The sequence below is a fragment of the Gossypium hirsutum genome, chromosome A11 (genome assembly GCF_007990345.1).
Source record: "Gossypium hirsutum isolate 1008001.06 chromosome A11, Gossypium_hirsutum_v2.1, whole genome shotgun sequence".
NCBI lineage: Eukaryota > Viridiplantae > Streptophyta > Magnoliopsida > Malvales > Malvaceae > Gossypium > Gossypium hirsutum.
Window position 1 is genome coordinate 114,937,262 of NC_053434.1, and position 71,795 is coordinate 115,009,056.

At 34.3% G+C, this 71,795-nt stretch overlaps 6 protein-coding genes and 2 long non-coding RNA genes across 11 annotated transcripts in view; 3 read left to right on the forward strand and 5 right to left on the reverse strand.

Annotated features, from left to right (window-relative positions):
- Positions 1 to 10,302: 10,302 nt before the first annotated feature.
- On the reverse strand, positions 10,303 to 10,692 carry LOC121210074 (uncharacterized mitochondrial protein AtMg00820-like). Its single transcript, XM_041082154.1, has one exon. The coding sequence runs from the start codon at positions 10,690 to 10,692 to the stop codon at positions 10,303 to 10,305; it is 390 nt and encodes a 129-aa protein (XP_040938088.1).
- A 6,661-nt stretch (positions 10,693 to 17,353) lies between these two features.
- On the reverse strand, positions 17,354 to 20,318 carry LOC107947756 (G-type lectin S-receptor-like serine/threonine-protein kinase At4g27290). The gene is made up of 7 exons (XM_016882285.1): positions 19,025 to 20,318; positions 18,808 to 18,930; positions 18,581 to 18,726; positions 18,297 to 18,507; positions 17,971 to 18,208; positions 17,751 to 17,901; positions 17,354 to 17,662 (listed from the first exon to the last, which is right to left on the reverse strand). The coding sequence occupies exons 1-7, from the start codon at positions 20,316 to 20,318 to the stop codon at positions 17,369 to 17,371; spliced, it is 2,457 nt and encodes an 818-aa protein (XP_016737774.1). The 3' UTR covers positions 17,354 to 17,368.
- A 464-nt stretch (positions 20,319 to 20,782) lies between these two features.
- On the reverse strand, positions 20,783 to 23,957 carry LOC107929778 (universal stress protein PHOS34). 4 transcript variants are annotated; one of them, XM_041079996.1, is made up of 3 exons: positions 23,220 to 23,957; positions 21,247 to 21,292; positions 20,783 to 21,140 (listed from the first exon to the last, which is right to left on the reverse strand). In XM_041079996.1, the coding sequence occupies exons 1-2, from the start codon at positions 23,896 to 23,898 to the stop codon at positions 21,285 to 21,287; spliced, it is 687 nt and encodes a 228-aa protein (XP_040935930.1). In that variant the 5' UTR covers positions 23,899 to 23,957; the 3' UTR covers positions 20,783 to 21,140; positions 21,247 to 21,284. The 4 variants fall into 4 exon arrangements, 2 of the variants coding, with proteins under 2 accessions (XP_040935930.1, XP_040935929.1); XM_041079995.1 differs by having other exon boundaries at positions 20,783 to 21,157; XR_005904502.1 differs by having other exon boundaries at positions 21,247 to 23,956.
- Positions 23,958 to 24,777: 820 nt separating this feature from the next.
- On the forward strand, positions 24,778 to 25,858 carry LOC107929779 (uncharacterized). Its single transcript, XM_041079997.1, has 2 exons — positions 24,778 to 25,132; positions 25,499 to 25,858. The coding sequence occupies exons 1-2, from the start codon at positions 25,009 to 25,011 to the stop codon at positions 25,735 to 25,737; spliced, it is 363 nt and encodes a 120-aa protein (XP_040935931.1). The 5' UTR covers positions 24,778 to 25,008; the 3' UTR covers positions 25,738 to 25,858.
- A 5,250-nt stretch (positions 25,859 to 31,108) lies between these two features.
- Positions 31,109 to 32,017, forward strand: LOC121209380 (uncharacterized). The gene is made up of 2 exons (XR_005904503.1): positions 31,109 to 31,490; positions 31,593 to 32,017. It is a non-coding gene; the product is annotated as an uncharacterized lncRNA (long non-coding RNA).
- An 8,168-nt stretch (positions 32,018 to 40,185) lies between these two features.
- LOC107948201 (disease resistance protein RPV1) lies at positions 40,186 to 45,994 on the reverse strand. The gene is made up of 5 exons (XM_041079998.1): positions 45,482 to 45,994; positions 43,872 to 44,970; positions 43,476 to 43,763; positions 40,810 to 42,840; positions 40,186 to 40,739 (listed from the first exon to the last, which is right to left on the reverse strand). Exons 1-5 carry the CDS (start codon positions 45,967 to 45,969, stop codon positions 40,263 to 40,265), a joined length of 4,383 nt encoding a protein of 1,460 aa, XP_040935932.1. The 5' UTR covers positions 45,970 to 45,994; the 3' UTR covers positions 40,186 to 40,262.
- A 9,081-nt stretch (positions 45,995 to 55,075) lies between these two features.
- Positions 55,076 to 55,773, forward strand: LOC107948202 (uncharacterized). The gene is made up of 2 exons (XR_001697260.2): positions 55,076 to 55,309; positions 55,410 to 55,773. It is a non-coding gene; the product is annotated as an uncharacterized lncRNA (long non-coding RNA).
- Positions 55,774 to 63,532: 7,759 nt separating this feature from the next.
- Positions 63,533 to 71,795, reverse strand: part of LOC107947755 (disease resistance-like protein DSC1) — a 10,302-nt gene continuing 2,039 nt past the window's right edge. The window contains exons 3-7 of the mRNA XM_016882283.1: positions 66,320 to 66,462; positions 65,837 to 66,213; positions 65,474 to 65,728; positions 64,976 to 65,074; positions 63,533 to 63,628 (exon numbers count right to left, since the gene is read on the reverse strand). Of these exons, the coding sequence (XP_016737772.1) occupies positions 63,533 to 63,628; positions 64,976 to 65,074; positions 65,474 to 65,728; positions 65,837 to 66,213; positions 66,320 to 66,462 (970 nt within the window). The remainder of the gene's footprint in view (positions 63,629 to 64,975; positions 65,075 to 65,473; positions 65,729 to 65,836; positions 66,214 to 66,319; positions 66,463 to 71,795) is intronic.

The following is a 71,795-nucleotide window of genomic DNA, read 5'->3' on the forward strand; positions in this document are numbered from 1 at the left end:
ATTACATTGAAAGAAAATAAATCTTGCTTGTGAAAGTAACTAAGCTTTAAAATCAACTTAATGATAACTTAAAACCTACTAAAAAGCTGCTAGGTACTTGGCTAACCTTAGCTAATCAAAACGTTGCCATCAAATCAAATACAAGTAACATGTTACAAAAAGTCAAAGACTGCAATACACCATGGACATTCGCATGTTACTACTTTTTTGCTAGGTCACTTGTATGCTGCTGCATGGTAGCCACATTTCAACACTCCTCATTGGCTACAAGGCAGCAGACTCTAACTTCTTTCTTCAAATACTCAAACCTTGTGACAGCTAATGGCTTGGTCAAAATGTCTGCGAATTGAACCTCTGAGTAGCAATGGACCAAGTTGATTTCCTTTGACAACTCTGCCTTCCTTACAAAATGATACTTGATCTTGAAATGCTTAGTCTTACCATGAAACACAGGATTTTTGGCAATTGCAATAGCTGACTGATTGTCAACTTTGATATCTATTGCTTCCACTTGATCAGCATTCAAATCACCTAAAAGTTTCCTAAGCCAAATGGCTTGATTAACAGCAGCACCAACTGCAATATACTCTGCCTCTGCAGTGGATTGAGCTACTGTCTGTTGCTTCTTAGAACTCCAACTAAAAACTCCTGAACCTAAAGTGAAGAAGTAGCTTGATGTGTTTTTCATATCATCAACTGAACCGGCCTAATCACTGTCTAAATAGCCAATCAAATTTAGTTCTTCAGCTCTCTCAAACTTCACGCCATAACCTAAGGTCCCTTTGACATACCTTAAGACTCTTTTAGCAGCCTTGAAATGAGCTACATTGCAGTAATGCATGAACCTCGATAGAAGGCTAATAGCATACATAATGTCTAGCCTTGTTGCTGTTAAATAAATTAGGCAACCAATCAGACTTCTGTAGCTCTTCTCATCCATACGATCATGTTCACTATTGCTTGAGAGTTTTTCTCTTAGTGCTACAGGAGTGTTTGCTGTTTGCATGCAAAATTTACTTAGAATCTTCAATGCAAAAGCTTGCTAGCTTATAAAAACACCATGCTCATTCTGATTCACTTCTATACCAAAGAAGTAGGTCATCAAGCCTAAATTAGTCATCTTGAAAACATCTTGCATCTGTTTCTTGAATTCTTTAATCAGCTCACTCTTGCAACCAGTAACCAATATCATCTATATACAGAGACACAATCAGCAATGTTTCTTTCTTAGCGTTTTTCACATAAATTGTAGGTTCACTAATACTTTTCTCAAACCCCAACTCTGACAAGTATGCATCAATCTTGTCATACAGGCCCTTGGAGCTTGTTTTAGGTCATATAAAGCCTTATTGAGCTTGTAGACTTTGTGCTCTTCACCAAGGACCTTAAATCCATCAGGTTGTTCAACAAAGATTTTTTTCTTGAGAAATCCATTTAAAAAGGCTGATTTAACATCCAGCTGATGCACTTTCCATTGCTTCTGAGCAGCTAAGGCAAGCAATAGCCTTATGGTGTCCAACCTTATAACTGGTGCAAAGGTTTCAAAGAAATCGATACCATATTGTTAACTATACCCCTTTACAACTAGCTTAGCCTTGTGTTTTTTCAGTGACCCATCTTCATTGTTTTTGGTCCTGAACACCCATTTTACTCCAATAACCTTTCTATTTGTTGGTCTATCAACTAGTTCCCATGTTTCATTTTTGTGGATCATTATCAATTTAGCTTCCATAGTTTCTTTCTAACAACTCTCCCTTTCAACCTCATCGAAGCATAAAAGCTCAACAATGGTCATATCACACCTTTCATAGATGTCCACTAAGGTTCTAGTGCCTTTGACAGGTGTATCATCAAAATAATCTTTAGTTTCAGCTTTAATTTCAACCTGCTGCAGATCATGATCATGTTGGTATTTCTTAGACAAGCTTGCATCTATTCCATCCCATTTCCAATAGCTTCCTTCATTGAACTTCACATCCCTGCTCACAACTATCTTCTTAGTAGATGGATTAAAGACCCTGTACCCCTTTTTTACATTGTTGTAGCCAACAAAGACTCTAGGTATAGACCTCTTTTCTAGCTTAGTTCTCTTCTCAGCTGGCACTAATGTATAGCATAAGCAGCTAAACACTTTCATGTGTGAGACATTTGGTTTTTGTCCAAACCAGGCTTCAAAAGGGGTTTTGCCTTTGACTGCATTAGTTGGCAGCTTGTTTAGCAAATACACAGAGGTATTTACTGCTTCAGCCTAAAAGTTGTTAGGCATTTTGGCTTCAAATAAAAGGTACCTGGCCATATCAAGAACAGTCCTGTTCTTCCTCTCACAAACACCATTCTGTTGTGGTGTGTAGATGGTGGTCAATTGATGCTGAATTCTAGCCACATCTAACTTTTGTTTTAGAAAGCTTACCCAACAGAATCTAGTGCAATCATCTATAAACAAAGAAAAGTACTTACTGCCATTCAAAGAGGAGGTCTTCATAGGTCTATAAATGCCTGTATGGACCAGTTGAAGCCTCTCTTGGGCTCTCTAAGCTTTGTTGACAGGAAAAGGTAGTCTGGTCTGCTTGCCAAGCTGACAAACCTCACACACATCATTCTTAGGCTCGATCTTGGACATGTCTTCAACTAAATTCATCTTGTGCAGCAAACCAAGTGACTTATAGTTCACATGCCCAAGCCTTTTATGCCACAAACATGATTCATCAGTTAGAGTTGTATGTGCCTTTACTTCTAATTAATTCACATCCAAAATAAAGGATCTGTCATGCATAGCTACTATCACAAGCACTTGATCAAAAACATCTTTGATCACACAAGTCTTTCTTTTAAAAACAAGGGAGTAACCCTTCTCCAATAACTGACCAACACTAAGTAGATTCTGGTTAATATCAAGTAGAAAGAAAACTTCAGAGATAGTTTTGTTACCTGACTGAGTGCAAATCACATCCTTGCCCTTGCCTTTGGCCTCGATGAACTTACCATTCCCAATTCTGACTTTGGACACAAAACTGGTGTCTAGCTCCCTGAACATGCCTTTATCTGAAGCCATATGATAAGTGCAGCCACTATTTATCAGTCAATTCTTACTGACTTTGCTCGAACTTGCAAAGTAGGAGGCAGTAAAGACTTGCTCCTCTTGAGCTTGGACCTCCTCAGCAGCCTGAGCTTGCATCTGCTGCTGTGGTTTTGTTTTTCCCTTATTCTTGTAAACTTTTTCAATGTGGCCAAGTTGTTTACAGCTTCTACATTGAATGTCAGGCTTGTACCAGTAATATTTTTCCAAATGAGTGGACTTCTAACAGTGAGTTCATGGTGGAAACTTCTTTTTGGCAACATCGTTTTTCCCTTTCTCTTTCTTTTCTAGCCAAGGCTTCTTGCCCTTGTAACTTGAGCTCGAGCTTGAGCTCTCTCTGCTCCTGACCTAAAAGGCTCCCTCAGAATGCTCCTCCATTCTGTTTTCTCTTCTTTTCTCTTATGCATAGAGAGCATTTATCAGCTCTGTCAAGGGTATAGCTGATAGGTCCCTCAAGTCTTCTAAGGAAGAAATTTTTGACTCATACTTATTTGGTAGAATAGTAATGACTTTTTCAATTATCCTCTTGTCACTAAACTCATATCCAAGCAGTCTTATCTTATTGACTGTAGCCATAATCTTGTCAACATACTACTTGATGGGTTCAGACTCCTTCATCCTGAGATTTTCGAAGTCCCTTCTCAAATTTATCAACTGTTGCTGGCTGGTCTTGTCTGACCCTTGAAAATCTTCCTTGAGTCTGTCCCAGGCTTGCTTTGGAGAGTTACAAGCCATTATCCTTGTGAAAATAACATCTGAAACCCCATTTTGAAGGAATGACATAGCCTTATACTTTTTGGCAGTGTCTTTATTATGTTGCCTGATTTGAGTTATGGTCGGGTTAGCTCTTAAAGGTGGTAGCTCTGTGTTAGTTAGAACAACACTCCACAGATCGTGAGCCTGCAGATATGTCTTCATTTTCACAGCCCAAATGTTATAATTTTCAACAGCAAAGACATGTGGTGGTGAAAAACTCATCCTTTTGCAGCAACTAAACAAGCCAACAAAGATAGCTTCTGTTTCTTTTCTTTCAAGCACGATTCACTCAAAGAATCAACACAAACAACTAACACACAGTAAAGGCTCTCAAAGATAACATGCTATTGATACCATTTGTTGAGTTTTTAAGTCAAACTAAGGATCAAAACAACTAAAATTTTGTGTTTGAAAGATGAATTACAGAAGCAAGAATCAGATGTTGAAGAAGAAAAAAAAGTTGACTTATCTCATACTTCATTCAGCAAAAATAACATATACATATATGGTTCCATTGCATTGAAAGAAAATAAATCTTGCTTATGAAAGTAACTAAGCTGTAAAATCAGCTTAATGATAACCTAAAACCTACTAAAAAACTGCTAGGTACTTGGCTAACCTTAGCTAATCAAAAAGTTGCTATCAAATCAAATACAAGTAACATGTTACAAAAAGTCAAATACTGAAATACACCATGGACATTCGCATGTTGCTGCTGTTTTGCTTGGTCACTTGCATGCTGCTGCATGGTGGCCATCTTTCAACATTTTGGTAGGAACCCTTTTATACACTCACAGGCGTCTGCTCTTCTACTGCTACATATATTGTTAACACCACAGGATCCATAGCTCCCACATATATCAAATGGAGCTGAGTATAAAACATCTCATTCATTACTTTTTTTGTTCCCATATAAGACGTTCATAATCGCATGGTAATCGACTTACTGGCAGGTTTATAAGTATGATATACCTCATTCTCATTAGAGATAACAATTGGTTTGAAGACTAAATTGGGAACTACCGGAACACCTCCAAAGCCAATTCCATTCCATGGTCCTATACGGTATATTTTCACTGATCCTCTATCAATGAATAACTGAGGCAATCTATTTTTTTCAAGTCTGTAAGTGAAGCTTCCGAGGGATAGATCGTCCGCACTTGTCCATGATGTTAAATATCTTTCCTCACCCGTCTTTAAGTTCCATCCTATTTTCATGCTTGGCAAGAGTGTGTCTGATGGGTGTTCAAAGCTTTGCCACAAATAGCTTTCTGGCATGCTTTTGTTGTCCTTGAGAACAAGGTTTCCAGTGTCTAAGAGTTGTGCCACAGGATTTCGTGCTGCCCCAGACATATCGGTTAACCAGACCATAGTGTTTGTTTGGTTCAGAAGGAGATTTCCAGTGTCATTTAAAACCCCTTTGCCTTTAGCAATGGGGTTGTTTCTGTTAGCAACCCAAACAACTGCTCCAGGGTTGTTTTTGTACCATATTCCCAAGTACCTGTTTCTTGATTTTCCAGGTGAGAAGAAGCCTAGCTCAAAGGTTTCTAATGATGAAACTAGTGTGTCACTATCACTAATTGATCCTTCTGCACCTATAACATCAGCTTCCTCTGACAATTCCAAGTGTGAAAAAACCAATGTTAAAAAATAAATCCAAGTGAATATAGGAGCCTTCCCCATATTAAAACTCTACTTTTCTTCTAAACAACTTTCTCTTCTTGTCAACGGGCCAGTTCTGCATTGCTTTTCAAAAGCACTTTTTGCTCAAAAAGAAGTTTTGGAAGAAAAGCTGTGTAAAACAAGCTGCTTTGGCTGAAATTTTTATCTTTTCCTGTCCCAAAAGCACTTTTAGTGCTTAATTACTTTTTCACCCCTCCAATAACATAGTACTTCCCCTTTTTCTTCTTGGTACTTAATTACAAATGTGTTAAAATCATTAATTAAAAATAATTTTTTTAAAAATACTAATTACAAATATTTAATAGTTATATTTAAATATTAAAAATATAGTTTATATATTCTAATTAAATTTTATAAATAATTAATATTTATTACTTAAAAATATTTAAAATTTATATTTTATATATTAAAATATTAACAAGAAGTTATAATAATTTTTTTATATTATTACTAAAATATAATAATATTAACTAATTTAAATATTATTTAAATGCATATTTGTTACTTGATAATAACATGTCTAAAATGGACATTTTATTTCTTAAAAGTACTTTTTAACAGCAATGCTAAACACTCAAATTTTAAACTAAACTTTTTAAAAGCACTTCTCAAAAGCACTACACAGCACTTTTCAAAAGCACTTTTCAAAAGTACTACCAAATTAGCCCTACATATATTATAATTGATTTGTAGGGAAAACGTCTTTCTCTCGGAAAATAAGGTCAAATAAGGTAAATTATCCATAATAATTAAAACAAAATAAAGGAAATGGTAGTAAATTTCTCTTTCTTTCCTTTAAAATTCATGAGAAAGGAAATCTATGAACTTCCTAAATATAAAATGAATTTTATAATCTTGCTATATTTTTATTTTTAAATAAAGATTTAACATTTAACTTAATTATCAACTTTATCTTTAAATTTATAAAAAAAATAAAATATTTTCTTTATTAATAATTTAATTTGTATATATTTTAAAATTTATGCAAAAGCCTTAAATTTTTATTTTTAAAATTTTAAATTATTTTTAAATGAAGAAAATGAATAAACACAAAAAGTATAGGAAAATGAAAATATTTATTATTTTTAACTCAATATTAATAATAAAAATATAAGGTATGTTTAGTATTATTTTTAAGAAACATTTTTAGGACAAAAAATACTTTTGAGACAAAAATATTTCTAAACAAATTATATTTTTTTTTGTTAAAAAAAACTTTTTCCAAATTAAAAAGTGGCTCAAAAAAACTTTTTTAAGAAGGTGAAAATTTTAACTTCTCGTCAAAAGTATTTCTAAAAAATATTGATAAACTAAGCCATAGTTTCCTTCTTCCTCATTTCGAGAATGACGTTTTGACATTAATAGCTCTTTGCCAAGAATAATTAGTATCACTTGTATCTTTTTTGAACATAATTTTGTCACATATCAAACCTTGTAGTTATTGTAGGGATTTAAATGGTGAAAGCAGAGTATTAGCATTATTATTTTGTTATCTTAATATTTATAATCCCAATTGACTATGATAATTTGACAGATCAATTATGCATACTAGTCGCTTCATTCATAGCTCTTCCCGCTTTATCATTTTATCCTGTAAAGAATAACTTCTTTATGATCTATTTTACAAGACATAATAATGATCGCTTTTGCTGAACAATACTATTGACGAGTAGGTTTAACAAGAAAAAAAATACAGAAAAAGATGTAGCAGTATAAATGGAGGTCGGTTCATCTTATCAAAGTGAAAAATTAAAGAGTAAGAATGGAAATGGTGAAGGTGATTGTTGAGGAGTAAGCTGATAGAGTGTGGGCATGTGTCCTAGAGAGTCTTTTTTCATTGTCTATTTGTAGGTGAGATTCTGTGTAAGAAAGTGTTAACATGGTGGACTTATAATCAGGTCATTGTTATGGGACACATGGGACAAAGATCTTTAATATAATGAGGATGTCTGTGATGGAACATATCATATCATTCGTTCTGATTCGAAATAAAACAATTGACCGACGTTGGACTTGATGACTAAAAGAATCACACTCTTAATAGAAGGCCAAATGTTTGGAAAAGTGGATGGTTAGCTTCCTTGAATGGTTACCTTCTGCTTACTCGAGTGGTTGAAACGAGGAGTGAGACTTCTGTTTATCTTTCATTATGTGGCTGGTGGAGTGTGTCCCTTAGATGACCTTTTGTTTTGCCATGTGTCCCCATTTGTAGGGGAGGTATAACAAATGCATAAGCAACAAGAATATAATGACTTAGTAAAAAGCTATCAACTAAACCAATTTTTTGTAAGATGTGATTATTGATATGACTTCTGCACAACTCTATATTAAGGTTAGAAAAGAATTCAAAACTGACGGATTCTGACCTAATCTAACTCTATAGGGTTAGTTTTTTTTATTCCTAAAATCAGGTTCAGATTAGGTTAAATTTAAAACTTAATAAGGTCAAGTTTATAATAAACCCGCTCCAAAATATTTACAAAATTCCCTTAATTGTAATTTTTAATTACAGTCTAACCCCTCAATGAAAACTCTCTTAACCCGTTAACCATGACTTTTAATTAGTTTATGTGTTATGTCCATTTGTCTCCATAGTCTAATAATTTTGTTTACTGATCAGAAAAGGGTTGATAATTTTAGTGTTATTTGAGGTGTGGCTTAGGGATTTCCCCTTGTTTCTATAAAGTTTTGCAACTCTCCTTTTACCAAAGCTTGGAGGATGCATGTGTTTTTCTGTAAAATTTTCCACTTCTGATTACTAGAAAGAAATGTTTAGAAGAGGCAAAAAGTCAGGCTCTAATCTTTGTAAATAAATATGCAATTTACATTTTTTTGCACTTTGCCATTATTTCTGCAAATTGTGTGTTGTTTTGTTGGACCATCAATGATGGTTAAAAAAAAGTCAGCAAATGAGTTCCAACATGTAATTATAAATGGTGTATGGAACTAACTATTTTATAATCAAATAAATTTAGTGCATCAAACTAATTGATATTTGTTTGATGTAATAAAATAAGTTTGAATGGGGTTATGTTAAGGTTGGTTTTTTCTATTGGAACTTGAAACAAAGCAGCAAGCAAAAACCAAGAAGCTTGTGCAGCAAACCTCGTGGCTCGTGGAAAAAACAAGAGCAGAAATTGAAAGGAAAACAAGAATAGAACTAAAGCAAAGAAAGAAGGAGCATAAAGATTGAATGAAATCTGATAATTTTCATTAACATGAACAATGGCATATTGCCAATACATAAATCAAGCTTTTGCTTGTCAAAATCAACATGTAGTCAACTAATCTACACCAACTACCACTAAAACATTGGAACTTACAAAACTAAACTTGCACATAAAAGAAAAGCTGGTTAACAGCTCATTCACAATAGAAATACATCAATCTTCTACCTAATGTAGTTCAATATGAACCAAAAAGAGTTACATTGACTAAAATAACAAAATGAACAACAAAACAGACTGCAGCACTTGGCTTGGCAGCTTCTGGTCTTGGCTTGCTCTGCATGATCGGATGACTGGTGCTTGAGTTGCATGGAGTGCCACATTCTAACACTCCTCCTTGGTCTCCATGCTGCTAACTCCAAGTTCTTTCCTTAACTTGATAAACCTTGAAGTACTTAGGCCCTTTGTGAAAATGTCAACAACTTGGTCTTCTGAATTGCAATGAACCAGCTCTATTTCTCGAGCTTGTTCCATCTCCCTTACTACATGCAGCTTAATGCTGAAATGTTTGGTTCTACCATGGAAGACAGGATTCTTTGCAATTGCAACAGCAGACATGTTATCACAATAAATATCTGTTGCTTCTTTTTGATATAGGTTTAGATCAGCAAGGATTTTCCTAAGCCAAATGGCTTGGTTCACTGCTCCAGCAGCAGCCACATACTCAGCTTCTGCTGTTGACTGAGCAACTATTGATTTCTTCTTGGAACTCTAGAAAAACATAGCTGATCCAAGGGTAAAAGCATACCCTGAGGTACTCTTCAAGTCATCTTTTGTTCCAGCCCAGTCACTATTAGTATAACCAATGAGTCTTAGCTCTTTTGCCTTGCTATAATGCATGCCATAGCTCAGGGTACCTTTGATGTACCTGAGGACTCTTTTTGCTGCTCGAAAATGGTCCTCATTGCAACAGTGCATAAATCTTGATAATAGACTCACTGTAAACATTATGTCAGGTCTTGTGGCTGTTAAGTACAGCAAGCATCCAACCAGGCTTCTATAGGTTGTCTCACAAACCTTTTCTGAGTTACTTTGACTTGTTAATCTTTCTCCAACAGAAACTGGAGTGCTTGTTGCTTTGCAATTTTGCATTGAGAACTTATTCAGTATCCTCATGGCAAAAGTTCTTTGACTTAGAAAGAATCCGGCTTGTGATTGTGTCACTTCCATGCCTAAAAAGTAGGTCATCCTTCCAAGATCAGACATCTCAAACATTTGATGCATTTTGGTTTTGAAATCAGCAAGCATGGCTTGATCTCCTCCTGTAACCAATAAGTCATCAACATATACAGACACAATAAGCTGTTTTTTACCACTTTCCTTTTTAACATACAAGGTAGGCTCACTGAGACTTCTTTCGAATCCCAAACCAATCAAATAGCCATCAATCCTGCTGTACCAGGCCCTAGGAGCTTGTTTCAAGCCATACAAGGCTTTTTTTAGCCTGTAGACCATGTCTTCCTTTTGTGGAACTTTAAAACCTTCAGGTTGCTCCACATATATCTCCTCTTCTAGGTAGCCATTGAGAAAAGCTAATTTTACATCGAGCTGATGGATTTTTCACCCCATCTGAGCTGCTATAGCAACTAGCAGCCTGATGGTGTCTAGCCTGGCCACTGGTGCAAATGTCTCCATATAGTCCAGGCCATACTTTTGGCTAAAGCCCTTCACAACTAGCCTGGATTTGAGCTTGTTTAGGCTCCCATCTGCATTCTGCTTGGCTCGATAGACCCATTTTACTCCAATAACCTTCCTCTTGTCTGGTCTAGGAACCAGTTCCCATGTCTGGTTCTGCTCTATCATGGCTATTTCATCAAACATTACCTGCCTCCAGCCTTCATGTGCTTCAGCATCTTCAAAGCAGCCTGGTTCTTCTTGTGAAACATGTGCCCTCTCATAAACATCAGCCAATGTTTTTGTACCATTGACTGGTTCATCATCAACATCCATGTAGCACCCCAAACCCAGCTCAGAAGTTATGGCCGGATCCGCATGCCACATCAAAAACGTTAAAAAAAATTTTCCATTCTAAGTCTAGAAAATCGTACTTGATGTTCAAAAGATTAATTCATTAAGGGTTAAAGTGAATGGAAGCTGTGCACCAGGTAGGAAACCGGAAAAGAGATGGTGAGTCCATCGGACTGTTTAAGTACCAAGCTCCATTCGGATCCAATCCTAGACATGCATACCGCCATTGCCACACCTTAACATCATGGATATTTCTAGGAAACCGATTTGATTAAGTCATTTTTAGGAAAAGTGATTAATTTTGGAAAATACTTTCATTGCGGAAGCTTTGCTTGTTGTCGTGTTATTTTGAAATCAACTGTTGTTTTTGAAAACGCGCCCTAAAGCTATCCAATTTCAACAGTTAAAATAAGTATTACCTATCTTAGTAATACATATTAAAACCATCAAAAATAATTAAGCGGCCTTATTACATTTAAAAACCCAAAACTTCAAACGTAAATAAAATGATGTCCAGTTCACCAGAAGAAAATCAAACTTTCAGAACGGGTGGCCACTACGAATTCCCTCACAGCTCCAAGCCCACTATAGTTGGGGATTTCCTGCGTGGATGAAAATAAAAGGGGTGAGTTTGGGGAAACTCAGTGTGTAAGGAAAACCCATTCAAAGCCCAAGTCAGCTCAAGCCTATTGGGCCTAAGCCCATTCAGGTAACAGTGGTACTGGGCCAGAGCCCTTTTCAGATTACAATAAACTAGGCCTTAGCCCCTTATTCAGATAACAGTATGGCCCATAGGCCCATTTCAAAATACATGCAACATCAATAACATATGCAAGCCCATTTGGGGAGACTACTCAACCCACCAACCATTACACTCCACCCGTACCAGCCATACACTCCATGTGGGGAATAGCTCAACCCACCCAGCCTAACACTCCACAGTTGCAGCCTTGCTGCTCAGTTAACAGTAAATTGAGGCAAAGCCTCCAGTACGTGGACAAGCCACTTTCAGTACTTCCTCCGTCAATATCCCAGTCCCATGCATCAGATAATAACAACATGGCATGCAGTAAATAACAACAGTCAAACATGCATTTAGGTCAATTTAACCCTAGGGGTATTTCGATAATTTATCTCTTAGGGGTAAAACTGTAAATTTTCCACTTTTAAAGGTATTTCAGTAATTTATCTATTTTACGGTTTTTCATGCATATTCCTACTTTTCACGTACTAACAGAATCACTACCGAGGGTTCTTACCGAATTGGGCCCGTTGGCCCATCATTCCAATTTTGGCTCATTAAGCCCAAAAATATCGAGGGCACAGAAATCATGCACTTTGCAGTCCAAACATTGCAGCTTACCAAAAACATTAATCGATTTACCTCACGAGCATTCGCACACTTGCAAATCTACAAAATACCGGTTTTCGATATTTCGGCTTTTTGGGTTTTGCCGATCTAGACTAAGAAAGAGGGTGTTAGTTACACACCTGTTTGCAACGATATGCTGACGAGATCCACACACACGAACTGCCTACAATTGGATTACTAACACGTTAATCTAACTATTCAAACACGAACTACATATTAACCCCTTACAATATTCGGCCAACCACACCTACAGATCATAGTAAGCTTATAAGAAATCAATAAGCAACTCATTAACAAATTTTTGTCAATGTTTACCACATAATTATAATTTCACTGCAAGCTGTCTTCCTGAGCAACAGTCACTAAATTATTTATAACTGGAGCTACGAAACTCCAAATCAAGTTCCGTTAATTTTCCCTGAAAATAGACTCATATATATTCTATCCATAAAATTTTCAGAATTTTTGGTTTAGCCAATCAATACCAGATTTTTCTCAAACATTCCCATGTTTCACTGTTTGACTAATCTGACCACTCTTCATTACGAATAAAATTTCTCATTGTACAGAATTCAAAAAATGTTCTCATTTATTCCATTTGAAACTAGACTCATTAAGCTTTAATTACATAATTTATGCAGCTTCTAACTCATCTCCCACAATTTATGGTGATTTTCCAAAGTCACGTTACTGCTGCTGTCCCAAGCAGATTTATTACCAAATCACCCTTTCACATATAACTTGCATGCATGTTATTTAAACATGTATATCACCAATCAATCATCACATATCTATGAGTTTACTTAAATATAGTCTCCATTTCATCATTTTAAAGCACAACATGTTAGCCGATTTTTCCCCTTAGCATCTAAGGCACATGCATGCTCATTTGTTTGGCTCAACTTCACCTATCTTCCATTTTTCATCAAAAGAACATGAAACAACAACCATTCCCTTCATTTTAATTCATGACCAAATGCTCACAACACAACCAAAAACCAAAATATACTTCAAGAGTTAAGGTAGAATCAAGAAGAACTCATGAACCTCAAAATAGAAACAAGGTACCAAAAACTTACCTTCAATTTTCCTCCTCCTAATGACCGAATACTCAAGAGCTTTCTCCTCTCCTTTCTCTTCTCTAACTTTCAGCTATGATGAACAAAGATGGACAAAACTTTGTTCTTTTCACCCCTTTTTCTTTTAATAAAACTTCATATTTCATCCATTTAATTCTTTAATACAAAAGACATGAAATTCTTATCATGAAACATTTACCTAACCCATTATCATGAAACATTTACCTAACCCATTATCATGGAACATTTACCTAACCTATTATCATGGAACATTTACCTAACCTATTATCAATTTGTATCAATTTGTACCATAAATTATGGATATCAAGTGCACATTTTGTCTACAACAACATGATGGCTGGCCACTTCATGTAAAATGGGAGGTTTGTTATGCAAATCCTCCTATTTTGCACTCATATTTATTTGGTCACTTCAATTTAGCCTATAGCATTTTCAAACATTTTCACATAGGTCCTATTTCATAATTTCACTCACAAATGACAAAATTAAAGCATGAAATTCTGCTAACATTCACAGAATTCCCGAAAATTAGGGCGTTACAATCCATGTCAGGCTCATTTTGTTCAAAATCAAACTGATCTGTCATGAGTTCTTCAGAGGTGGCTTCAGGTTGATTTCTTTCCCAATTCCAATAAGCCTTCTCATCAAACACTACATCCCTGCTTACTTAAACTTTGTTGGCTGAAGGATCCAAGATCCTTTAACCCTTTTTGACTGAGCTGTAGCCTACTAGAATACCTGCTTAAGCTCTTTTATCTAGCTTGCTTCTTTTTACAGCTGGTACTTGAGCATAACACAAACAGCCAAAGACTCTCAAGTGAGCCAGTGATGGCTTGAATCCAAACCACCCTTCAAATGGAGTTTTTTGGTCTAAAGCCTTGGTTGGGAGCCTGTTTTGAAGGTAGACAGCAGTGTTAACTACTTCAGCCCACAAGGTTTTGGGCAGATCTTTCTGAAATAAGAGTCACCTAGCCATATCCATAAGGCTTCTATTTTTTCTTTCACTTACCCTATTCTGCTGAGGTGTATAAACATTGGTCAGTTGATGTCTGATGCCAACATCATTGCACAAAGCTTGGAACTAAGCTGAGATGTACTTAGTTCCATTATCTGACCTAATGGTCTTTATCTTGTAGCCTATTTCTGTTTCCACTACAGCTTTGAACTTCATGAACAATTGAGCAACCTCAGACTTATACTTCAAAAAATAAACCCAACAATATCTGGTATGATCATCAATGAAGAGAATAAAGTACCTGTTGCCACTAAGTGATTCAGTCCTCATGGGGCCACAAACATCAGTGTGCACCAGTTCCAAATTGCTTAATGCTTTTCAGGTTGTGTTTGCAGGAAATGGGAGCCTGGCTTGCTTTCCTATTTGACAAACATCACAAACACCTTCATTCTGGACTGACTTGGTGAAATTTTCAACCATCTCCTTGCTAACCATTCGAGCCATCGATCTAAAGTTGGCATGACCAAGTCTTTGATGCCAAAGCTTGGTATCTTCTGTTGAAGCAATATGGGCTAAGTGTAAGTCACCTGACCAGTCAACTTCAAAGCATTTGTCACTCATGGTGACAGTCATAAGGCTTGATCTATTTGGATCGGTGATTTGGCACTCCTAGCCCTTGAACACAACAGAGTAGCCCCTTTCAAGCAGTTGAGCAATGCTGAGAAGGTTCCTGTTAATCTCAGGTACCAACATCACATTTGTGATGACTTTGTCTCCTGTTGAAGTGCATATTAGCACATCTCCTTTGCCTTCAGCCTTGATGAACTGACCATTCCCTATTTTCACCCTGGTTTTGCAGCTTTTATCCAGGGTTTTGAAGATTGTTGCATCTGGTGACATGTGGTTGGTGCAGCTACTGTCCAGCAACCACCCTTTTGAGCCTTTGCCTTGACCAGCTAAACATGATACAGCAAAGACCTGCTCTTCATGGTCACTACTGTCTTTAGCCACTCGAGCTTCTTCGCCTTTTTGTTGTAGTTGGTTTTGGCCAGGTCTGTCTTTTTCTTTGCAAACCCTTTCAACATGGCCCTTCTTCTTGCAGTGTTGACACACAGCATCTGGCCTGAACCAGCATCTAGCCTCTGGATGACCAGGTTTTTTACAAAATCTGCAGAGTCGATCTCCTCCTCTTGCAGCATCAGGCTTAGGCCTATTTCTCCAGTTCTTCTTGCCTTTATAGGGTGCGGTGCTCGAGGTTACTTTGGCCTTGGCTTGAAAAGCACCTTCCTGGTGCTCTTCCAATCTGCTGGCTCTCCTTTGTTCCTGAGCATAAAGAACATTAATGAGCTCAGTTAGGGAAATGGTTGCCAGATCTCTTGAATCCTCAAAGGATGAGATCTTTGCCTCATATCTTTCAGGCAACGTTGAGAGCACCTTCTCCACAATTCTTGCCTCACTGAACTATTCTCCTAGCAATCTTATGCTGTTGACCACAGCCATTATCCTGTCTGAGTACTGCTTCACTGTCTCTTCTTCCTTCATCTTGAGATTTTCGAAGTCTCTTCTCAAGTTTAGCAACTGTTGCTGCCTTGTTCTTTCAGTGCCTTGGAACTCCTCCTTGAGCTTGTCCCAGGCATGCTTGGGAGTCTCACAGGCCATGATTCTGGTGAAGATAACATCAGAAACACAGTTCTGAATGCATGACATGGCCTTGTGCCTTTTGGTCCTCTCATCTGCATGCTGTCTGATTTGAGCCACTGTTGGATTGGCTCGAAGTGGAGTTGGCTCGACATCAGTGTTAACAACTTTCCACAAATCAAAGGCCTGCAGGTAAGTTCTCATCTTGACAACCCATATGTGGAACCCCTCACCATTAAAGACTGGTGGTGCTGCAGGAGAAAAGCCTGATGAAGCCATTTAATTTACTACAACAGGTCCTCTAAGATGAAAGTTCTTGATACCAATTGTTGGAACTTGAAACAAAGCATCAAGCAAAAACCAAGAAGCTTGTGCAGCAAGCCTCGTGGCTTGTGGAAGAAATAAGAGCAGAAATTGAAAGGAAAACAAGAACAGAACTAAAGCAAAGAAAGAAGGAGCATAAAGATTGAATGAAATCTGATAATTTTCATTAACATGAACAATGGCATATTGCCAATACATAAATCAAGCTTTTGCTTGTCAAAATCAACATGTGGTCTACTAATCTACACCAACTACCACTAAAACATTGGAACTTACAAAACTAAACTTGTACATAAAAGAAAAGCTGGTTAACAGCTTATTCACATTAGAAATACATCAATCTTCTACCTAATGTAGTTCAATATGAACCAAAAAGAGTTACATTGACTAAAATAACAAAATGAACAACAAAACAGATTGCAGCACTTGGCTTGGCAGCTTCTGGTGTTGGCCTGCTCTGCATGATCAGATGACTGGTGCTTGAGCTGCATGGAGTGCCACATTCTAACATTTTCATAAAATTGCAAGTCGGGGGTTGAGGCGGGTTTTTTTCTCTCAATTTTAGGATCAGCATTTGTATATAATCTTAGGTAGCAGGGTAGGCAAAAATCCGACCTCCTTTGCTCTACTGCAATCCCTATTCTATATTCTAACAATTTATAACTATTCAAGAAAGAAGTTTAAAGTTAAAAATGCAATTTGGAATGATTCATTCCGCTAACACCTTCTTAATTGCCTAGTAAGACAATGACACTTGATATGAATAGCCTATTCAGAGGAACCTTGAAGTGTCATATTTATGTTTTAGTTACGTATAGAATCGATCATAAACCGTAAAAGTAGACATGAAAAATATTTAAAAGATACAAATACATAAAAAGTTTCTTTAACAATTTCTGCTTACATATCCAAGAAGATCTTGGTGGTGATTTGGGTGACTAAATCCTGTGCTACTTTTTCCACTCACAATCTCTAAAAAATAACACAAAAAATAAACACATCAGATATGGCAAAATCTTCCATCCATTGCATACTATATAGAGAAAATGAACACTGCAAGAAATTATCAAACGTAAATAGTTTTAAGTTTAAAATCTGTGTTAATTCTGAAGTCTGCATCAACTTACCACGTCCCTAAATTTCTATTCGAATAGTTACATCACTTGGTAAATAACACAGTGATGCTACTTTTGATATACATAATTAAGAGACACAACTCTTTAATCATTAGAGACAACCTATGTACTAAATAAACATAGCAGGAAAGTTCTATCTAGCTTCAAGAATAGATATGGTGACATCAGTTGTCACTGTTGTAGAACTAAAATTGTCATAGGGATTCCTTTGTACGAAGAAACCAGGTGCTTTTGGTCGAGGCAAAGTTGCTTCTTCATTTGTGAGTTTGAGAAGAACAGATGACATTGTTGGTCTGTCTTCAGGGCATTCTTGAACACACAATAACCCAACATGGATAAATCTAAGAACTTCGGACCTAACACATGTTTCTTCTAGGATTGTGTCCATCACTTCCAAACCTCGATCTTCATTCCAAAGCAACCACGCCTACGCAAAAAGAAAAAATGGTTCATGACTGAACATACATTTGTGACCGTAATTTAAATGGAAAAGAGATCCCATTGTTATGACTTACGTGGCCTAGAAGATTGTGGAGATGATCGGGATGACTGTACCCTCTATTCTTTTTACCACTTACTATTTCTAGCAGAAGCACACCGAAGCTGAAAACATCGGATTTGGCTGAAAATGTTCCATCAATTGCATACTCAGGAGCCATATAACCACTGCATTAAAGCATTTTATATGAAATGAGGCCGAAGAATCGAATCTATAAAAGAAGTAATAGAACTTACAATGTTCCGACCACTCGACTTGTTTTTGTTTCCACATCATTGCCACAAAAGATTCTTGCCAACCCAAAATCCGAAATTTTAGGGATCAAGTTGCTATCTAGTAAAATATTACTTGCTTTGAGATCTCTATGAATAATTGGGAGTTTCGAATCTTGGTGGAGATAGAGTAGTCCCCTTGTGATGCCTAGAACAATATCAAACCTGTTTCGCCATGATAGTTGTGCTCTTTTTTTATGATCTGCACAAATAGCACCCTGTGAACCTCAAAATTATGTATTGAATATTTTTTTTATAGTAAAGATAATGTATAAGAAACCAATGCTAACCAAAGATGAAGTAATCTAAGCTTTTGTTAGGCATAAACTCATAGATTAACATCCTTTCATTTCCTTGAATGCAGCAACCAAGCAGTCCAACAAGATTCTTATGCTGAAGTTTGGCTATCAAAACTACTTCATTCCTGAATTGCTCAACACCTTGACCTGAGTCTTTTGACAGCCTCTTTACTGCTATTTCTTGTCCTGTTGGGAGATTTCCCTGCGTTCGTATAATAATTGCATTCAAGGATTTTAAATTGCAGACATAGCATAACATATTCCAGGTTGGTTACCTTGTAAACAGGACCAAAGCCACCCTCTCCAATTACATTGCCAAAAGAGAAATAGTTGGTGGCAATTTCTATGGTAGAGAAGTGGAACAAGGGCACTTCTCTTTCATCTTCCCCACTTTCCAATCTTGTTAAATGAAGCAAATCATCTGTAATTCAATTGAGTTTGATCTCTTAAATATTTCAAATCTATTTGAAGAAAGTGAGCAAGTTTGGATGAGTATTCTTACCTCGTTTCTTCCATTTCTTCCAAATTATGAAGGATATTAGGCCCAAAATAGTTGCACTTGAAATGATTGACACAACTAGGATAGCCATTAGTCTATTCTTTTTCCTCGAATCATGGGTTAATCCTAGAAAAGACAGTATCAAATGCAAAAAAAAAAAAAAAAGAGGAAGAAGAAGAAGAAGAAGTAAAAAAAGATGAACAATATAAGTGGTGCATACCTAGACCTGAAGCTGAAAGTCTTACAAAGACAACTTCATTTCGGTACATGTCTGAAACTTCTGAAATATCAAAGAGGTCACCAAACCACATCACACAACTGGTGCGGCCTTCACTTACATTCATATTAACATAAGCTGTACAAGAACAGTTCTTCAAGCATTCAGCCTCACATTGCTTAAGATTCAAACTCTCATTCAACTGAAAATTTAACAAATCCGGCACTTTAACCCCAACAAGCCTGGTAAAGCCATCTCCCTTTTGACAGTCTAGTGATGATTCTCTTACACAGTTCTTAGACTCTTGTGATTTTGAAATGAACCCTTTTAGACACTTACAGGCATCAGCTCTCCGGCTGCTGCATATACTGTTAGCACCACAGAATCCATAGATCCCACATTTATCAAATGGAGCTGAGTACAAAAATTCCCAATTTTTACTATCATGGGTAAATATAAGACGCTGTAAATAACCAGTATGATTCAACCATAATCGCGTGGTAATCTCCTTGTTGGCAACTTCATAACTAAAAAATATCTCATTCTCATTAGACACGACATTATGTTTGAAGAGGAAGTTGAGATATGCTGGAATAGCTTCAAACCCAAATCCATTCCATGGTCCTGTACGGTACGTTTTCATTGATTCTGTATCAATGACTAACTGAGGTAATCCATTTTTGTCAAGTCTGAAAGTGAAGTTTCCAGGGGATGGATCATCAGCACTTTTCCATGATGTTAAATATCTTTCCTCACCAGTCTTTAAGTTCCATCCTACTTTCATGCCTGGCAAGAGTGTGTCTGATGGATAATCAAAGCTTTGCCACAAATAGCTTCCAGCCGTGCTTTTGTTGTCCTTGAGAACAAGGTTTCCAGTATCTAAAAGCTGTGCCACAGGATTTTGTGCTGTCACAGACATATTGGATGACCAGACGACACTCTTTGTCTGGTTCAAAAGGACAAGATTTCCACTGTCACTTACCGTTAAAACCCCTTTCCCATCAGCAATGGGATTGTTTCTGTTTGCAACCCAAACAACCGTTTCGGGGCAGGTCTTGAACCATATTCCCAAGTACGTGTTTCTTGATTTTCCAGGTGAGAAGAAGCCTAGCTGAAAGGTTTCTAATGATGAAACCAGTGTCTCACCATCACTGATTGATCCTTCTACACCTAAAACATCAACTTCCTCTGACAATTCCAAGTGTGAAAAAACTACTATTAATAAGCAGATCAAAGTGAAAATAGGATCCCGCTCCATGTTAAAACTCCAGTTTTCTTCTAAACAAAGTCCTCTCATTGCCTTCAAAGATTACACCGCCTAACATTGACTTGAAAAATTTTGGTTACTTTTTTTATGGAAAGAGTAAATAGAATGCCTGTTAATGATTTCATTTAGAATTGCCGAAAATCAGCTGTAATGATGAATGTTTATTTATGGCATGATTGTTCATTGCCAAAATATTTTCTTGCTAAAATAGTCATTGTTATTAATTTCCAAAAGATTTTACCTCAACATATCAATATTTATAAAAAATATATAATACTTCCTTTTAAGAAAAATATATAATAACTTGTTATCAAAGTCATGCAAAATTTAGGTCTATTCCATCACACATTTATTTTTTTAACGTCATCATATGGCTACGTACCAACCTTGTTATTTTGTTATCGATTTTCAATGTAATTGATTCTGGCAAAGTATCAACGACCCCTTCTACTATCTATCTCAAACATCGATGCCCTTTGCACATACACGAAAAAGAAAAGAAGACGGTAGTCCAGATTTATACATAAAAAAATTGCCCTTGAATTCAAGGTGAAGTTCATGAAATATTTTTTCATGTTTCCGTCCTGCACTATGGCATCAAATCAAACATTCATAAAACCAAAAGAAAAAGTCGACACCGGGATTATCTTATAGTATATCATCACGGTGTAGTAAATCATGATCCCGAGTGCCATAAAAGGAAATCAAGAACCTCATCAATCATACGATAACATCACCAATAAAAAGTTAAACAATGCGGAGATGAAAGTAGAAAAAGAGAATCCCAGGATCCATTTTAACTGAATCCTTCATCCGAGCTAATCCTGAGCGACTCATAGTCTTCTTTGCTATCTACAACATAAGAAAAGCTAGATAAAGAAAAATATCAGATATAAACAGGTTTGCATGAAAGAATGGAAAATAGAAATGAAGATATTTTCAACAAAAAGATACAAACCTGCTACTGATGGGATAAAGCTGCAATTACCGGACTTGCTAGGCATCTGCCATGAAAGAAGCATCAAATTTACAAGAATTGGTGGTAAGCTCAATAGTTCAGCAACGCAAGCCAATTTCACACAAGAAGCTTCGCTACAACATGTTATGGATTTCATAACAGGCAAACTTATGGCTCTTAATTCAAAATGTTTCTACCAGGTAATGATACAGACAGATCTCTTTCTTGGCATGTCTTCTTATTCTTTCCACTATGCTTGTGAAACAAGCAATAGCCTGAATAAACTGGAGGAAATGGCAATGACCAATTGGTGTATAAAAAAGCTTCCTCCAAACTGCAAGAGCTTTCTTTGAATCTAAGCATATATTTAAGCATCTAATAGTTATCTTTTCAGTCTCAATTTGCTTATGAAATCAGATTAATCCAAATATCTCCACAGCCTACCAACTCTAGCAGATCGAACATCCTACTAGTTATGTTGTAAAGCAACATATATGACAATAAAACCATGTTCTATCCAATATTTAATTGCACACTGAAGCATTTTATCTTCCCATATTCTCCCAGTTGAAATCTACGAAAATATTTGCAGTTCCATGCAAATAGTTTCCAATAGCCATTTTAGCTCCAACCGATCATCCCAATTCCCAACAGTTAGAAATACTCCAACTCCTTCTAGGCATCAACTGCTTTGTTTTACGTGGACAAACAACTGCTTAAACCATCTTTCTACTACAATTTGGTCATTTCACAAGATACTAAAAATTCCATGAGAAGGCCAAACTTGCCAGGCCATGCTGCATCAAGAAACTGGAAATCATATATTCAGACTAGCATTTCCATAGACTTCACAGGTTAACAAACAGTAGCAACTGTTATCCGCATGCCTTTATCATATTTATGCATAACTATCAAGCAGTGATATCTATTAGAAGTTTATAGCTCCTAAGATCTAGCACTCAACAGTACTACATATCATCTTCATTATACCATCACTTCCATTGTACATAACTTGTCCACATATCAATTAGCTCCAAATATTTAACAACACAACATTCACAAGAATGCTCAAGGCAGGGAACACTATGGCCCTCAAGCACTTAGAGAGTTGCTTAATGAACACAGTAACAATTGCCATCACATATCTTTATAATATTTATCAACTGCTCACTCATTATTTTATACCAAGTTAAAAGTGACACCAAACAAATAGTTTTATTGCCCATCACCTATCTACTTTTCAATTAACTCCCAATCAACAGGAAAATTCAAGGGGACAAAACTAATCCCATAGACTAAACAAATCCTCCCATTACTAAAAAATCTAATACTACAAATTAGAATAAACAATATATGAGCTACAAGAAAAAGAAACTAAACCTTTCCCACTATCTGGGATGAGCTATAAATATCATATTCTACTATCGTGCCCTATTATCAGCTAATTTAACAAAAAATGCATTTTGAATCACTAAAAACATAAACATATTAAACCATTCCGAATAAGTGGCCATCTACATAAATATAATATTATGCCAAACTGATACCAAGAAAAGACCAGCATTCACCAACTTAAAATTTTTATCATCCATAACAACAGTAATCTCCGCTAGTTCTCACTATGTGTGGTAACTGGTAAGCCATATCGGCCACATTGTGCTGCTTTGCTCTAATCATCATCTAACACACCAGAAACACATAACCAAGAAAGAAAATGCTAAGATAATTTGAATTAACATCTAAATACCGCCAAGAAGCCAAATTTTCAGCCATATTCTAGGCTAGCATATGGGATAGGCTATATGGATCATATGACACAACTTTTCTACTATATCTTTTCATACTACGAAAACATGTAAGCAGTAAAAACCTGCTAAAGCTATCCAAATTAAGCATTAAAACACATAGAAAGATCCCAAATTTCCAATCAAACTCGAACGAAGAAAAATACCAATAGGATTAACATTTGCCACCTTTTTCCTCCACCCTGGCCTCCTTATCTATCACCACAGGCTGACCATTCCCGCCATCTTTCTCATCAGGATGCCTAACAACAATAACAGGACAAACACAGTGATGCACACAATAATCAGTAACGCTCCCCAACCTCCCATCATTCCCTCTTTTCTCAGCTCCACACCCTCTACTCCCCATTATAACAGCACTCAACCCTAACCTCTCCAGCTCAAGACACAACCTTTCCCTCATATCATGATCTTTCGCAATATGAATCTTGAAGGGAAACCCAGCTTCCTTTAAGGGTTTGGCCAAATCCGCTGCCTTTGAAGCCGTGAAGGCATCGAAGTCGTCCTCCAGTTGCTTCTGGGTCTCTGGCGTTCGTGGGCTTTGTTGGGCCTGGGAAAGTGGGCCCCAATCAGCTCCATAGAGTACATTGGTTGGAGACACGTGGAGGAGGATGACAGCATCGCCTGGTCGGAGGTAGTTTTGAACAGCCCAGCGAACGGCGTAGGCGGACTCTTCGGAGAGATCCACTGCTACGCCAATCTTACGACGAGCTCCGGCGACGGGGCTGGGGGAGGAAGCGGCGGAGGTCGAGTGATGAGGGGAGGTTGGGAGGTGAATCTTGATCGTGGGTAGCTTTCGGTCACTGTTAGAAGAACTCATTTTCCTTCCTTTATTTGGGCTTTCCATTTTTTTTCTTTCCTCAATTTTTTTTTCCTTAAAGAAAATGACACAACTTTTGAGTTTTTTAATGTTCAAGAGTTCGTTAAGAATTTTTATTTTTAATAAATGATAATAATTCTAATTTTATATCGAAATTATTTCAATAAATAAATATTTTTAATTATTTATTAATTAAATAATTAAAATATTCAATTAATTTTGATTTTTTAATATTATAAAAATAGACATGACAAAAACTCCACTAGCAATAATAATCCATATCTAAATCAATTAACCTTTGAGTAAATTGGTTGATTTAATATTCAACATTATCAATTGCTAACCCTATCAAAATTGCAAATTGATAGCTACATTATTAATCACTAAATTATAAGTAAATTTTTGTTTTAGTCATTAAATTAATTACTATTTAGTTACTAAACTATTCAGAAAAATTATTTAAATCATTGGACTAGTAAGTGTTTTTTTTTTTAAAAAAAAGCTTCACTAGTAAGTTCTAAGTGACGATTCGACGATTGATATAGTGCATCAATACTCATCATCGAGTAGAATATACTTTAGGTTCAAGTTGATCTGATGGTCAATATAGGAGATAAAAAAAAAGACTTTGAATTTTAATTTAATGATTCATGATGTCCATCATTATTTCATAAAAATAAAAACTCAACTATAAAAGAGAAAGAGGAAAGAGAGCTTTTTATTAATACATGCAATGTGAATAAAAAAATTAAATAACATTAATTTTAACATTTTAATAATCTAAATAAAAACTTTTGAATAGTTTAATAACTAAATTGTAACATTTTTTTTTAGTTAAGCTACCAAAACAAAAATATACTTCTAATTTAGTAACTAATAATAGAATTTATCCTTAATCTTTATCGAGGAAGTACATTTGGTAATGTTTAATGTTTTCCACACGCGTGTGAAAGGCAGTTAATTGGCGGCGGAGATTTTCAGTTATCTCACAAGTGTGAGATGGTTTTAATCACCTGCGATAATTCCTTCTGAGCTCAATCTTAGAGGAATAAAATTTATATATCTTTTTTTTTTGTCCAATTTCAGTTCCTTAATTGAGTCCTGTGTTCCTTTTGTTTCTCTTTGCAGCTTTCGATCATGGTCTATATTTCTCGCAACGTGTCGAACACCGATCGGGGCCTCAAAATCGGAAGCTTCCTAAAGAACCTAAGCAAATTTGCGGTTGATTCCGCCATTAACGTCTCCCTCAAAGGTTTCACTGGTTCGTTTTCTTTTCTCTTTATCCTCCTATATATTCTCTATAATTTTACATCAATCAGACTTTGTTTTGGTTTAATTTGACCATTTTCGCATAAAATAACAATCATAATTTCTGGGTTTCATTTTTCCAGCAGAGTAGTAATTGGTTACCATGCCTTGTCAATTTGGGTTTATTTCCTGTTCATGGATTTATTCGATTATGTATATTGTCAATATTCATCTTAATTTTAGAGTAAATTATGAAAATAAAGAAGAGAAAGATTTGCTGTTTGTGGATGATTGCAATAATTGCGTTGATTGTGATATTAGGAAATGCCTGTTCCAACCATCAATTTTTTGTTGGCTCTGTGGGGTGAGACATTTTCAGGTGGGAAGAAACTGTATCAGACATTTTTGCATGAAAAGTTAAAAGATGAGCCAAGCAATGTGAAACTAATGAAGAAGGAGGAGGAGACACAATCAACAAAAATGGAAGACACTGCAAACAAAGCTGTAGGAGGAACAGAGCCTGTGAAGAAGAAGAAGAAGATGGTACCTGAAGACTTGAAGGAAATGGAGCTCGAAGATCCTAAGAGGAAAACAATTTTCATTCGATCTCGCCTGTAAAATACTAGGAAAGGTTAATAGGTAAATTGATACTTCAATTATAAATATTTCGAAGATGTACTTTTTTTTATTGTACCTTGTTAATGTTTAAGTTATAATTTGATTAAGGTTTCTATTGCTAGCTTCATTTCTTAGTGGATCTAATTTCTTTGTATTTGGAATTTGAATGAGTCTCAACATATATATCTGTTTGTTAATTGATGCTTGTGGGCAAGTTCTCAAGATTGTTTCCATTTAACCAATCATTTACTTATATATAATACAAAGCAGTAGTCGTGAAAATACAGATATGGTCATGGCATGAACTTCATTGATGATGATGTGGTAATTGCCATGGAGCATGAGGCATGGGCTTAACTTTATAATGTATCACATCATATCATGCATATGCACATAGCTTTATTTGCCACCACATTCAAGGTGAATTGTAGAAGCTAATGTCATGCGGTTAGAACTTTAGTCTCGTTAACCGTGTGGTCTTAGGGAGTTTCTTTGCTTTGATTTTAAGTCAGTCTAATTTTTGCAAAACTGAGAACTCTCGCAGAATTTTTCTAAGGCATCAAATATAAAGTGGAAGCACATACTCGAACTGAAAGAGCAACGAAGAACAGAAAAGCCAAAGGAAAAACAATATTTTTAACTATGAATGGAATTATTACAAATGAAGGAGATATCTCTATTTATAGTTATGTTCCCCTAGAACTAACAATACAGACTGAGTTACATCGATAGACAAGATTAAAACCTATCAATGATCAAGATTAAAGCCTATCTACAATTAAGAATCCATTCCTATCTACAATTAAGAGTCTTAATGGATTTAAACTCTATGCTATCCTTTTAGGATTTGCACTATTATCTTGGTAACTCTAATTTTACTAGAGTGCTTCATTGCGCTACCAAGGCTTCTAGCAGATGAGCTTCTTTATGGGTTCCACGAATTGAGCCAGTTTATGTGAGTCAAATGAGACCCATTTAATAAGTTGACCTCTACGGGGCATTCTGTAAGCCATAGTTATAGGCTTTGATCCGTGACACGTGACACTAGAACCTATTGCAATTCTTAGTTCCACAATCACATGTGTTTTATTTGCCTTAACCTATTGCAAAATTCACAATCATATATCATGTCCATGAGTGTGTTAGAGGCTGCAGATTAAGGTAAGTGATCATTGCACATAGAATCGTTTATGGAGGTCAATTGATTTAATAAGGTTTATTTAACCGACATGAACTGGTTTGATTCATGAAAAATATGGAGAAACTTATCTACTTGAAGCATTGGTGGTATAGTGAAAAAACTCCAGTAAACTTGAGTTACCATGTGAATAATGTAAATCTTAAAGGATGCACCACAAAGATGGACTTTGTGAAGGATTAACTCAGGGGACAGGTGATGGTTACTCTCTACGCTAATATGGAAGAGATGTAATAGACTTTCAATTCCATTGAAAAGCTAATTAAGAGGAATGATGACCTTGAAGATATGATGATGACTTTGAAAAAGGAAATTAAAGCCATGATGACGCCTTTGAATATGAAGATTGAAGAGCTCAAGGGTGAGTTAGTCGTTTACGAAGTTACCGTGGGAAAATGGGGTGTTGGGGTCGATACCCAGGCGTCAGATAGATGTTTCCAAATTGAAAGAGTTTAAGGGAAAAAGATACATGAAAGGTGTGAATAAATTCTTACGGGGGATGGAACAGTACTTCCATGTAATGGACATTGAGGATGATGCCACTAAGGTAAACACTACTCTAATTTATTTTACTAATGTCGCTATTTTATAATGGCGTTGTAGGTCTATAGATGAGAGACAAGTTGGTACCGTAATTGGGACTTGGGTGGAGTTCCAAAATGAGTTTAGGAAGTAATTTTACCTTGTGTATGCTGAGGAAGAAGCTTGGGCTAAGTTGCGTTAGCTTATGCAACAAAGCATAATTCGAGAATATACTCGGGAGTTCACTAAGTTGTTACTCCAAATACTTGATTTGAGTGAGAAAGAGACATTCTACTGGTTCAAGGCTAGATTGAACCCTCGAGTAAAACAAGATTTGCATCAACTAGGGGCCAAAGAGCTTACCAAAGCCATGACCGAGATGTAGTCCTTTGTTGAGCTTAATTTGAGTAAAGACAAGTCTAAATCTTCCGAGCCTAAAGAAAAAGACAATGGTGATGGAGATTAAGAAGGACAAGTTGAGAATGACATCGATAACAATTGTAAGAATAGTGATAATGGGAAACCATTGAATGGGATAGGGAAACCAAACAATCATCCAATGAACAAGAAGAATGTTAAGGAGTCGATATAATGCTTATTATGTTGTGGTTCGCATAAAATGTAGGATTGTTTAGAGCAATCTAAATTGTTTGCAATCAGTAAATAAGAGACAACGAAGCTTATTGAGGATAGAGTATCAAGGTTTGGATAAATTATACTCAATTCTGCGAAAGCGAAAAGGGATCACAAGTGGAAAGGGTTAATGTTTGTAGATATCAACATCGTAGGCCGAAAGAAGAGTGCTACTATTGATACGGGAGCATCTAGTTTGCTCATGTCGGAAAGAGCCGCGGGTAAATTTGGTCTCTCAATTAGCAAAACGATTAAGAGAATTAGGACTATTAATTCCAAAGAGGTCTTTACTATAGGATTAAGAATTTGAGCTATAGATCGGGGATTGGAAAGACAAGAAAGGCTTTGAGGTAATTCATTTAGATGATTACGTCTTTGTTCTTGGCCTAAATTTCCTTGACAAGATTAATGTTGTTTTGGTTCCTTTTTCTGATTGCATATGTATCTTAGATACTTGACAACAACAATGCATTGTGTCGGTAAGTTGAGACATAAGGGGTGGAACCAAGGTATTGTCAAAAATCTAGCTAGTCAAAGATGTTACGTGTGGTAGAAATATTGACTTAATAAATTGGAGTGCTAAGGTATCCCGCTTGGAAATGCTAGAAGTGTGCTAAATTGATGTGAAACCTGTTGAGTTGCCTGTGGGACTACCACCTATGAGAGAGATGGGTTTCGCATCTAATTGTGTAAAGAAGTAATGCAAACTAGGCAGTTAAATCAAGTAGATGCACAAAGTGAGGTACACCTCAAAAACTTTTTTGGTGTTTTTCAATATGACTTACCATGAGTTTGGAAAAGACACATGGGCCTTTTAAGAGTTTTTAAGTGGGTAAGCCGAAAGGCTTACAAACCAAAGTTAATGAAAATAGTCAAGGTTAACCTAATGTTCAACGTGAGCATGCCAAAGCCTATTTGTAAGGATCAAAATGATTTCGATTAAGCCAAGTCACAATGGGGAACTCTTATGAGGATCAAGAGTAGTGACCTCTTATGGTCGAGATGTACAAGAGAAAATATAGTTTGAGTTAAACGACAACAGAGACATCAGCCAAGAAAAATGTTCCGAGGGAGGGAACTATCTGATAGAAAGACTAGTTGGGAATCAACCAAGACATTGAGGCAGTTCTAAAATGAGTTAGAATAGTGTTATTTCAAGGATGCGATGAGGGCATTGTGCACAGAATCTCCCATGGATATAAATTGCTATGAGACTAATTTAACCCACATGAAATGGCCTGATTTGTGGAGCACATGGAGAAGTTCATTTACTTGAAGTATTGATGGCCCAATTAAAACATTCTAGTAAACTAGAGTTACCATGATGAATATTGTAATTTTAAGGGATAAGATTTTATAGTGTTTAAATCCCTTTGGACTCTCATATTGTAGATAGGCATTGAACCTAGCCATTGATGTAATTTAAATTGTACTGTAAAATTTGAGAGAGCTCAACTATAAATAGAATCGTCCCTTTCATTTCTAATCATTCCATTTTACATTCAGTGTAATTCATTCCAGTAATAGAATACTTTGAGACTATTTACTCAAACATTAGATGTGCATTTGCTTTCTTGCAGCTTTTATGTTCGCTCGTAGCTTTTTCGCTTGAGAGTTTGCTTCTGCTTAGTTTCAATGTCTTGGATAATTTCTTTGAGAATTCTCGCCTTTTCAAGAGATAGGCTAACTTACTTGGAATATTTGAAGCAAATGAATCATCCAAAGCTGCACAATTTGTCAGACTAAAATGCTAACTCTGTGACACATACATATTGTTGCAAGATCATGATCATTTGAATAAATTCAATGTAATTGGTTATAAATAGTGCTGAAATTAAAAGTTAAAAAAACAATAAAAACTATTACTTTGAATATGAAACATATTGATCTCAAACTCTTTAAGTTCATTTGACTATTTATTTATTTTTTGTTGTATACTTTTATGACCTTATCTTGCCACCACGACATCAACATTTTAGATAAAGCTAGGTGTTAATATCAGCAAAAGTCGGTTCAAGTCACCAAATCACCTTTGTTCTTCTATCAATGATATATTGATCCGAGATTTCTCTTTATATTGAGTAGTTTGCATCGTCCTATTCTTTGCTTAGACATTTTGAAAGGAGTTTGGCCAAGAGAAATCATTTGTATCTCCCATTCCTCGCAAGAACCGCATTGTTTTTGACCCCTCTTGTTAACAAGAAGATAGAATTTAAACAATGCCTCATGCATGTGCACTTTGTTTGATGCCTGATTTCAAAATACCAACCATCATCATATGATAAATGTTAGCCAACCTCAAGTTGATTGTTGAAACATTTTTTAAAAACAATCCCACATTAACCAAAATTTCTATTATCATTTTATAAGACATTTTTTTCTATTGAAATTTATTTTTTTTAAACGATAAAAATTAAGAGATTATAATTTTATCTTTTCATTGATAATGATACAGTAATCAATTGTGTATTAATTTGATTGATCCTCTTTCTGTTGCGACAATAAAAAAAAGTGTAAATTTAAATATATTTATACTTGCTTTCTATTTGATTTAATACTTTAAAAATTAGAAGCAAAATTGAGCTTTGTATAATAAAAAACAATGACACAGCAAGTGAAAATCAGTGTTTGATACTAACAATATTCTCTGTCAAAATAGAATCCACGTGAAACATGTAAAAGAGAAAAAAGTAAGATGATGGTAGCATAAATGACATCAATAAAGTGAGGCATCAGTCTCTAATATCCAAGGACACCACAAATTTATAATCTTTTGTTGCTTTTTGGTGAAAGCAAAATGTCCACTTGACTTGGGGTCAATATTATTATATATTTTCCTTTGTAAATTAGATAAATAGATGTCATGAAAGAGACAGTAGCAATAATTGCTTTCTTTTTATTTTGTGGAAAATTTGATCCTAAAAGCAAAGTTAGTGCACTCAGTGTAAGGAATTTGGGTTAACCTTACTTTCAAACTAATAATTTAAATAAATATGTGAATTTGAAATTTTATTGTATAAAAAATTTAATTTCGTAATTAATAATATTTTATTTAAATATAATTATAAGTATAAATATATTATATTAATATTATTTAATTTTTAATATTAAAATTAATTATAAATTTATACTTTTAGATCTAATCGGGTCAAAAATAAATATTATTTCATAATTTCTACTTTTTCATCACTAATGTTCACTTTTATTATTTTTATTTAATATTATTTTAATCCACAAAAGACTTGAAATTGGGCTATAAATAGGAGTGGAGAGGGGAGATGAACTCAACCTACTTAGCTATAATCCAAAATGAAGCCACTGTTTCTTTTAGTTTGTGTTCTCTTAGCTTCCTCTTTCTTTATTCCCATTTCCGCCATGCCTATCCAGGACCAGCCCTTGGGTAAGATTCAGCAGCTAGTCTTTTTGTTTATATATAGGACATCCATATATATACATATAATTAACAGTATGCATGGATGGACATAATATATGATCGTTGCAGGTGGTGAACGCAAAGGAAAAGAATGTGGTAGTGGAACAAATTGCATACCAACAAAGGCACCGCCTCGTAAGTGTAAAGGTGCAAGTGCTTACTTCAGGCCTCCCTGAATGTGGTAGAAAATAAAGCTATGGGCCTATGGATGATATGTTATTATGTCTATGGATATGGATGTGGGTGAACAAATAAATAAAGTTTCCCCCATGCTTCATGACCCATGGCAATTACCACATCACCATCATCAATGAAGTTCTTGTAATGATCGTATCAATACTTTCATGACTACTAGTTTGTATGTGTTATGTTTATGTTTGATAAATTATGGAGTGTTTTTATGTTGAAAAATATCAAGTACTACTTTGTTTGTGATAGGTTTATATGTGAAGAAATTATTTCAAAATTGAAAATCACATAAACCATTATTTGTACTTCGTTTCAATTATTATGTTGTAGAAATAAATAACTTGGTCTGCAGTTGCTCAAAACAGTTTGATTTTATCTTCTGCCGGAACAAAAGTTGGATTAAACTAAAAAGTTTGCCTAAAAAACCTAAAATGTATGTGAGTCAAAAGGGACAAATAAAGGGAGAATTTATACACAATATTTGTATACAACTATTTACTAAAGCCTAATTATTATAAACCACTTCTCCCAAATATCTCACAGCATTACATACAATATCTCACTATAAAAATCTAAACAAGGGGTGTCTAACACATCCTTAAAATGGCTAAAGAATAAGTCGATTAATGACCTACCTATTTATAGGCTCTCCTTCAATGTGATGGATAGCTAGAAGATGAATCTTTATTACATATTCTAAAAATTATCTTCATAAATTATCTTAGAAAAATATTTAAATAAATTTCTTTATAAAACAATCTTCCATCAACTTGAAAACTCTTAAAGATAAAGGATAAGGATACTTCTTTCTTTCATCTCCAAGGCTGTCGGTTGAACGAGGATAATTGCTCCATATTCTAGCCTGAAATTATCTCCTCGGTTTAAATCAGATGTAATCAAGGCTCTTTATTGTCAAGAATCCCAACATGAATGAACTTTGACTGAAATATGCACATGCTCTAAAATATGTCTAAACAGTTGATGAGACAAGAAAAGGCATATGCCTGTTCCAAAATTTGTTTGAATGGTCAAAGGTTCTAACATAAAGCTTAAAAATCTACAACAAAATGACATAAAAAAATAACATTGAAATTTGATTTATAATATTTGAAGTTTTGAAGAAGTGGTAAGTATAGTGATATAAGGGCATTAAATTAATTATTAGAAGTTGGAGAATGATGTTGGAGTCTGGCAAATTTGAATTTTTTAGTGAGCTAGAAGGCACCAAAAACTCCTACTTTTGTGTCGTTTTTATGGTTAAAAATTATTCACAATTTTTTTAGGTAGCGCTTGAGAATTAGGATTTTAGAATTAGGATTTGAATTTAAAAAACAATGTAAGTGGAGTAGTAAATTATTTAGAAATGTAACATTTATGATTATTTTTCAAATTTCAGTTTTTGTTAGAAGTCTATTTATTAATGAATTTAAAATCTTAATATTTCTTTTTTTTGAATTTGATAAATCCATGTTTTTCTACTCTTTTTTTTAAATATATATTAGATTGAATCTCAACTAATCTATCTATAATATATCATTTCATTCTTACTAGAGTTGTCCACGGGTCGGGCCATAACAAAATTTTAGGCCCGATTACTAGGCCTTGGCTTGACCTGAAAAATGGGTCTAGATTTTTCCCAAGTCGGCTCGAATAAACATGCTAAAACTCGGACCTAGTCTGTATTAATTTTTTAATTTTATTTTTTATATAAATAAATTTAAAAATATAATACACCAAATACACTAAAAATATTAAAATAAATGTTTTCCAACAAATTGAAAATAAATTAAAAAAAATCTTTATACTTAAGTAACACTAAGATAAATGCAACTTAACAAACAAATGTTTCTTAAATAGTAGAAAAAATAACAATAAAACAAGTGTTATACAATATTCAAACATTAACAACAAAATAATAACATAATAGTGAAATAGTAGTAAAACAGTGGGAAAATAGCAGCAAAAACAGTAGCGTTTTTTTTATTGAAAATTGGGTTGGGTTGGGTCGGGCCAAAAAAACCTTATCTGAAGCTCGACCCGTATTCTAAATTGGCCTTGTTTTTTGTCCAAATCCATTTTTGAGTCTATATTTTTATCTAAACCCTCCCATTTTTCAGTCAGACTTGACTTAGCCCATAAACAACTCAAATTCTTACCATTTACATAATAACTGAAATCTAAATCCAAATTTTCAAATTCTAAGTTTTCAAAAGGAGCATAAATATTTTATTTAGAGGGATTTTTGAACTTTTATTTGGAATACTCCTCAACCATCAAAAGCCCTAAAGAAAATTCTATCTCACAATCTTTTCTTTACTACTAATTACTTCTAAAAATTCTGAAAAATGATTTACTTTTCTTGTGTTTGGATGAATCTGTGTAAAATATTTTCTATTGTTTGACAGATTTCTTGAAAATATTTTCCGGAAAAGCTGTTTTTACATATATTAATAAATTTATATTTTAAATTGTTTTTACATAAATTAAATATATAATAATACATTTTTATTAAGCTAGAATATTAACCATAATAAATTGAAAATAATCAAAGCCTATTCACACTTTTTCGGATAAACGTCAAACACAAATACTTTAAGACGAAAAAGAGAAACCTTTATAACATAGGTTTTCCTTGTATACATAATGGAAGTTTATTAGCTTAATATTGATGACCACAAAAACTTTATTGTTCATCAATTTAATTTTACAGAGAAATTATTTTTTCTCAGACAAAAGTATAATTTGAAGACGTTGAAACTAGGAGCTCAAATCAAAGCTCAAAGCCTTGTATGAATATACAACTAGTGACAAGGAACCAATTAATATCCTAAGAAAGCTGTTCTATATTGGTACAGGCTTCAACTTCATGCCATCTTTATCTGCCATGTATTATGCTGCTTGTTTTGGATTAGTTAAACTAATCAATCCTTTCTAGATTAAACATCACCATATCTTCAAGCCCTAATCGGAAATCACTTTGAGGAAGACATTGGAGACTCTTGATTGCAATATCAGCTTTCTCTTTTGCGAACTCTTGTGCCCTTTGGATTCCCCCGCATTGCTTTACTAGTTCGATTGCTTCGTCAAGGGAACCAGTCTCTCAGAACTCAAATTCAATGATATCTCTAAGTTTTGGCTCCTTTTCAAGCGCAAAAATTACAGGTGCTGTGAGGTTGCCTTTAGCTAGATCACTACTAGCTGGTTTCCCCAGTTGCTCTGCTGATTGTGTAAAATCCAATATGTCATCAACAACTTGGAATGATATGCCAAGATTCTTTCCATATTCATACATTTGACTACAATCAGCTCCACTAAAAATGGTGGCTCCCTTGGTACTAACTGCAATCAATGAAGCTGTTTTGTAATAACTCTTTAGCAAATAGTCCTCAAGTTTGACATCACAAGTTTACATTTTTTCTTTTTCCGTAAAGAAATGGCACAAGTTTACATTTACCGTGAAGCATGTCCAACGTAATCCTTATAACACGTGATTTTATAGCTTGTTTTAGATGGTCCCCAATTTAACTTGCATCACTAACATGAAGTAGGCAGGGGGCATCAAATCTCAAGCAAAAAAATTAACAAAAATGGTTCTAACTAGAGAAACTTCAAAAATAAAAAAAATGGTGACCATTATTATTCGCATGAAGACCTAAGATAACAAATTGCATAATTGATAGCAAGAGTTTCAGTCAAAAGTTCCACACGGTGAACAAATTATCATAAACAAAGCTGGCCTGTTACTCAAAAGCTATTCCCATTTCTTTCTTTCATCTTGAATCCCCAAGTTTCAAGACCCATCTCCATAGTTTCACCCTATTCTAATTTAAGGGAATCAAGTTATCTAAATACAACTGAGATAAAATAAACCAGCCAGCAGAGATGGGTAAGCATGTTACAATGATAGAATATGTTTGCAAATGGGCAGAATTAACTGTTGAAAAAGGATTGATAGATTCAATTCCATCAATGAACATCTTCCACAGAGATATATTTGAAAGTCATCCTCAAAGGAAAAAGCCAAAAGCCAAATACCTAAAGATTAAGTTCTAATCCGAGTCCTCTACACCTTAGGATAGATACAAAAAATACACAGAATTGAGTAGAAACCTAACAAAAGAATGGAATAGCACACACACACAAAAAAAAAACACAACAACAACAACATGGAAACATTTTATCAACCACTCAACAACAATGAAGAGCATCAAAGAATGATCTCATGCTAGAAAATATGATCTACAAAATTGTGAATAAGCTCAACAAAAATAAGAACTCTTAGTAGAGATAACTTTCACATAGAATTTTTTTCATACATATATTTTCCCATATCCAAAACATATATTTCCTTTAAGTTTTCTTCAATAATAAAGCAGAAACAACATGCTCAAACACACAACAATTGCTCGAAACAAGATCTCTTAAGCATAATAAATAAAGGAAAAGTTCATTACAGTATAATTGTACAAACCACTAGAAGAAGAGCCTGATTCACCACTAGATCCACTGGAACTACAACATTTGTTATTTCTATGGGTTAACCCTTTCTCAATTGCTACTGGAGGGTAACTGCTACCAACTATATCTATGACCTCATCAACTTGATCATTACCGAACAAGAAAGAGAAGAAATATTAGTTTTTGCAATGATTTGGTTTACTACTACCTTGCTATCTGTAAATAAATCCAAAAATGCACAGAGGTTGGTAAATTACCTTTACACGGTTGCATTGATGAATTGCTAAAGCCTGACTCATTAAGAAGCTACAAAAACGGAAAAGACAAAGCAATATCATAAATGCCAATGTTGCATTTTGGATAAAAGAAAAAGAAAGGCACCAAAGGATGAGATAGATGCATAAGGATACCTCTATATCACAGGATTCAGCTTTTGCTTGGTTTTTTTGCTTCTTTAGCAAATAGTTATCCAAAAGTTTATGCAATTTGTACAATGTTTCATGACTTAGAGTATTAATATCGATCTCAATCTCATCCTCACCCATTTGACCATCACTAAAACTCTGCTCTTTAAGAAAGTCAACAATGTTTTCAGGCAATTCTCCCAACAAAGACTCTAATTCTGTGCTCAAATTATGTGATAAAGGGTGAGAAGGATGAACGTGAAAGCGGATCGTAAAGTTTGTCAAAGTCGCGGAATTGACTTAGGGCTCTAGACATTCGGAAAGAAACTTGGATTTTTTTACACAACCTGAAACGAAATTAAATCCAAGTTAGATAAAATAATTAAAACAAATAATAAATCAAAGATTAAGAAAGTGAATAAAGAAGATAAATGAAAAGATAGAACATGGCTTGTAGAAGTCCTAAGAAGCCTTGGAAACACGAAGAATCCACAACCCCCTTCAAATAGCTCTAATTTCCCCTCCAAGATAAAAACCTTGGCAAGAAAAAGTTTGAAGATGATCCCCACAATCTAAAAAGATTGTTAAAACTCTTCTAAAAGAAACTCAAGAGAAATTCTTGAAAAGAAAAACTCAGAGAGAATTTATTACTCAAAAGAGAAATAGAATAATAATGAATTGTCTATTTTGTGTACAATGCGAAGGCCTATATATAGGCTGGCTAAATAAATCTAAATAAAACTCCTAAGTATACTAGAACTCTAATTTAATCTAAACAAGAAGTAGTTTTAAATTAAACTTTCTTGTTAAGATAAAATTCCTAAATAACTTAAAATACTTAATAATTATCAAAAATTCGGAATAAAACAATAATAAAATAATAAGAGCTGATAAATAAAATATTGGGCTCATATATAATAAAAATTAAACCTAAAACCCAAGCCCAATATGATTTAAACTCAAATTAAAAGCCCAAAACTCGTAATTCCCATCTCAGAAATTCTGCTCGCGTAGTCTTCACTAAAATGGTCATAAATTGAGCTCCCGAACTCAAAATTGAGTGATTCAAAATGCGTTTCGAAGCTAAGAGATAGATATTCAAACACCATGAAGACATCTCAACCCAGAAATGCTAGGAACCCATCCAAAAATTCGTCAAAAGTATGCTGATTTCCCAAGCCTGAAAATTGGCAATTTTGATGATTAGAATCTAATAAATTTCACCCCATCTGTGCATTTATCATTCTCCATTTCCTCAAAAAGATTCATCCTCGAATCTTGTCTTTGATCAAGTTCTGATTTAATTTGCTTAGCCTTTGACATTGTTGTTGAGCCTTGAAGTAGTGTGAATCCATCACATCCATGGGTCTGAAATTGTGCCTTGAGACCTGCATCATTATGCTTCTCCCAATCGGTCATGATCTGTTTGATGGGCTCTAGCTTGACCATAGCATCTTTTTGGTTAACTTTTTTTTTTAAAGGTAAAACATTATTATTCGTTTCACCTTCTATAAGTGTAGTTGCTGCTGAAGGCAGAGCATCAAGATTTTTCGTTACAGGCAACAAAGAATCAAAGAAACAAAGAAAGGCAACAAATTTCAGGCATAAAATTGATTAAAAGTGTGGACAAGTAAAGAACAACAAGAAAAAAATAGTTTTATGCTATACCTTAAGCCAAGACCCAGCGAAGAATTCATGGTAGATTTGCCTGAGAAAGAGGGAAAGAGAGGAAACAAAACAGAATATGCTGAGAAGAGAAGATATGCGACAGACTTTTACCTGGAAGAGAAAATGAATAACGGAAGAAGGAGAAGGAATGAAGAACGGAAGAAGGAGAAGGAGCCTTACCTGGATGAAGGAGGAACCGAAAAAGGAACCGAAGAAGGAGAAGGAATGAAAAACGGAAGAAGGAATGGCACTGATTTGATTTGCAACCCAAGGGGAAGGGGAAGGGGAAGGGGAAAAGAGAGAAGAAGGCATCATTTTCCGAAAAATGTCTTACCGAATTCAAAAGGGTAAGACATTTTCCCCAAATTGCAGGTTATTTTACCCGTGTTTGGAAAATATTTTTCAAATGTAAAATATTTTCAAGCTTCCAAACACTGTAAAAGTAGGAAAATATTTTCTGGAAAATTATATCCCTGCAAACAAACGCACCCTAAATTTTTTTTCAAGTTTCTTCAATGTTACATCAATAGCAAGAGGAAATCAAAAAACAGCGTTCAAGTCCTTCAAACTCTTCTAAAATAGCATCTTGATCTAAGATCTCCTCATCTCAACCTCTAGTATGGAAAAGCAAATTATAGGGAGCCTCAACAAGTAATGTTATTGAAGCTGTTGAAAGCTCAATTGATCCTCCACTAATTAAAATTGAACCTACTACTTGTCTAAAGGTATTGTTGCTATGAATCCTCAAAAACCTCTAGTACATGACTTTTTTTTTATCTGATTTATTGTTCTACTTCTAAAAAACCATTATTGAAGATTGAAATCTCTTGGATACATGACAAGAGCAACAACAACTAAAGCAGTAGAAGAAGCCTTTGAGCACGTGCACACACAAAAAAGAAAAACAACTGATAAAGGAAAGACTTAATCCATTTCTAATGATGATGTCCCATTATCAGACTTTGTGGCTAATTAGATTGCAAGGAAGAGAACAAAGAGGCCTAATGTCCCCTAACTGCCACATATATATATATATATATAATATTGAAAAGAGTAGGTGCTACTAAGTTATTGAAAGAATGTAGATTGTACTTTTGAACCAAAGAAGTCAAAGTTCCTAAATGTTGTTTGTACAAAAAAGAATGAAAATAATGGTTGAAAAAAAAGGGACTCATTCATGTAAATAATGGTTGATACACAAATTATATGTTTAAAGCAAATTAATTTTTAATAATTTTTAAACTTTATATAATTTATAAAAAAAACCTTGAATTAATCCGAACAAAAGGTTTTCTAAATTTACATTGTACCCGGACAAAAATAAAATTCAAATTCATTTTGGACTTAACTTTTAAATAGGTTTTTATTAATTTTTAAATTCTTTTGAATTTCATCTAATATTTTTATAAATTTTAATAATATTTTACATATTTATAAAATTTTAAAAAAATTAAAACTTTATAAAAAATATTTATAAGTTTTTTTTTAAATAAGCTTTGGAATGAATGAACATGGACAATCATATGTCCAAGTTTTTTCCAGTAAAAAAATTAAGTATTCCTTTTAATTTTTATTTTTTTAAAAATTTGTATTTTGCTAACATAACACAATCTAAAAATTTCATATGTCTCGCACTTAACACCATTATAAAAAAGATACCAAAACTCTTGATGGAATGAAAATTTGGCACTAACTTGCGAAAAAACCATAAATACCAATTTGAGAGAGAAAGTGACAAATTCAATAACTAAATGAGTATTTAAGCTTATTTATATTGAAATCAATTTAGACATGCATTAAATTTCTAATTGTGTTTAAATGATAAAGAAATGAAAAAGAAGACATAAAATTTGAGCAAAAAATAAACATTAATAAAAATAAGTTACAATAATAAATAAAACGAATGATAAATACGTAATATGTTAAATATTTTGTAAGCATATTTAGGGTGTGAAATTCAGTATAGCTGAAATAACAAAAATGAGGATAAAGCATCATTGAGCTCTCATACATTTAATCCTTAATTTGGAAATAATAGATGAATTCCACACTGTTTTACCTCGCATTGTAAGGAACCCCACCCTTCAATGTAGAAATGAAAGGAAGCCACATTGTAAATACGGTTGTTTGATGCCTCAATTTTAACAATCTCCCTAACTTTGAAACCATCATACAAGAGGAACACGTGATCTGACAATCGACTTCCAAATGAAAAGGAGGAAGAACAACTGAAGCAATGATTGTCGCCGTTACAGGATTTTAGATGACATTCACATCTAATGCCAAATCCCCTACCACTATAAGAAGAGTCTGGGAATGAAACAACAGCAGAAGCAACGAAACATGGAAAGTTTATCCAGCTATTATTAGAGCACCACTCTGAAGGCAATTGGATGTTTATGGAAGATCCTAAGCTTTTGAAATCAAACCATTCCGGGATTTCACTTCCAGGGACGCATGTAATAATGCAAGCTCTTTTTTTGCTTTCTGGGGGTGCCTGTTTGATTACAATTATTAGAAACATGATAGATTATTCAGCATATAGCTATCCAGAAGAAGAAGCTGACCTGATGATAATCTTTTAGTAGAGTGACCATATGCTCAAATGGCATCTCCAACTTTGGTGTTTTAGCACTGCTCACAGCTTTCTGAACCAGCTGGAAGCAGTTGGTAAATAGCCAAACCAAGGGTTTACAAAACACTGCTTGCTTCAAAACCTTCTTAATGCTTGACACTTCCTCTAGAAAAGTGCTGTCATCTGCATCTATATCATTCCCCACACCTTTCTCACCCAGTTTGAAGCAGTTCCAAAATTTCAACTGCAAGAATCGATTCGATCCATCCTCACAAAACAGTTCTTGCTCAAAAAGCTTCTTAATGCTTGAGATATCCTTTAATGAAGTACAGTCATATGCATCTAAATATACCAGGCTTGGTGGAAGCTCCGGTAATGATTTCAATCTCTTGCAATTCCTCAAGATTAACTCATGCAAAGGAAATTGTTTGATGGTTGTGGGCAAGTTCTCAAGATTGCTTTCAGATAAATCTAATTTGTGCAATGAGGATAACCCATTGAGATCTTTCTGATTCACTGGTCTGCCTCCATCCGCAGTAAACAAGTTTTTTACGATTAGATTTGAATTACTACAAACAAGGTTTTCACAGTTGTTCAATCTCAAATCCTTAAGACCAATAAGATTATCAATTGAGGATGGTAATTCCTTTAAAACTGTTCTGCTTAAATCAAGTTCATACAGGCTGTCCATGATTTCTGGGAAAATTTCCAATCTTGAGCAACCTTTAAGATTGAATTTCTCTAGAGATTGCAATTTATAAAAACTGTTAGGAAGATAAATAAGGTTTTCACAGTTGTTCAATCTGAAATCCTTAAGACTAATAAGATTGCCAATTGAGGATGGTAATTCTTTCAAAGCCGTTCCAATTAAATCAAGTTCATACAACCTCTCCATGGTGTCCATAATTTCTGGGAAAATCTCCAATCTCGAGCAACCTTTAACATTGAAAATCTCAAGAGATTTCAATTTATAAAAACTGTCAGGAAGGCAAACAAGATTTTCACAGTTGTTCAATCCCAAATATTTAAGACCAATAAGATTGGCAATTGAGGATGGTAATTCCTTCAAAGCTGTCCCGCTTAAATCAAGTTCATACAGCCTCTCCATGGTTTCCATGATTTCTGGGAAAATCTCCAATCTCGAGCAACCTTCAAGACTGAATAACTCAAGAGATTTCAATTTATAAAAGCTATTAGGAAGGCAAATAAGGTTTTGACAGTTGTTCAATCTCAAATCCTTAAGACCAATAAGATTGGTAATTGAAGATGGTAATTCTTTCAAAGCCGTTCCGCTTAAATCAAGTTTATACATCTCCTCCATGGTGTCCAAGATTTCTGGGAAAGTCTCCAATATTGAGCAATTTCCAAGATTGAAATTTTCAAGAGATTCCAATTTATAAAAGCTTTTAGGAAGGCAAACAAGGTCTTCACAGTAGTTCAATCTCAAATCCTCAAGACCAACAAGATTATCAATTGAGGATGGTAAGCCCTTCAAAGCCGTTCCACTTAAATCAAGAACCCTTAACCTCTCCATAGTGTCCATGATTTCAGGGAAAATCTCCAATCTGGAACAACCTTGAAGATCGAAATACTCGAGAGATTTCAGTTTATGAATACTTGAGGGGAGAGATTTAAGCCTCCTGCAACCCCATAGGTAGAATACACGAAGATTAGTTAGACATTCGATGGAGGAAGGAAGTTCTTCAATTGCAATTCCTTCTAAACATAGCTTTGTGACATTCGGTGAAACCTCTCCAATACTAAACAGATTTGAGCAGCCACTAAGATAAAGTTTGGTGAGGGATGTGGCTTTATAAAAGCTAGGCAGAGATCTAAGATTTTTACAGAAACTGAAATTCAAAAGAGTTAGCTTCTCAAGATGTTGAAGGGATGAAGGAAGCTCAATCAAGTTAAAACACCAGCGAAGGTTTATCTTTTCAAGATTTGTAGCACTTGAGAGGTCCGGGATTCTTACAAGATTCTTGGAATGGTGGAGTCTGATGACCTTTAAATTTCCTAAATCCTGCATGCAACAGGACGCGGTGTTTGATAAATTTGTGTACATTGAGATGTGACCAAAAAAATCATGAAAGTGCAACAAAACATTAAACTATCTTCAAAATGGTATGTTAATTTGAGTGGTAGAGCCAACATCGCTCAAATTTTGGTTTAATCTAAAATTAGAATTCCTTTTAAAATTCAAACTCAATTTGAAATAGAAGTTGAAATTATGGTGTTCCCTCGGTAGGCTCATTATTTTTCTAACTTCAAACAATTAAAACGAGTACAATTTCAACTTTAAAGTTGATTATTTATTTTCAAATTCGACTTTAAAATAATAAATACTTATTTTACTCAGTGACTAAAATGTAAATTTTTGAAAATTAAGTTACCAAAATAATTTTTTTTTATAAAAATGATAACTTTTTTAAAATTATATTGTTATATGTAGACATTATGGCATGTTAAACATTGATGATTGTTGTTACATTATCATATTATCCAATCATTAGTAAATAGAGCTATTAACAATCATAATTATGGAGCTTACTAATCAATATTTTCCATTATATTTTTTTTGTTAATTGCTAATTAGAAAAAATAGCTAATAATTTTACTATAGAAGAATTTGCATTTACTAAAAAGTAAAAAGAGTACCTGTTTCCCCTCCCAGAGTTGTTTGACATTGCTATATCTCATATCAAGTTCAACTAGGTACCTTAGATCAAACTTGGTGGGCAAAGATCTCAAAGGGTATCCTTCCCAGTAAAGGTACCTTAGCTCGTTAGGAAATGATAAAAGCCCTTTAAAAAGTAAGATTTTTCCACAAGTATGATAGAATTTGAGAAATCTAAGCCTTTGCATCTTCATAAAGGCTATCGGTTCCAATTCCAACTTTGCAAGTTTGGACATATCAAGTACAATGCCTCTGAGCATTTCCGTTCCCTAAACCCAGGAGCAGTATATGGAGTTAAGATATAGGCAAAAACATGAACTCAAGATAATTATCATATACATGCATGTATAAGTGAAGGAAATGAACAGGGCCCTTACATTGTTTTTTGTTAGCACATCATAACTATCCTCAGGAATCCACAGCCTACTGCGTTTTTCAAGCATTAAAGGTGATTCATTGCATACAATATTCCAACCCATCTGTTGCAATAAATCATGGATTGCTATCTGATTTTGTGAAACAGATATAAGAGATTTATCAATGAGGTTCTCAATTCTTGAATACGCAAAGCCATAACATGAATCCATAATCCATGTTACAATGTCTCGATCCTTCCCTTTAAAGAAACAAGCAATGTCAAGAAACATTTCTTTCTCTTCACATTCTAGTCCATCAAAACTCCATTTCAACAGTTTCTGAATGTCCGGGTTAGGAACTTGCTTTAGTTTCTTTACTTCACTTTCTTGGTAGCTTTTGGTCTTGCCACAAAGAGAGGATCCGATAACTTTAATAGCTAAAGGGTTTCCATTAGCAAAACTTAAAACCATCTGTGATAGCTTCAACTGATGATATTCCATGGGGTTATTGCTTTTGAAGGCATGTTGAGAAAAGAGCTGAATTGATTCATCTTCATCTAATTCCTTCATTTCATAAATGAGATCAATGCCATACTGGATAAGCACTTGTTTATCCCTAGTTGTAACGATGACTCGACTTCCAGGACCGAGTCGATTGTTTCCTCCGAATAAAAACTCGAGTTGGCTTAATTTAGACACATCATCACAAACTACCAAAACCTTCTTCCTAGAAAGCCTATCCTTAAGAAAGCCTGATCCAATTCTGGAAGTTGAGATACATAAATTTTCATCTTCCAATATGGCTGAAAGAAATTTCTGACGCAATTTAAATAATTTTCCTCGTTCTTCATATTCTCTAACATTTGCAAGAAAGAAGTAGCTTTGGAAACCATTTAAAACATGGTGAAAAATGGCTTCGGCGAGTGTAGTTTTCCCTGTACCTCCCATGCCCCAAATACCTAGCTTTCGAAAATCTGGGATTTCGTCTTGAAATAATGACAAAACTTTCTGCATCCGCCTCTCAATTCCAACTAGACCTTCTAAATTAGCATTTGAGGTTCCACAATTCAGTTTGTTCATTATATCTTTGACAATTTTATCTACCAGTATTGAGTCAGGCCTATATATCAAATGAAGAAACAAATTAAGATAGAAATAAAAGGGAAACAGAAGCAAATGAATAAAAATGATCAAGTGAATCAAAATTTAATTCAATTGATTCATAGGGTCACTTAAAAAAAAGACATTCAAATATATATCTAAAATTCAAATTTCACCATTTGCAGCCCTTTTTAAATCCTCAAATTATAACTTTTTTTTCTTGGAAATAAATATATCAATAGACTGGACAATAGATTTTATGCATGAGAGAATCGTATGAAGGTATCGTGAACTTTGAGTTAAAGAACGAAAAAAACGTTGATCTCTATGCCTACAAAATTATGGTCCTTCAATATATGACAAAAATATTTAAAAGAAATCGAGAAGTTAAGTCTTTCATATAAAGTATCTGGATAGCATAAATGAATCACTGCTTGAATCTGTGCTGAATCTCTCTTCTTCCAAATCAATATATGTATAATTTAAAAAATTAAAAAGGATTGAATGTAAACAAAAGGAGATGCAATTACCGAGTGACTTGTGAATCCCAACCGGATAAATTGGCAGCTGCAGTCAAAGCACTTCTCCAGGACTTCACCCTTTCAAGCTCATGCTTAAAATTTTCTTCATGCTTTGCAAATGCATCTGCAAAACTCCCTCTTTGTTTCCGTACATCTGAGGGGTCTACACCGTAAAATACAGGAACAACACATTTGTTGCAGTCCATGATCTTGACCAGCTCGTCTAAGCACCATCTGGAAGAAGCGTAGTCTTTGGAGAAAACAATTACTGAAACCCTTGATCCTTGAATGGCCGTCAACAGTGCCTCGGAAATTTCATCACCTCTTCGAAGCTTTTCGCTGTCTATAAAAGTTTCGATAGTCTTTCGACACAAATCATTGTACAGATGACTTAAGAAACCATCACGAGTATCCTCGCCTCTGAAGCTAAGGAAAACATCATATGTCCTTGCTTTGATCATATCAACAGCAGAAGAAGAAGATGTTGAAGCAAGCATATTGGTGTTCCACCGGATTTGATGAAAGAATATTGGATTACGAGTAAAGCTATTGTTTTTAAAGTCAACTACCCTTACACCAACTGCAAAAGCGTGTGGGACCATAGACATTTGGAAACCATCTACATTTTTAACCCTTCCTCGCGAGTATATTTTTTTATACATTCTAAACATTATATTTATCAAATATTTATATTTTTTATAATGTTTGTTATATACACAATATTTATATAAAAATTTATATTGTATCAAATAAAATTATTATATATAGTTTTCGACTAATCTTAGCTCATGTGATTATGTATATTTGAATTGGTTTGAAATAAAAATTGATCTTTTATCTAAAAATCAAATTATATAAATATATATTAATATTTTAAGAAAATAATTTTAAATAAATGATAAACTCGAATTATCGAATGAGACCATGCCAAATGAATATAACTTTTTTAAGATAATGGTTCAATCTAGCCTATGGGATATCTATTTTATTGCCATTGAAATTTACGAGTCTTTTCCTCTATTTTAGTAGCAACAAAATATCATATGATTAACTATATGAATACACAAATATTTCAAATTTTAATTAATATAAATATTCATGTATCAATTTATTAAAATTTAAGTAAGTTGTGATATGATTAATAATTTGAGTCAAATAAATATGTAAATATATATTTATATAAATTTTTAATTAAAATAGTAAAGTTGAAAGTTTAAAATCATAATGTTTAGTTCATCGTGTATGAGATCTTTATTGATTTTATATAAAAAAAATGAATTGAAAAGATTAAAATACTTTTTTTTATGGAAGATAAAAACGCTTTCATAATAATATCACGTAGATTATATAAATAATAATTTCTATTTATTTTTCAAATAAATTTATGTTTGATCTGTTGAGACAAGTTTTGAGAAAAGGGACTCAACCAGATGCAAAATTTACCTTATTTGTTGGCAAAGGGTAAAAATTATGTGACTTTGAAAGTCCACAAAAAAATTTACTGTAATTAAAGTTTTATTATAAGATCATAACCAAACCCTAATAAAAAGTATACAATTTAAATAAGACTATTACCGGATAATTTTAAGCAAACTTTGAGAGAAAAGATAAAAATATTATCAAAAATTTATTGATTTTAAAAGTTCAAAACTCGAAACTATAATTCAACGTCACACATTAAATATTTTTTAGTCTACTCACTACCATTAAAAAAATCAGCTTCAACGGATACTAAACAGACCTCAGCTGATAGGAGAAAATACAAAGGATGGTTTGTGTAAAAAATAAAAAATGCAGTTTTCTCTCCCCACTTTTTTCTCTTTAATTAACTTGAAGCACGGACACTTTCACACTTCAAAAAAAATAGCTGCCCCCACTACATATAAATATGTAGCATTGTGAGACCTTTGGCCCATGCCCAACAAGATTCTCTAAGGATTTTCCTTCTGCAACGTAGGCTATAGTCTGGGGTAAGAGGAAATGAATTGCGGTTGCTAGGATTCCAACTCTAAATCTGTTAAATTGAACCTCTAGGTGTGATTAGATGAATCAAAACGTTAAGCCTTGGTGATGTAGGTCATTTCTTAAGTGTAATATGCCCAAATTTAACTTGACTAGTTTAATCGGTCAATCCAATTTAATTAAATAAATCATTAAAAATTTGGGTCAATCTATTTTTGCTTAATTCAATGACCGTCTCCGATTTCCAATTCAATTGGCCGATCAAATCTGATTCAAACAACCTTAACAATATGTTTAAATGGTTTTGAGATAAAATAAATTTGACTTTGAGTTAATTACCCAATTTTTATTTTTTAATACAACTATTTTTATTTAAATTAAAGACATAATATCTTTTTTGACCCTCCAACTTTACAAAAAAAATATTTTAACCCTCAATTTTTTTTGTCTCTTTTAGTTTTTAAACTTGTGTTGTGTGTTAGATTATCTCAAAATGGATGAAGAAGTTAACGTATGTTAACTTTGTTGACATGACATCTACATGGATTACCATATGTATGTCACATTAATAATTACTTTTTAAAAATTTTAAAAATTCAAAAAATATAAAAATTATTTTTAAAAAATAAAATTATTAAAAAAGTATAGAAATTATAAGAAAATAATTTTAATATTTTTAAAATTTTAAAAATTAAATTAATTGCTTATCATACACGTGGATGCCACATTAGCAAAGTTAACAGACGTTAATTTTTTTTATCTATTTTGGGGTTATTTAACAAAGACCACAAGTTTAATGGCTAAAAGACAAGTTAAACTATGGGCTAAAATGACTTTTTTGTAAAATTAGAGAACCAAGTAAATCATTGAGTCTAAGTTAAATTACATAAATAATATTTTTTACATTTTAATATTAAATAAATAATGAACTCAGAATTTCTGAGTCGGAACGGGTTGATAATAAACAATGGCTGTAATAGCCCAAATCTGCCCGAGCCTTAAAAAATAAAAAATAATAAATAAATATTTAAACAGTCCATTTACAACAGACCGTAGGCCCAAAATTAGAATTTCCCAGTAGACCCATTTACACCCTACCCCTGAACCCAGGACTTAATCGGCCCAATTGGCCCAATCTATCTTCGGCTTCAGGGAACCCTAGTTAGGGTTTGCGCCGCAATCAGACCAAGAGTCACGCCCCTCCGACTCGTGTCCGTTCGTCGATCCAGCTACACTCCATCAGCGCCGCAAGCCAGTGCGCAGTTACTGACTGGTCTGTCGTCACCATCGTCAAGCCTCCATCACCGCCAGATTTTTCGGCGTTACCTGCAAAAGAAGGAAAGAAACAGCAGCAAACGAACAAAATAGATATGGAAAGAAATAAAATATTTCTTTCCCAAAATGTAATAGAAACAGTGGCTATAAAAGCCCCTTTTGTAACCTATAAAAGATACGAATATGGAGGCAGAAAAAAAGCAAATACAAGCAGTTTTTTTTAAGAGGTGAATCTTCTATTTTATTTTTATTTTTCATATTCAAAGCATATACATACACAAACAACTTGATAAATAGTTTTAAAGTGTGAAAAAGGGTTTTACCTTTCATCTTGTGTCAGAAATCGAGGTCTCTAACCTCTGAAGGTCGTGTACGACGGCGAAAAGGGCGGCGCGTGGGCACGTAAAGCGCGTGAACCGCCCGATGACGGAGGCTTGGCCAGAGCTCCGAGGGCCCCTTTTCCTTCCTCTTTCAGAGGACTTTCTAAATTTTTTTTAAAACACGAATCAAAATGAAACTTTAGAGGTTTTTTTTGTATTTATAAGCCTCCTGAACGACATCGTGTTGGGGTGATCGTTTAGTGACCGAAACGGCATCGTTTCAAGGCCTCAAGATCCGCGTGTTGACCCGTAACCTGGGGAGGATCTGCGTGTTTTTGATACTTGGGTTAATTGCTCAATTGGTCATCTCGTTTTTTTATCTTTATAATTTCATTTTTAATCCAGCCCTAATATTTTAATTTTATTTCGATTTGATCCTCATAGTGGCTTTAAAACTGAGTTGGTGGGAACGTTGTCGTTTTAGGATTAGGGTTAATTACCAAAGAGTCCTCTGAATTTAATGCACATTTCAATCAGGCCCAGAGTTTTCGTTTATTTTGCAATTAACCCCTAATTCCTTAATTAGATTCAATTTTGATCTTTTTTATATTTTTAAATTTATTTTAAATACTTTACATATTTTTAAATATTAGTTATATAAGCAGTACATATTATTTTTTATTATCCATTCTGGTATATTTATTTTTTACTATATGGTATATATTTTTATTATATATTATTTATATTACTATATTTTTATATAAAAATACTTATTATATTATTATTATTATTTTATATTTTATTTATGCATTTTTATTACATGCGATATTATCTATTGTTCCTTGTAATATCTATCTTTCTTTTATATATATATATTATAGATTTTATTATATATTTTTATATTATTTATTATATGATTTGTATATATTTTATTTGTAAATTATATCATACACTCTATTTTACCATGTTTCTTTACATTATTTTTATTTTATTATAAAGTATACCCTATAATATGGTTTTTATATATTAATCTTTTTGGGTTTTCTTTTATTATTTTCATATTAATCTAAAGTCTATGAATATTTTTATTTGATTTATATTTCATATGTTTATACTTTGCTTATTTTTTATATTTCGTTATTGTTTAGTAAATTATTTATTATTGTTGTTACGTATTTGCATGGAAGTTAATTATTTATATTAATTTAAGGTATATTTGCATGAAATGTTGTTATATAGATGTTATGTTATTGAATTCATTATACTCTATGTTTTATTTTTGCATGAAACAATGATACATGAACATTTAGGTCATTTATGATGATATATGCCTAAAGTGGAAGTGTATATTGTGTAATTTATGTCAAATTGTATATCATGCATCACTTTTAAGTTAATTATTATTTTGCATGTTTATATGTTTTGCTTATTCATCTTCAATATAAGCTACGTGTATCTTTATGTGCATGATGTAATTTTAAACACGTATGTATCTAGTGTATGATCTTTGCACTATTGCCATTGAATTGTTTAAATGCATGTTTTAGCTACCTATTATTTGTAATATGCTATCTTGTATGTTATATTCTATAATGTTAATATCATTCCTCATGCATTAATCAAAAAGGAGATTCCAAAGTTTTCAAATAAAAAGGCAATGCTTGGTATTTGGAAGCTTCGAGAAAGGTAGTGCCCTAACTTACTGGGTTGCAACTTTTCTCGTTGAGTTTGAATAGTCAAGCACCCTTCTAAGTTTTTAGGGTTTTCAAAATACGAGCAACTGTCTTGGAATTTCAAAGCGTTGTGTCCTAACTTACTGGATATGGCGTTTTGTTGTTTCGAGATAGAGATTTTCAAAAGGTTAGCTTAGCTTCGAATGTCTTAAAAATATTGCGTCCTAACTTACCGGATGTGATATTTTGATTCATTTGATACAAGTGAACCCTAATCAAAATATTCTAAAGGGGATTGCATCTTAAAACTTTCAAATTTCCGACATTAAAGACACTTGATAATCAATTAGGTACCAATTTTTGGGCGTTACGAGGGTGCTAACCCTTCCTCGTACGTAACCGACTCCTGAATCTGTTTTCTCGACTTTCGTAGACCAAAATTAATGTTTTAAAACAAAACATTTTATAAGGTGATCCAATCACACCTAAAAAGATTGGTGGCGAATCCTGTTTTCATTTTTCTTAAAGTCGATTCCCATTTTCCAAAACATCGATTTAAAAATGGTTTCGACAATGGAAAAGAATATACAAAAATTTTAGACGGTGGTCCAATTCAGCCGATGGGAATCTAACTCATTCACATGGAAATTTAGAAGGTTTTTTCCTCAATTTTATGGTAAAAGTATCATGAAGGTTATTGTATTAGAAGTTAGATTAATTTTATCTCTTCTACTAGAAAAATAGGTATATTAATCCTCGTATGTTAGATTAAATAGTAAATTAGTCATTCTATTAAAATTTCATCTATTTATATCATTAAAAACTAGTCTCTATATGTTAGCACGATGTATATGTGCAGTGATGAAGTCAGGGGCTGGCAGGGGCCCCGACCACCCTAAAATGGAAAATTTTATAATTTATAGAATTTTAAATTAGTAATGGTAAAATTATACTTTGTCCCTCCTAAAAACGATAAAATTTTGATTTAATCTTTTAAAAATTATAAAGATATAGACTATTAAAATAGTGAAATTGCATTTTTACTATCATAAAAATCTACAATTTAATTCTACCCCAAAATAATTTTCTGGCTTCGCCACTGTATATATGTCACTCCACATGTCATTGTTTTGTTAGTTGTCAGTACGCTAATTTTCAACGGTACAAATAGATGAAATTATTAATAGAAAGGACCAATTTTAATTTTTGATGTAACGTATAGGGACTAATTTGCTCATTTTTTAGTAGATAAGATAAAATACAATCTGAGTCCTATTACAGAGGCATCCATGATACTTTTACCCAATTTTATCTTTTTGAATTGTTTAATCAGTGGCACTTAGAAAATATCATATGATTAACTATATATATATAAATATTTCAAATTTTATTTAATATAAATAATTTATTTAAGGTATACATTCAACTTGTATTCTAAATAAATATACAATTTCTAAGAACCTCTAATATCAATTATCATTTCTAAGTAATATGTATCTAAAATCTTCTACATGGAAAATATAAAAAAAATGTACATCTAAAATCATTCTAATATTTCCAAGCGAAAGGATAAGCATCTATCACTAATGAAAGGGACAAACAGCAACAATTGCTTTATTTTTCTTTTCAAGGACTTTCATGAAAATTACAGAGTAGAGTTATTTGTGCAGTACGAGATATTTGAATGGTCAATTACTCAGATTCTTACTTTGTAATTAAAAATATTTTTATTTAAATTATAAAAAAATAAATATTTATGATTTTTATAAATAAAATTAAATAATTCTGAGCTGGATTGGGCTGATAATAGAAGATGGCAAAGGATATAGCTTCTTTTTTCAAATAGTGGTCCAATCTAACTCATTACGATGGAATTTTACTGAGGTTTTCCCTCAATTTAACAGATTTGAATAGTTTAGTCGATTTATAAGTCTTTTAAGGTGAGTTTGGATGGACAGTGTCGTGCGATGCGGTGAATTTAGTTTATTTTTTATCTTACGTTACAGTATCACTACAATATTTAATCTTATTGTCACTGTTATTTTTATACTAACTGCAAATAAACGCACCGTTCATCTAAACCCACCCTTAGTTTACTAAGCTTACATTTGGTTTTTTGTTGGACGAAGAAAACACAAAGCAAACCTGCATTGAGTTTTTGGAAGGTTACTTCTCATGATGTTTGAGTTTTGATTCAATAAATAAATGAAATTGAAACGCTTTTTATGGACATTCAAAATTCAAATTAATTAAGAAATTGATTTGAATAATATATTTGTTTATTTCCTTGATGTTGATATAGTTTTTTAATTTGTCTTGTAAAATATTATTTTCGAGGTTAGGGTCGTTGACCAAATTTTGATTATTGAGATTAATATTGTATTAATAGGTTTTTAGCACTCATTTAACTCATATGAAATGGTCTGATTTGTGGAGTACATAGAGAAGTCTATTTACTTGAAGCCTTGATGGTTCAGTTAAAACATACTAGTAAACTAGAGTTACCATGATGGATATTGTAAATTCTAAGGAATAAAATTGTATAGTGTTTAAATCTTTTAGCACTTTTATATTACAAATAGGCTTTGAACCTAGCCGCCGATGTAATTTAAATTGTACTGTTGAATTTAAGATAGTTCAACTATAAATAGAAGCCTTCGCTTCATTTTTAATCATTCCATTTTACATTTAGTGTAATCCATTAAAAGTAATAGAATATTTTTAAGAGCATTTACTCAAACATTTGATATGCATTTGCTTTCTTGTGGCTTTTATGTTCGCTTGTAGCTTCTTCGCTTGAGAGTTTGCTTCAATATCGTAGATAATTTCTTTAAGAATTCTCGCCTTTTCAATGAGATAGACTAACGTGGATTTAAAAATGAATCGTCCAAGACCGCATAATTTTCTAGACTAAAATTTTAACTCTGTGACAGATGCATACTGTTTCATTATCATCATATGAATAAATTCAATGTAAGGGGCTATAACATAGTGCTGAAATTAAAAGTTTAAAAAACAATCAAAATTATTACTTTGAATATGTAACATATCGATCTCAAACTCTTAAGTTCATTTGACTATTTATTTATTTATTTTTGTTGTATACTTTTATAACCTTATCTTGCCACCACGATATCAACATTTTAAATAAGGTGTTAATATCAGCAAAAGTCGATTCAAGTCACCAATTCACCTTTGTTCTTCTACTAATGATATATTGATCCCAGATTTCTCTTTATATTGAGTAGCTTGCATCTTCCTATTCTTTGCTTAGACATTTTGAAGAGAGTTTGGCCCAGAGAAATTATATGTATCTCCCATTCCTCGCAAGAACCGCATTGTTTTTGACCTCTCTTATTAACAAGAAGGTAGAATTTAAACAAGGCCTCATGTATGTACACTTTGTTTGATGCCTGATTTCAAAATACCAACCATCATCATCATATGATAAATGCTAGCCAACCTCAAGTTGATTGGTGAAACATTTTTTAAGAACAATCCCACATTAACCAAAATTTCTATTGTCATTTCATAAGACATTTTTTTTATTGAAACTTAATTTTTTTAAACAATAAAAATTATGAAATTGTAATTTTGTTAATGATAGTAATTAGTTAAATTTTAACTCGATTAACACTTTTTTTATTGTCAGTAAATTTAAGTACACTTATATACGTTTTCCTTCTAATTTAATGGTTTAAAAATTAAAAGTGAAAATCAATGTTTGATACTAACAATTCTCTATAAAAATAGAATCCACGTGAAACATGTAAAAGAGAAAAAAGTAAGATGATGGTAGCATAAATGACATCAATGAAGTGAGGGCATCAGAAATTTATAATGTTTGGTTACTGTTTGGTGAAAGCAAAATGTCCACTTGACTTGGGGTCAACATTATATATTTTCCTTTGTAAATTAGATAAATAGATGTAATGAAAGAGACAATAGCAATAATTGCTTTCTTTTGATTTTGTGGAAAATTTGATCCTAAAAGCAAAGTTAGTTACTGCACTCAATATAAAGAATTTGGGTTAACCTTACTTTCAAATTAATAATTTAAATAAGAATGTGAATTTGAGATTTTATTATATAAAAAATTTAATTCAGCAATTAAAAATATTTTATTTAAATATAATTATAAATATAATATATTAATAATCTTTATTTTTTAATATTAAAAATAATTGTAAATTTATACTTCTAGATCTAATCGGGTCAAAAATAAATTATGACAGCAAAAATATGAGTTTTTATCTCGTATTTGTGTTCGAGATATGAATACACAGGTACTCAAAATTTATTAATGACACGATTAACATATATATATATATAAAATGGCATAGCTTTATTTAATAGCTGTTCCCACTGTCATTATTTCATAATTTCTACTTTTTCATCACTAATGTTCACTTTTATTATTTTTATTTAATATTATTTTAATCTTCAAAAGACTTGAAATTGGGCTATAAATAGGAGTTGAGAGAGGAGATGAACTTAACCTACTTAATAATCCAAAATGAAGCCACTGTTTCTTTTAGTTTGTGTTCTCCTAGCTTCCTCTTTCTTTATTCCCATTTCCGCCATGCCTATCCAGGACCAGCCCTTGGGTAAGATTCAGCAGCTAGTCTTTATGTTTATATATAGGACATCCATATATATATATAATTAACAGTATGCATAGATGCACATAATATATGATTGTTGCAGGTGGTGAACGCAAAGGAAAAGAATGTGGTCGTGGAACAAAATGCATACCAACAAAGCCACCGCATCGTAGGTGTAAAGGTAACAGTGCTTACTGCAGGCCTCCCTGAATGGGGTAAAAAATAAAGCTATGGGCCTATGGATGATATGTTATTATGTCTATGGATATGGATGTGGGTGAAGTTATGCTAGTAATAAATTAACAAATAAATAAAGTTTCCCCCCATGCTTCATGACCCATGGCAATTACCACATCACCATCATCAATGAAGTTCTTGTAATGATCGTATCATTACTTTCATGACTACTAGTTTGTATGTGTTACGTTTATGTTTAATAAATTATGGAGTGTTTTTATGTTGAAAAATATCAAGTACTACTTTGTTTGTGATAGGTTTATATGTTTATGTTGAGGAAATTATTTCAAAATTGAAAATCACATAAGCCATAGATTTGTACTTCGTTTCAACTATTGATGTTGTTGAAGCAAATAACTTGGCTTACAGTAGTTCAAAACAGGTTCGTTTTATCTTCTGTGGGAACAAAAGTTGAGATTAAACTTGAAAGTTTGTGTAATAAATCTAAAATGTATGTTAGTCAAAGGGACAAGTTGTTGGGAAGAAACCGAACAACCGAAACAAAGCGAAAGCACAACCGGTGTTCTTTCTCTCCTTATAACTCCTGTCAAAAATTATGGCAAGCACAATAGCGCAAGATATGTTCTCTAGCAACCTTAATCAACCACAAATCAACTAATGCAACCACAACAAAAATAAATAGAGACACCGATATTTTTACGTGGAAAACCCCTCTAAATTAAGGGTAAAAACCACGGGACTTTAGAGTCTGATAAAGAGCTCTACTATCATCAAATGTTCGACTACAAGATCACAATATCAAGCCTACAACAAGCATTCAACTCCGACAAGGCTAACAATATGTAATCTTTAGCAAAAGAGAGAAAAATGAGAGAACATCACCAAAAACGTAGCTGCTGAAAAATGGGTATTTCCGACGCTACAAGTCTCGGATGAAAAATCCGACCGTACAAAGTCAAGAACACCTTATCACCTAGCTGCTGTCCAAAAATCAGCTCAATCGAACCACGGATGGACCTTCGATCGAGGAGTTGATCACTGCTGCACAAGCTTGAAAAACTGATTTTTTTTTATTCTCTCTTTTTCTCCAATGAGCTTCAATCTCACTCCCTGTTTTTCTCTCTTTTAAATTGAGAATTTGACACTCAATAATAATAGAAAGACAAAACATTATGGCAGAAAATATGGGTTTCCTACATAGTGGGACCCATACCCAACAAATCTCCCCCTCCAACTATGTGGGGAATGCCTCCATGCCGGAGGTCAAACAACATGCTTCAAACTTTTCTCTTGGTAAGGCCTTCGTCAACATATCAGCACCATTATCATTAGTGTGTATCTTCTCAAGCTCTAACAGTTTAGCTTCAAGAACATCTCGTATCCAATGGTACCTCACATCAATATGCTTAGATCTAGCATGAAAAGTTGAGTTCTTACCAAGATGAATAGCACTCTGGCTATCACAGTACAGGACATACTTCTCCTGAGTAAAACCAAGCTCATGCACAAACTTCTTCATCCAAAGCATCTTCTTACACGCTTCGGTTGCTGCAATGAACTCTGATTCGGTGGTGGACAATGCAACACACTTTTGCAGTCTCGATTGCCATGCCGCAGCTCCCCCTGCATAAGTGATTAAGTAACCTGAAGTAGATCTCCTCAAGTCAATGTCTCCGGCCATGTCTGAATCTGTATACCCAACAAGAACAGGTTTCTCATTGCCGAAACAAAGTTTCATGTTGGAAGTGCCACGAAGATATCTCATAATCCACTTCACTACATTCCAATGCTCTCTGCCTGGATTAGAAAGAAACCGACTAACTGTACCAACGGCATAAGCCAAGTTTGGTCTCGTGCAAACCATTGCGTACATCAAACTACCCACGGTTGAAGAGTAAGGAATTTTTTGCATCTCTTCCTTCTCCTTTTCTGTGGAAGGACTATGCTTAACACTCAATCTAAAGTGCATAGCAAAGGGAGTATTCACCGCTTTAGCTTTATCCATACTAAACCTTTGAAGTACTTTCTCAATGTACCTCTCTTGTGATAACCATAATTTCTTGGCCTTTCTATCACGTGTCAATCTTATGCCAAGAATTTGCTTTGCTGGCCCCAAATCCTTCATTGCAAAGGATTTACTCAACTCTTGTTTCAACTTCTCAATTCTAGAAGCATTCTGACCAACAATAAGCATATCATCAACATAGAGCAAAAGAATAATAAAATCATCACCAGAGAATCTCTTAACAAACACACAATGATCAGAAGTAGTCTTCTTGTAGCCTTGCTCCCCCATAACAGACTCAAACTTCTTGTACCATTGCCTTGGAGCTTGCTTCAAACCATACAAGCTCTTCTTCAATCTGCACACATAGTCCTCTTTCCCTTGTGCAACAAAACCCTCTGGCTGCTCCATGTAAAGCTCTTCTTCCAAGTCACCATGAAGAAAAGCAGTTTTCACATCCATTTGTTCAACCTCTAGGTCATAACAAGCTGCCAAACTCAGTATAGTTCTGATAGAGGACATCTTCACAACCGGAGAAAATATTTCTTCAAAATCAACCCCCTTTTTCTGAGTATAACCCTTGACGACCAATCTAGCTTTGTATCGTGGAGATGAAGACTTCTCTTCTTGCTTCAACCTGTAAACCCACCGATTATTCAAAGCTCTTTTGCCCTTAGGAAGTTTCACCAATTCAAAAGTATGGTTCTCATGCAAGGATTGAAGTTCGTCTTTCATCGCTTCAACCCACTGATCTTTGCATTCACTCTCCATAGCCTCTTCATAACATTCAGGTTCTCCCCCGTCAGTCAAAAGAACATATTCATCAGGAGAATACCTGACAGAAGATCGTCGATCTCTGGAAGACCTTCGAAGTGGAACTGCTGGTGGAGCTATAGGTGCTTGTTGTTGATCATTCACAACATCATCCACGGGAGTATCAAAGTCACCTATAGTCTGATGGTCACCACTAACATCACCATGCACATCATCCTGGATAGGATCTGGTGAAGAGTCTAGGGGAACCGGATTCACATCGATCAAGTCACCACTACCTTGTGAATCCACTTTCTCCGTCTTATCAATGTCATCAATGGTCTGATCCTCAATGAAGACAACATCTCTGCTTCTCACGAGTTTCTTCTGAACTGGATCATAGAGTCTATAACCAAACTCACCATCTAGACCATAACCAATAAAAATGCATTGTCGAGCCTTAGCATCCAACTTGGATCTTTCATCCTTTGGAACATGAACAAATGCTTTACAACCGAACACACGTAGGTGATCATATGACACGTCTTTACCAAACCAAACTCTATCTGGCACATCACCTTTCAAAGGAACACTAGGAGACAGATTTATCACATGTGTCACTGTATTCAAAGCTTCAGCCCAAAATGATCTTGGTAACTTTGCATCTGACAACAAACATCTGACTCTCTCAATCAATGTTCGGTTCATTCTTTTAGCTAACCCATTTAACTGTGGAGTCTTTGGTGGTGTTCTCTGATGTCTGATTCCCTATCGTAGACAATACTCATGAAACGACCCTGTGTACTCGCCACCATTATCAGTACGAATGCACTTCAACTTCTTCCCAGTTTCCCTTTCAACTGATGCTTGAAACTGTTTAAACACCTCAAAGACTTGATTTTTAGACTTCAAAGTGTAAACCCATAGCTTTCTTGAACAATCATCAATGAAAGTCACAAAGTAAAGTGCACCACCATGTGATCTTACTTTTATCGGACCACAAACATCTGAATGGACCAACTCTAGCAACTCTGATTTCCTATGAGGAGGATGGCTTCTAAATGAAACTCTTCTCTGCTTTCCTGCTAGACAATGAGCACAATTCTTCAGTGTAGCATTCTTTAAACCCGAAAGTTGATTCTTCTTCGCTAAACAGCTAAGCCCCTTCTCACTCATGTGACTGAGTCGTTTATGCCACAACTCAGTTGAGCTGTCATTCAGTGTCACATTCACCATCTCTCGAGAAGTCAAAGCTTGCATCAAGTACAAATTTGAGCTCTTCTTTCCTCGAGCCACAACTAAGGAGCCTTTAGTCAGCTTCCACTGCCCTTCACTGAAGGTGTTACAAAATCCCTCATCATCAAGTTTTCCTGCAGAAATCAAATTCAAACAGACATCCGGTGCATGTCTGACATCCTTGAGAGTTAACTTTGTTCCATTGTTACTTACCAAGCTAACATCTCCCATACCAATAACCGAAACCAAACCATCATTACCCATCTTCAATACCCCAAAATCACCAGGAGTATAAGATGTGAAGAATTCCTTCCTCGACGTGACATGAAGTGATGCACCAGTATCAATCACCCAACTAGTCTCGTCGCATGCTAGGTTGACCAAATTCTCATCACAAATAACTAACAGATCTTCACGAGTAACAGTAGCAACACGCTCGGATTTTTCATCGTCATTCCAATCGTGTTTATCACCACCACATTTGTTCTCTTTCTTCCACTTGAAGCAATATTTCTTGATATGACCTTTCTTGCCACAATGATGACACTCAAGATTTTTGTATCTCGATCTTGACTTGCTTCGGCTTTTATCTCTACCCTTTCCATCTTTGTCTCTATTTCTCCCCCTGTTCTCGATAACCAACACCTCGGACTGTGATGTAGAGCCCTGAGATCTTCTTCTAACCTCTTCATTCAACACACCACTCTTAGCCAAATCCAAAGTAATAATACCCTGTGGGGCAGAATTAATGAGTGAGACTCGAAAGGTCTCCCAAGAGTCTGGTAGAGTAGCAAGCAACCAAAGTCCTAAAATCTCGTCATCAAATTTGACATCCATACCAAGCAACTGATTCATCACACTCTGAAATTCACTAACATGGTCAGCTATAGACATTCCTTCTTTATATTTTAGCGACATCATTTTCTTCAGCAAAAATAACTTGTTATTGCCCGACCTCGAAGCATACAAGCTTTCAAGCTTCTCCCACAATGTTCGAGCATGTGTCTCTTGATCAATGTGGTTGTAAACATTTTCTTCAACAAATTGCCGAATAAAGCCACACACTTGTTGATGCTCAAATTCCCATTCTTCATCACTTTTCGAATCGGGTTTTTGAGTAGTAAAGACCGGAAGATGCAAAGCCTTCACAAACAACAAGTCCTTCATTTTATTCCGCCAAAGTTGATAATTTGTGCCATTCAACATAATCATCTTGCTCGTATTAATTTCCATAATTACCTGACACAATAACCAAGCTCTGGTACCAGTTTGTTGGGAAGAAACCGAACAACCGAAACAAAGCGAAAGCACAACCGGTGTTCTTTCTCTCCTTATAACTCCTGTCAAAAATTATGGCAAGCACAATAGCACAAGATATGTTCTCTAGCAACCTTAATCAACCACAAATCAACTAATGCAACCACAACAAAAATAAATAGAGACACCGATATTTTTACGTGGAAAACCCCTCTAAATTAAGGGTAAAAACCACGGGACTTTAGAGTCCGATAAAGAGCTCTACTATCATCAAATGTTCGACTACAAGATCACAATATCAAGCCTACAACAAGCATTCAACTCCGACAAGGCTAACAATATGTAATCTTTAGCAAAAGAGAGAAAAATGAGAGAACATCACCAAAAACGTAGCTGCTGAAAAATGGGTATTTCCGACGCTACAAGTCTCGGATGAAAAATCCGACCGTACAAAGTCAAGAACACCTTATCACCTAGCTGCTGTCCAAAAATCAGCTCAATCGAACCACGGATGGACCTTCGATCGAGGAGTTGATCACTGCTGCATAAGCTTGAAAAACTGATTTTTTTTTATTCTCTCTTTTTCTCCAACGAGCTTCAATCTCACTCTCTGTTTTTCTCTCTTTTAAATTGAGAATTTGACACTCAATAATAATAGAAAGACAAAACATTATGGCAGAAAATATGGGTTTCCCACATAGTGGGACCCATACCCAACACAAGTAAAAAGAGAATGAATATACAATATTTGTGTACAATTATTTGCTAAAATCTAAATTATTAAAATTTACTCTGCCCAAATACCTTACATTTTATATACAATATCTCTCTATAAAAGTCTTAAACAAGGAGCGTCTAACACATCCTTAAAATGACTAAAGAATAAGTTGATCAATGACTTATTTATAGGCTCTCCTTCATGAACATGATTGATTACTAGAGATGAGTCTTTATAACATATTTAAAAGCTAAAAATTATCTTAAAAAAATATTCAAATAACTCTCTCTATAAAGCAACCTTTCATCAACTTGAAAACTCTTAAAAATAAAGACAAGAATAAGAATAAGTATCCATCATAGTTCAAACTTCTTTCTTTCATCTCCAAGGCTGTCGACTGAACGATAATTGCTACATATTCTAGCATGAAATTATCTCCTCATTTGTTGGTTTAAATTAGATGTAATCAAGGCCCTTTATTGTCAAGAATCCCAAGCTGAATGAACTTTGACTGAAATATGCACATGCTCTAAAATATGTCCAAACAACTCATGAGAAAACAAAAGGCAGTTGCATGTTCCAAAACTTATTTGAATAAAATATGATACAGTCAAAGTTTCTAATATAAAACTTAAAAATTTATAACAAAATGACATAAAAAAATAACATTGAAATTTGATTTGTAGTATTTGAAGTTTTCAAGAAACATAAATTTCACTAATAAGTTACAAGGGACATTAAATTAATTATTAGAAGTTGGAGAATGATGTTGGAGTCTATCAAATTTGAAATTTTCAGTAAGCTATAATGCACCAAAACTCCTAATACTTTTGTCTCATTTGATAACTAAGATTTTAGAATTTAAAAAATAGTGTAAATTGAGTAGTAAATTATTTGAAAATGTACCATTTATGATTTTTTTTTAAATTTATGCTTTTGTTAGAAGTCTATTTATTAATGAATTTGAAATCATTTAATTTTTTTTTTGAATTTGATAAATCTATATTTTTATTTTTTTATTATATATTAGATTGAATCTCAACTAATCTGTCTATAATATATGCATTTCATTCTTACTAGAGTTGTCTACGGGTCGGGCCCTAACAAAATTTTAGGCCCAATTGGTAGGCCTGGGCCTGACTCGAAAACTGGGCTTAGATTTTTTCTCAAGTCGACCTGGATAAAAATACTAAAACCTGAGTTCAGCCCGTATTAATTTTTAAAATTTTATTTTATAGAAAAAAATTTAAAACATAATACACCAAATACACTAAAAATATTAAAATAAATGTTTCCCAATAAATTGAAAATAAATTTAAAAAAGTCTTTATACTTAAATAACACTAATATAAGCGCAACTTAACAAACAAACATTTCTAAAATAGTAGCAAAATTAACAATAAAACATTAACAACAAAATAATATTATAATTGTGAAATGGTAGCAAAACGGTGGGAAAATGACAGCAAAACATGGAAAAATAGCAACAAAAACAATAAAAAAAATTTTATTGAAAATTTGGGTTGGGTCAGGCTAGACCAAAAAAACCCTATCTGAGGCTCGATCCGTTTTCTAAATGAGCCTTGTTTTTTGCCCAAGCTTATTTTTGAGCCTATATTTTTGTCCAAATCCTCTCATTTTTCGGAAGGACCCGACTCAGCCCTGGACAACTCTAATTCTTACCATTTATATAATAACTTAAATCTAAATCCAAATTTCCAAATTCAAGTTTCCAAAACATAAATGTTTTACTTCCAACGATTCTCTAAATTTTTTTCCCAAGTTTCTTCAATGTTACATCAATTGCAAGAGGAAAGCAAACAAAAAGTTCAAGCCCTTCAAGCTCTTCTAAAATAGCATCTTCAAGATCTCCTCACCTCAACCTCTAGTATGGAAAAGCAAATTATAGGGAACCTCAACAAGTAATGTTCTTGAAGCTGTTGAAAACCCAGTTAGTCCTCCACTACTTAAAATTGAACCTACTACATGTCTAAAGGTATTGTTGCTATGAATCCTCAAGAACCACCAGTAGATGACTCTTTTTACCTGATTTATTGTTCTACTTCTGAAAAACCATTATTGAGGATTGAAATCTATTGGATACAGCTAAAGGCATGACAAGAGCAACAACAACAACTAAAGCAGTAGAAGAAGCCTTTGAGCACGTGCAAACACACAAAAAAGAAATACAACTGATAAAGGAAAGGCTTATTCCATTCCTAATAATGATGTCCCATTATCAGACTGTTTCTAATTAGATCGCAAGGAAGAGAACAAAGAGGCCTAATGTCCCCTAACTGCCACACATATATATAAAAAAAGATTGAAAAGAGTAGGTGCTACTAAGTTATTGAAAGAATGTAGATTGTATTTTTGAACCAAAGAAGCCAAAGTTCCTAAATGTTGTTTGTACAAAAAAGAATGAAAATAGTGGTTGAAAAAAGGGACTCATTCATGAGAAAAACATTAGGGAGGAAGGAATTGAAAAGCATGTAAGGGTTAATACACTATTTGCCTCCTAAAGTTGCACTCCATTATCACTTTGATACCTAAAAATTATTTGTATCAGTTTAGTATATGCAGTTTTCAACCATGTATCACTTTGCCTTAGCCGTTAACACCGTTAAAAAAAAAGATGACATGGCGTGAGAGTACACTACATCATCCAATTCATATTTTCTTGAAATAAATTAAAAAAAGAAAAAATTAAAAATAGCAAAAAATTCACAAAAAAGAAAAATACAAAAGTATAAAATTATATAAAATTCACATTAATTAAAAAAAATATTTTATTTTTTAAAAAACATATGAAGTACAAAAAAAAGTGAAAATACAAAAGAAATTATAAAAATCTCAAAAAGGTAACAAATAAAAAATTATGAAAAGTTATATAAAATTTCTAGAAATTTAAAAAATATACTTTTCTTTTATAAAAAAATACATAAATTTAAAAGAGAGAAAAAAAATGAAAAAATTTCAGAAAAAAAATATGGAAAACTTTAAAAATTTCGAGAAATTTTAAAACATACTTTTATATTCTTAAAAAAATAAATAGAATACAAAAAAAAAAGGAAAAGAAAAGATAAAGTGACATAGCAGCAAAAAAAAAGTACCAAAACCTTCGATGGAATGAAAGTTCAATACTAACTTAAAAAAAATTATAAATACCAACTTAAGAGAAAGTGATAGATTTAAGGATTAAATAAGTATTTAAGCCTATTTATATTTAAATAAATTTACACATGCATTAAATTTCGTTTAAATGATAAAAAATGAAAAGGAAGATATATATAATTTAGCGAAAAATAAACATTAATAAAAATCAGTTACAATTATAAATAAAACCAATGATAAATATGTAATATGTTAAATATTTTATCAACATAATTAGGGTTTGAAATTCAATATAGATGAAATAACAAAATAAGGTTGAAGCGTCATTAAGCTCTCATACTTTGACTCCTGAATTTCCAAATAATAGATTAACCCCGCACTGTTTTACCTTGCATTTGACCGATTTCCACCCACAATGAAGAATAGGGTAGAAACTAAAGGAAGCCTCATTGTAAAAACGCTTGTTTGATGCCTCACTTTTAACAATCTTCCAAAGTTTGGAATAATCATATAAGAGGAACAAGTGATCTGACAACTGGCTTCTAGATTCCAAGTAGGAAGAACGGCTAAGGAGCCATTACAGAGTTTTAGATGACAGTCACATCTAACGACAATTTTCCCATAATCATAAAATTCCGGGCATGAAACAACAACGGAAGCAACGAAACCTGTAAAGTCTTTCAAGCAGCACTCTGAAGGCAATTGGATGTTTATGGAAGATCCTAAGCTTTTGAAATCAAACCATTCCGGAATTCACTTCCAGGGACGCATGTAGAAATCTGAATTAATTTTTCTGGGTCTTAGGTTGCCTGTTTTATTACAGTTATTAGAAACATGATTGATTATTCAGCATATATATAGCTATCCAGAAGAAGAAGAAGCTGACTTGATGATAATCTTTTAGTAGAGTGAACATATGCTCAAATGGCATCTCCAACTTGGGTGTTTCAGGACTGCTCACAGCTTTCTGATCCAGTTGGAAGCAGTTGGTAAATAGCCAACCCAAGGATTTACAGAACACTGCTTGCTTCAAAACCTTCATAATGCTTGAGACTTCCTCTACTGAAGTGTTGTCATCTGCATCTATATCATTTCCCACACCTTTCGCATCCAGTTGAAAGCAATTGGTAAATATCAACTCCTAGACTATTAACCATCTCCCATCCTCATAAAGCACTGCTTGCTCAAAAAGCTTCTTAATGCTTTTGACATCCTCTAATGAAGTGCAGTCATGCGCATCTAAATATACCAGGCTTGGTGGAAGCTCTGGTAATGATTTCAGTCTCGTACATTTCCTCAAGATTAACCATTCCAAGTAAGGAAATTGTTTGATGGTTGTGGGCAAGTTCTCAAGATTGCTTTCAGATAAATTTAACTTCTTCAATGAGGGTAACCCAATGGCAGTAAACGTGTGTTTTACTAATAGATTAGAATCACCGCAACAAAAGCTATCAAGAAGGCAAACAACGTTTTCACAGTTGTTCAATACCAAATTTTCAAGACCAATAAGATTGTCAATTGAAGATGGTAATTCCTTCACATCCGTTCCGTTTAAATTAAGTTCCCTCAACTGCTCCATGATGTCCAAGATTTCTGGTAAAGCCTCCAATCTTGAGCAACCTTTAACTTCGAATTTTTCAAGAGATTTCAATTTATAAAAGTTGGTAGGAAGGCAAACAAAGTTTTCACAATTACTCAATACCAATTTCTCAAGACCAAATAAGATTGTCACTTGAGGATGGTAATTCCTTCACAGCCGTTCCGCTTAAATTAAGTTCCCTCAACCACTCCATGATGTCCAAGATTTCTGGGAAAGCCTCCAATCTTAAGCAACCTTCAACGTCAAATTTTTCAAGAGATTTCAATTTATAAAGGCTGTTAGGAAGGTAAACAAGGTTTTCACAGTTGTTCAATACCAATTTCTCAAGACCAATAAGATTGCCAATTGGTGATGGTAATTCCTTCAAAGTCGTTTTGCTTAAATTAAGTTCCCTCTGTTGTTCCAATAGGGTCGGAAGCGTGTAAATTATTGTACTAAAAAATCACACAAAGTTCAATTCCCAGGGAAGAGAGGTGGATCACATGGATCTCTTAAATACCAAGTCTTTCCTTAGTCAGAATATCCCTTCTATAGTAATTTAATAGCACAATTAAATACTACTATTATACCCTCAAATATTGAAAGAAAAATAGAACAAGAAAGAACACAAGAGTTTTAACGAGGTTCGGTAAATTATACCTACGTCCTCGGGCACTAACACCAGATGATAACTTTACTATCTTCAAAATATTACAAACAAATAGAATTCCTTAAGAATTCTCAAATGGGAGAAGAAAGAAAACTAAGAGAGAAAGATTGGTTGGGATGGTGTAAATGAGAAATGGTTAGGCCTATTTATAGTTGAGGTTCATGGACTAACTTGCAAATGGCCTAAAAAATTAGGGACCAAAATTGCAATTATTCCATTCAACTTTAAACAACTTGCCTACCATTTTTTTCTTTCGGTGCCACTTGCACCTCCCATTTTTTTGACTTTTCAACACCCCTTTTAATTTGACTTTTCAACAATCTCCACCTTGAAGATTTGATTAGGATAATCACATCTTCACACACTTCCTTCAACTCCCCAAATTCGATAAAATTATCTTTTGTAGTGCCTCCAAATGCGCTCTCGAGCGCCATACACCTGAAGGTGCTCAAATTCTCAGGATGTTAATCAAGTTCAAACAATGATTAAACTTGATTGTTGTTACCACCTTGGTCATCATATCTGCGAGATTATCTGCTGTCGGAATCTTCTGAAGTAGAATTTTTCCTTTTTCAAAGACTTCCCGCACAAAGTGATATCTTACGTCGATATGCTTGGTTCTTGAATGATAGACTTGATTTTTCGCTAAATGAATAGCGCTCTGACTGTCACAATATAAACTTATGTGACTTTGAACAACTCCTAAGTCTTTCAACAATCCATTAAGCCAAATAGCCTCCTTAACAGCTTCTGTAACTGCCATATATTCTGCCTCTGTAGTAGACACAGCTACTGTAGACTGTAAGGTAGACTTCCAACTCACTGGGGCTTTCGCAAGAGTAAACAGATACCCCGTAGTTGAACGACGTTGATCTAAATCACCAGCAAAGTCGGAATCAACATATCCAACTACAAACTGACCAAGTGCTTCATCCTGTTCAAAAATTAAACCAACATCTACGGTTTTTCGAAGATACCGTAGAATCCATTTCACAGCTTGCCAATGTCCTTTTCCAGGATCATGCATATACCTGCTCACAACTCCAACAACTTGTGAAATGTCAGGCCACGTACACACCATCGCATACATCAAACTCCCAACTGCATTAGCATATGGGACTTTTGCCATATATTCTCTTTCTTCTTCAGTTTTCGGAGATAATTGAGCACTAAGTTTCAAATGAGAAGCAAGTGGGGTACTTACATGTTTTGTGTTTTCATTTACACCAAAACATTGTAATACCTTTTTCAGATATTGCTTCTGATTCAAACAAAGCTTGCCTCTCTGTCTATCTCTACTTATCTCCATGCCAAGAATCTTCTTGGCCTCACCTAGATCTTTCATCTCGAACTCTTGATTCAACTGAGCCTTCAGCTTATCTATCTCTTTTTGGCTCTTCGAAGCGATTAACATATCATCAACATACAAGAGTAGATAAATGAAAGATCCGTCATGCAGCTTCTGCAAATACAAACAATTGTCATATTTGCTTTTTGTGTACTTCTGCCTTCTCATAAAGCTATCAAATCGCTTGTACCACTGCCTCGGGGATTGCTTCAATCCATATAGCGATTTGTTCAGCTTACAAACCCAATTTCTACCACCAGCATCTGTGTATCCTTCGGGCTGAGTCATATAGATCTCCTCTTCTAACTCACCATGCAAGAAAGCCGTCTTAACATCAAGTTGAGCTAGTTCCAAATTCAACTGTGCTACCAAGGCCAACAAAATTCTAATGGAGGAATGCTTCACAATAGGGGAAAATACATCATTGTAGTCAATTCCCTCCTTCTGAGCGTAGCCTTTAGCTACCAATCTTGCCTTGTAGTGAATATCCTTCTTGCTAGGAGATCCATCTTTCTTTGCGAATACCCACTTGCATCCGATTGCCCTTTTACCTTTCAGTAATTGCGCCAACTCCCAAGTATTGTTCTTCAGGAGAGACTGTATTTCTTCATCCATGGCGTTTTTCCATTTATCACTTTCTAAGCTTTGCATTGCTTCTTGATAAGTGATAGGAATATCATCAACAACGGGAAGGGCGTAGGCCACCATATCAGTAAATCGAGCAGGTTTACGAATTTCTCTCCGTGGTCGTGCAACTGCAACTGGTTCTGGTGTACTTAGTGGTTCTTGGGTCAGAACCTCTTCAACCTCTAATTCCTCCATTGTGGCTGGAGAATTAGACTTATTAATTGGGCAAATCCCCATCTGCTCAAACTCCACCTATTTTGGAGTACACTCCACCTGCTGTGGAGTATTGCTCGTCTGAATATCTTTATCTGCTACCTTTTTCAAAGTGGCAGATTCATCAAAGGTAACATCTCTGCTACAGATCATTTTCTTTGTGCTTAAGCACCAAAGACAAAATCCCTTCACTCCAGAAGTGATTCCCATAAAGAGAGCTTTCTTTGCCCTCGGATCTAACTTTGACTCCTTCACATGGTAATATGCAGTGGATCCAAACACATGTAAGGAATCATAATCTGTAGCCGGTTTTCCAGACCATACCTCCATAGGAGTTTTTCTTTCTAATGCAGATGATGGCAAATGATTAACAAGATGGCCAGCGTATGTCACAGCCTCAGCCCAAAATTGCTTGCCCAACCCAGCATTGGACAACATACATCGAACTTTCTTCAGCAATGTTCGATTCATACGCTCTGCCAATCCATTCTGCTGTGGTGTATCCCTAATTGTGAAGTGTCGAACAATACCATACTCTTGGCACATATCGAAGAACGGATCACTTTTATATTCCCCTCCATTGTCCGTCCTAAGCCGCTTGATTTTCTTGCCAGTCTGGTTTTCGATCATATTTTTCCATTTAAGAAAAACTCTAAGCACTTTATCCTTAGTTCTCATAGTATACACCCAAACTCTTCTGGAAAAGTCATCAACAAAAGTAACAAAGTAGTGTTTTCCTCCCAATGAAGGTGTCTTGGAAGGCCCCCACACATCTGAGTGAACATATTCCAAAATACCTTTTGTATTATGGATAGCAGTACCGAATTTCACTCTCTTTTGCTTTCCCAGAACACAATGCTCGCAAAATTTTAATTTGCAAGCTTTTGCACCTTTCAACAATCTTTGCTTTGCCAGAATTTTTCGCTGGCATGTCCCAACTTCATATGCCACAACTGCATTGAGTCCAATTCTTTGTTACCGGAAGCTGTAGCGACTGCTCCAATAACTGTACTACCTTGGTAGTAATACAAGTTATTTTTCCTGATGCCCTTCAATATCACAAGTGCGCCAGATGTCACTTTCAAAATCCCATCTCTCATAGTAACAACTGAACCATTGGATTCCAAGGCTCCCAATGAGATGAGATTTTTCTTCAAACTGGGCACGTACCGAACATCAGTCAGAACTCTGGTTGATCCATCTTGATTCTTTAATTGGATTGAACCTATCCCAACAGTTTTACAGGCATTGTCATTGCCCATATAAACAACTCCTCCATTTAGTTCTACTAAATCAGAGAACCACTCCCGGTTAGGGGACATATGATAGGTACAACCCGAATCCAATATCCACTCATCTGAATATTACGACGATGATGATGCAACCAGTGATAGTTCAGAGTCACTAGTATCATATTTTGCAACACAAGCATCTACAGCAGCTTTTCCCTTATTCTTCAGCTTTGGACAATTTTTCTTCCAGTGGCCTTTCTCATGACAAAAGGCACATTCATCTTTCCTGAGTCTGGACTTTGACTTTGATCTCCCCTTCTGAGTTTTCTTCCGAGTGTATGAACGACCTCGGACTACTAAAGCTTCTGTATCTCTGATTGAGTTTTTCTGTTTGTCCTTCTTTCTCTGTTCATAACTGTATAAGGCCGCACAGACTTCGCTCAGAGATATATCACTCCTGCCATGAAGTAGAGTAGTTTCTAGGAACTCAAACTCCTCAGGAAGTGACCCCAACAGCATCAAAGCCAAATCTTCATCTTTGAATGTCTCATCCATATTTAGCAAATCAGTGACTAACTGATTAAATTTGGTGATGTGATCATTCATTGTGGTACTTGGGACGTAAGTGAGGCGAAACAGTCTTTTCTTCAAGTGGAGCTTATTTTGACTGTTTTTCTTCAAAAATTCTTCTTCAAGTGCCACCCACAACTTATTTGCAGAAGTCTCCTTTGAAAAAGCATACCTCTGCTCTCGAGAAAGGCATGATCGAATTGTGCCACATGCCAACCGATTGATCGCCTTCCAATCTTTCTCCTGTACATCATCTGGTTTCTCTTCATCAATGGCAATGTCTAGACCCTGCTGAAAAAGGGCATCTAGAACCTCACTTTGCCACATACCAAAATGGCCCGTGCCATCAAAGATCTCCACGGCCAGTCTTGCATTTGCAATTGTCGGTCTTGTCCACATGGACGATGTTGAAGCTCCTACACCGACCGTTTTCTCCATAATCTTTCAATATACCTAAGGAAATCTTTTCTGATGTGGAAGATCAGTTCAAACTGCAACCACAGAGCATACTACAATTAACCTTCGGCTCTTGATACCACTTGTTGTTCCAATAGGGTCGGGAGCGTGTAAATTATTGTACTAAAAAATCACACAAAGTTCAATTCCCAGGGAAGAGAGGTGGATCACATGGATCTATTAAATACCAAGTCTTTCCTTAGTCAGAATATCCCTTCTATAGTAATTTAATAGCACAATTAAATACTACTATTATACCCTCAAATATTGAAAGAAAAATAGGACAAGAAAGAACACAAGAGTTTTAACGAGGTTCGGTAAATTATACCTACGTTCTCGGGCACTAACACCAGATGATAACTTTACTATCTTCAAAATATTACAAACAAATAGAATTCCTTAAGAATTCTCAAATGGGAGAAGAAAGAAAACTAAGAGAGAAAGATTGGTTGGGATGGTGTAAATGAGAAATGGTTAGGCCTATTTATAGTTAAGGTTCAGGGACTAACTTGC

What these genes read in the sequence shown, in the direction of transcription:
- LOC107948201 (XM_041079998.1), bottom strand. Translation starts at nt 45,969, where the DNA reads ATGCTTGCTTCAACATCTTCTTCTTCTGCTGTTGATATGATCAAAGCA. An exon ending in TGGGATTCACAAGTCACTCG is followed by an intron (nt 44,971 to 45,481) that starts GTAATTGCATCT and finishes TTTGATATATAG; the next exon opens with GCCTGACTCAATACTGGTAG. An exon ending in AACTCTGGGAGGGGAAACAG is followed by an intron (nt 42,841 to 43,475) that starts GTACTCTTTTTA and finishes TGTTGCATGCAG; the next exon opens with GATTTAGGAAATTTAAAGGT.
- LOC121210074 (XM_041082154.1), bottom strand. Translation starts at nt 10,692, where the DNA reads ATGGATGTTGATGATGAACCAGTCAATGGTACAAAAACATTGGCTGAT.
- LOC107929778 (XM_041079996.1), bottom strand. Translation starts at nt 23,898, where the DNA reads ATGGAAAGCCCAAATAAAGGAAGGAAAATGAGTTCTTCTAACAGTGAC.
- LOC107947756 (XM_016882285.1), bottom strand. Translation starts at nt 20,318, where the DNA reads ATGAGAGGACTTTGTTTAGAAGAAAACTGGAGTTTTAACATGGAGCGG. An exon ending in GAAGAAATGGAAGAAACGAG is followed by an intron (nt 18,727 to 18,807) that starts GTAAGAATACTC and finishes ATTGAATTACAG; the next exon opens with ATGATTTGCTTCATTTAACA. An exon ending in TCCACAATCTTCTAGGCCAC is followed by an intron (nt 17,663 to 17,750) that starts GTAAGTCATAAC and finishes CTTTTTGCGTAG; the next exon opens with GCGTGGTTGCTTTGGAATGA.
- LOC107929779 (XM_041079997.1), top strand. Translation starts at nt 25,009, where the DNA reads ATGGTCTATATTTCTCGCAACGTGTCGAACACCGATCGGGGCCTCAAA. An exon ending in CTCCCTCAAAGGTTTCACTG is followed by an intron (nt 25,133 to 25,498) that starts GTTCGTTTTCTT and finishes AGACATTTTCAG; the next exon opens with GTGGGAAGAAACTGTATCAG.